General features: G+C 42.3%; 1 long non-coding RNA gene across 1 annotated transcript; it reads right to left on the reverse strand.

Annotated features, from left to right (window-relative positions):
• Positions 1–21,762: 21,762 nt before the first annotated feature.
• LOC122684449 lies at positions 21,763–39,101 on the reverse strand. The gene is made up of 3 exons (XR_006338045.1): positions 39,091–39,101; positions 34,965–34,974; positions 21,763–21,946 (listed from the first exon to the last, which is right to left on the reverse strand). It is a non-coding gene; the product is annotated as an uncharacterized LOC122684449 (long non-coding RNA).
• Positions 39,102–57,369: the final 18,268 nt, after the last annotated feature.

Raw genomic sequence — 57,369 nt, forward strand, 5'->3', positions numbered from 1 at the left:
TCCTTGAAAAAATAACAACTGATGTGGTCTACTAAGTGCATACAAATGACATATTAGGTTACGGAAAGTTCATAATATAGAAAAAATAAGTGAATTCTTATTCTTATGAAAGAATTAAGCTCAGCTTAAGGAAAACAGTATTTTCAAATTTAATGTTGCAGGTAGTTGTGCAATATTAAAATCAATACCAAAGACTTCTCTTGGTTGTGTTAGGAAATTTTAAGCATGACTTATCTGTCTCATATACTGGTCAAGGCTACGGTTTTCCCAGTGGTCATGTATGGATGTGAGAGTTGGACTGTGAAGAAAGCTGAGTATCGAAAAATTGATGCTTTTGAACTATGGTGTTGGAGAAGACTCTTGAGAGTCCCTTGGACTGCAAGGAGATCCAACCAGTCCATCCTAAAGGAGATCAGTCCTGGGTGTTCATTGGGAGGACTGATGCTGAAGCTGAAACTCCAGTACTTTGGTCACCTGATGTGAAGAGTTGACTCCTTGGAAAAGACCCTGATGCTGGGACGGATTGGGGGCAGGAGAAGAAGGGGACAACAGAGGATGAGATGGTTGGATGGCATCACCAACTCAATGGACATGAGTTTGAGTAAACTCCGGGAGTTGGTGATGGACAGGGAGGCCTGGCGTGCTGCAGTTCATGGGGTCACAAAGAGTTGGACACTACTGAGCGACTGAACTGAACTAAACTGGACTATCTGTCTCATGTGTGCTTGGTTTGAGGTGCTCATATACAGCTCTGAATGGGTAAATTCTATGAGAATGAATTAGTTTACCCCCCTCACACAAGAAATGCTGTAATTGATTAGACCGATAATCCATACACCCCACTTATCTGCCTAGAAAGTAGTTTCAACATTTTTTAAATATAAAATATGTGGTTTTCTGAGATGGCACATATCTCAAATTTTGAGGATTCATTATAATTATCTATATTTAAATGTTTGGATGGTTACAATGATAGGATTTGTGGGGGTTAGAGAGAGACAAATGCAGGCATGGCTATGAACTCAAGGAGTTTTATAACCTAGCTGAAGTCATGAATGAGCATTCATGACACAACATTAAACCTTTCAAGACAAAATGTAATTAAGTGATAGCCTTTTGTACTGAACGTTCCATCCTGTAGAAACTCAGAACAAAGGAGCTTGAAGAAAAAAGGGACACATCCAGGCCAAGTAGACAGCATGGGGTGCAGGTCTTCATCATCCTCACTCCACACTCCACATTCATATTATGGATTTATGCAAGTTTTTCTTCCTTTAAAAAAGCATGTCAGTGTTTCCAGTTCTTAGGCTGTGTGCTAAGTCACTTCAGCTGTGTCTTATTCTTTGCAATCCTATGGACTGTAGCCCGTCAGACTCCTCTGTCCATGGGATTCTCCAGGCAAGAATACTGCAGTGGGTTGCCATGCCCTCCTTCAAGGGATCTTTCTGACCCAGGGATTGAACCTAAGTCTCATGTCTCCTGCATTGGCAGGCAGATTCTTTACCACTAGCGCCACCTGGGAAGACCAGTTCTTAGACTATCAGTGTCCAATTTTACCTAATTTGCCCTTTTAATTCAGAGAAAGCAATGGCACCCCACTCCAGTACTCTTGCCTGTAAAATCCCAGAACGGAGGAGGCTGGTAGGCTGCAGTCCATCGGGTCGCTAAGAGTCGGACATGACTTAGCGACTTCACTTTCACTTCTCACTTTCATGCATTGGAGAAGGAAATGGCAACCCACTCCAGTGTTCTTGCCTGAAGAATCCCTTGGACAGAGGAGCCTGGTGGGCTGCTGTCTACGGGTCTCACAGAGTTGGACACAACTGAAGCGACTTTTAATTTACAAGGCTGCTGCTAAGTCGCTTCAGTCGTGTCTGACTCTGTGCAACCCATAGACAGCAGCCCACCAGGCTCCTCTGTCCAAGGGATTCTCCAGGCAAGAATACTGGAGTGGGTTGCCATTTCCTTCTCCAAATTTTTTCAAGGAGTGTCCCCTAATTCTATTATGGTAGAACAGAGATTGGTGGATGAAAGAATCACATACTCTATCCATATATTTCAAGATCTTCTAGATTTCAAACATCCTCTTATTTTCCTAAAAGATCTAGGTGAAAGAAACAGCACTGCACAGCCAACCCATTGAGAGAGCTTCTAAATAGGATTTTGTACAAGACTTCCAAGTTGGCTTCATCTGTGGCACTCTATTGCTTGAACTCCAGAATTGGGATAGGGAGGAAGGAAAGAAGCTCTGAAGTCAAGTGTAGCATTGGGAGCCTTAGGAAGCAATTGGGATGTTTGGGCATCGAGAAGGAAGAGGGGGTAACATGGGCATCAGTGGAAAAGTAGTATCACCAGTGTTGGAATTTCTCGAGGAAATGGGTATAACTGTAGAGAGGCAAGTGGAAAATTATTGGTGTCTTCCTGGTGCAAGACTTTGGGAACCTACAATAATGACAATGGACTGTGGGAAGGGAATGAAGAGTTAAAGGCGAGAAAAATGAAAGCAAACTTTAAAGAGGTTGGTAATTGCCATGGAGGGTGAGGGAGCAGAGGAGTCCAGATAGCGCACGCTTAGAGAATAAAAGAGAATGAAGCCAAATAAGCTAATTGAGGATTTGGTGATGACAAGGTCAGTGTTGGTGTCCAAAGATAGTCATTTCTGTAAAGCGCTGAGGAGGAAGCAAGCAGGTGGTAAGAAACTGGGAGCAGGAGTGTTCAAACGCTTTTCAAAGAAGTTTGGCCTTGAAAGAAAAAAGAAAAGGGGAGTAGCAGGATCCAAAATAAGTTTGTTTTTTTCCTCCCAATGCAATTAAGCTTATTTGCAGGCAGTGGGGAAAGTGACACAGAGAAAGGAGGGAAGATGCAAGAGCATCTGTAATTGCCAGAGCGAGGTCCTGGAGATAACAGTTGTGTTGAGAGTTGGGCCGTGGCCAGGAGGACAAGCCACGCTCTTCAGGGCCAGCCTCTGCGCCACTGATAACGCGAGGGGCTCATCCTTAGTCTGTCCCCAGTCTCTGCTTCCTGCTCTATACATCAGGGGTAAAGATGCCTACGCAGCAAAACCTGATTGAAATGAATTGCAGAAGGGTAAGAAATGTGCTTAGTGGAGTCTAAATAGCGGGTGCATGGACAGTGATGAGAATAAGGAGAAGGTTATAAAGGAGAGTGGTTAGAATGTAATGTGCCCTCGACATGGACTGCTTCTCGTGGAATCAGAGACAGAGCATATATCATCTGGCATCAGTCTCACCTTCCTTTTCTACTTACCGTTATCCCAGCGTCTTAACATCCCGGATTCTGGACCTCCTAAAGAGCTTATGGAGTCAGGACCTAGCTCTTGAGTGTGGCCAAGGCTGAGGGCAGGGGTCAAGATGCACCCGGGTGTGTGTATTCACAGACGGAGGAAGAACTTGGTACCAAAAGGGTGCTCTGAGCCAAGTTTCAAATGCAGATGGGAAGAAGAGAAGAGGGCGACAGAGGGGCTGCAATCCACCCTCTCCAGGGAGGGGGGGGGGTAGGTAAGTAGAGCCAATCTTCCCTAGGGTGCCTGAGGCTTGGCCTGCAGGTCAGGAGGGAGCTGATCCAGGTGCTGAAACAGTCTGAACAGAGATGTTAGTGTGGGTGTCAGCCTCCTTCTGACTGTCAAATAGTTCCTAATTAATCAGATGGCCAAAGATGTTGCAAGAAGCCAAGTCCAAAACAAATCAAAAACTTGATGATGAGTGACTAAGAGGGCACCCGCTCAATGATGCCAGAAATGTGCAAATCCAGCCATTACTTAGAGCTGCTGTGTAGTCACTCAGCTGTGTCTATAACTCTTTTGCAACCCTATGGACTGTAGCCTGCCAGGCACTTCTATCCATGGGATCTCCCAGGCAAGAATACTGGAGTGGGTTGCCATGTCCTTCTGCAGGAGATCTTCTTGACCTGGGGATCAAATCCGCATCTCCTGCATTGCAGGCGGATTATGTACCACTGAGCCGCCTGGGGTTGGGAGGTGGCAACCTGAGAGACCAGCCCATGTGCTCCCAGCTTTGGGCATGCCAGGTGATTTGCTTCACCGGACACTCCTAGTCACCCTTTCCTATCCTGCTCAGATGCCATTTCTTAGTCCTGATTTCTCCAGAACTTTATTTCTCCCTCTCCAAAGCCCTCTCAGCTCTTCCATCATACCTCTGAAAACATCTGGCACAGGGAACTGTCTGTGAGAGCTTGTCTGTCTCCACCCCTGGATTCTCCCAGTGAGGACAAAGGTTGTCATGATCGGTGTGGTGTGTTCCCAGTTTCCACCGTACGTAGCAAATTTGAAACAACCAGTCTACCAGCATGGTAAATCTGCTTTAGTCCCCGCTCTATTGCCAGATTATGCAGTTGAATCCTAGAGCTGAATTCCAAAATTTTCTATAGCAGATGTATATATGCAGGGATAATGCGTTTACCCTAAAACCAGATATTCTTTATTTCTATAAGAAGTCCTTTAATTGGACCATTAGAGATTATTAACTAAATTATCCAAAATCTTCTCTCCAGGCAAGAATACCGGAGTGGGTAGCCATTCCCTTCTCCATCTTCCTGACTCAGGGCTTGAACCCAGGTTTCCTGCATTGGCAGGCATATTCCTCACCTTTGAGCCACGAGGGAAGTTCATCACCTCTGGTCAATTACCTCTAGCTGAAGCTGCCTGCTTCTCGTCACAATTATGATAATACGTGCAAAGCCTGCCTAGCGGGGGCTGCAGACCTACCAGGGACTTTTCTTCCCAGACGTTCATTCTTAACAGCCAGCATTTCATTATTTATTTATACTCTGTGTTGTTCCAACCGGACTGAAGTCATTGTCATGGAACACGGATGGCAGCAATAATGAGGGAGATGATCCCTTTGGCCCAGCTTTTTATAGAGGATCACAAAGAGTCTGCGGCAAACCTCTCTGTAATCATGTCTTTTCATCTCTTTCCATCTTCTGGCTCACCCATCATTTTCCCTCTTCTTCTTGACATTCCTAGATTTTTCCTGGCTTTCCATCCTCGGCTCCTAACTTTCCAAATAACAGCTACTCTCACGTTTGCCCTGTACAAGGTGCTCTGCTACGTGCTCAACATTCACGATCTTCTTTAAACCTTAAATGAGCCTGCGATATGAGTAGTGGGTTCTCTTGTGTGCATTGTAAAGGTGAGAAGCTGAAAATCAGCGAAATGGATGCTCTTTCCTGAGGTCACATGGAACAAGAGGAGAACAACTCTTCCTGTTGACCTTTTGTCACATGGCACATCGTAATGTGGAAAATTAGTACCCACAGAGAGGGTACATTTCAAAGAGGGTGGCAAGAATGCCATATGGGAGTCAGAACAACTGAAAACCTGCTGGGCTGGCTAAATCACAAACTGGAATTAAGTTTGCTGGGAGAAATATCAGCAATCTTAGATATGCAGATGATACTACCCTAATTCAGAAAGCAAAGAGGAACTAAAGAGCCTCTTGATGAAGGTGGAAGAGGAGAGTGAAAAAGCTGGTTTAAAACTCAACATTCAGAAAACGAAGATCATGGTGTCCAGTCCCACCACTTCATGGCAAATAGATGGGGAAAAATGGAAGCACTGGCAGATTTTATTTTCTTGCACTCTAAAATCACTGTGGGTGGTGACTGCAGCCATGAAATTAAAAGCCTCTTGCTCCTTGGAAGAAAAACTATGACAAATTTAGACAGAGTATTAAAAAGCAGAGACATTACTCCACCTACAAATGTCCACGTAGTCAAAGCTATGGTCTCTCCAAGAGTCATTCACAAATGTGAGAGCTGGACCATAAAGCAGGCTGAGCTCTGAAGAATTGATGCCTTCAAACTGGTGCTGCAGAAGACTCTCGAGAGTCCCTTGGACCCAAGGAGATCAAACCAGTCAATCCTAAAGGAAATCAACTCTGACTATTCATTGGAAGGACTTGTGCTGAAGCTGAAGCTCCAATACTTTGGTTACCTGATGTGAAGAGATGACTCATTGGAAAAGACCCTGATGCTGGGAAAGACTGAAGGCAGGAGAGGTGGGCAACAGAGGATGAGATGGTTGGATGGCATTGTCAACTCAATGGACATGAGTTTAAGCAAACTCCAGAAGAGAGTGAAGGACCGGGAAGCCTGGCATGCTGCAGTCCGTGGGGTCATGACTGAACAACAATATCTCATTCAGGAGTTTCAGGACTCCATGAGTGAGTGTGAATTGCAATCCCAGTCAAGTCTGATAGACAAGCTTCAGGAAGAGCTGCAGACACCTTTGCAGGACATCCCCTGCTTTCAAACAGCCTCAGGGAAGGCTTTATGAAAGTTGCACTTTCAAGGCATTCTTAGAAAGGCTTGGAAGCCATGCTTCGTTGGAAAGACACCATCCTGCTTATCAAGAACTTTGAAATACACAACTGGAAATTTGGGGATTTTCATGGCAATTTTCTAGGCCTTACTAATATTGTTCACAAGTCAAATACTCTGCCACGGTTATTGGATTTAAGTGAAATACCAAAATGCCTACTGCTTTTCAAAGACCATAATTAGATTGGACTGACAAAAGAAATGGCCTTTTGTTGAGTATTGCCTTTAGAGAAAAAGGTTTCTACAATTTGCTTTTATCCTGTAGGAGAGAGGCTAGGGATTCTTCATTATCGAGTAAACATAATTGAATGGCCCTTGTGTTAGTTACTGTAATAGAGCTTTAAACCAGTGGTGTGAAGTGAGGACAGTGGTGCCGTGATGCCAAGGGGCATTCAGGCTCCCAGTAGCTCTGCTGGAGATACTGGGGAGGCAGATTGTTAAACTAACCTCTTTGTGGTTGATTTAAATAATACAGTGGTTTACTGATCACTGAGGACTTCTGGCCCATTTACTGATACTATAGACAAAGTCATTTTTAAAAAAAATTGTCTTGATGTTTTTGATCGCGACAGCTCACTCAGCCTTCCTATCTTTGTTTCTGTGTTTTGGAAGGGAAGCAAGCTCATATACTACTGTTACAATGATACCACTGTGGTTGAATAATAACAGTATTTGGGGTCTCAAGGATAGGTCATCTGGAAATGAAGCTTGGGTTTTCACTAGATCAAATGCCTATTTGCCTCCTAGGTTACTCTGCCAAGAACTCCTTCAACTATAGGGGGAGGGGCTGCCAAGTTCGGCCTTAAATTCCCCAATAAAGTCACACTTCTGCGCTTTACATCATTTCCTCAGCATACAATGGGTGGCTTATTGGATAACGCGGACAGGAAGATTAGAGAATGGGAGACGGAGAGGGAGCAGAACGAGCTGGTTTTGTTGGTGGCAGCTTTTCATCCTCGGGGGAAAGTGGTTCAGCCTCCCTGAACCCTTTGTCTCAAGGGCATTCCTGCCATCTTCTCCTCGGAGCCGCGCTGCCCTCTGCCAACTCTCTGCGGCTCCCAGTCCCTCCCCGGGAACGGGCTGCCGCTCCCCAGTTCCTGGGTTGTGATATCACAGAGCTCAGCTCCCCAGAAGCCCTGAATGGTGTCTTTGTAACAGTCTGTGGGATGTTTCAGATGCTAAGAGGACCACATTACTAAAGAATGTCTTTAAAGGCAGGAAAATGAAGTGACCAATGAAAAAGGAATCTTCACAAGTTCCTATTGTATCTTTTAAAAAGAAGGGCTGGTGTATTTAGGACTAACTCCTCCAGGCCCCGGGGAAGTTGCCAGCCCCCAGGCCCCACCTCGTCTCCCCACCCCTTTGCACGAGAGCCAAGCTGGAATCTAAGTCCAAATTAATGACCGTGTTTCTAAGTTGAGGCGAAGCAAGTAAACCGCAGCTGTGAGTCTCAGCTCACCCGGGATTTCTGCTTCAAACTCAGCCAGAGTAGAGTCTCTGAAATTATTTGATTTGGGAATGGGATAAAAAATTGATAATATCTGATTTGTAGATTAGCCCTGAAGGGGGAACTACTAATTTCAAATATCATTCATCTTCCTTTTTATCTGGTCTTTTCAAGCTGTAATGAAATTAACTTGAGGGCCAAGTCCAGCTTGAGGAAGCCTCAGAGGAGTTTGCACGTTGAACTGTCAAATTAATCTCTGAACAGCCCACAGTCCAGCATTTATTTACTCAATATTCAGTGAATAATAAAGGTTGAAAGTACAATTTTTTTAGTTCGTCCATTTATTCATTGACATATTTTCAATCAAGGCTGCACCTTGAGATTGGTTTTTCATTTCCAAAATCATGAATTTTCATCCTAATTGCCGTTTATTTTTCCCTGACTAAAACCGGAACCATTCAAGTAAATGTATTTACAAGTTAAACTTAACAGATTGATTTGGAAGGAGAATTAGAACAGGGCTCAGGAGACAAGAAATATGTTCAGTTCAGTGGAGGAGTTTATCATGGAACGCTCCCAAAGAGTTATGTAATTAATATAATACGGATATTATACAACAAATAGAGACATAAGCTTTTAAAATTGTGCATGAAAATGGGATTTCAGAATCTGAAGATCATTACAAAAATCCTGTTTTGGGGGTATTTTTGCATATTAGATTATAATTTCTGTATTTTATGTCATCCCAACTCTTTTTGTGAAGCCAATGAGTATAATCAAATTTTCAATTTATTCAATAAACGGTGAGGCCACGTAGTATAATATTTATTGCATGAAATTAGGAACCCGTCTACTGGACTTGAACCTCAGCTCTACTTCATATTATGTGTGTGAACTTGACCAAATCCCATCAACTCCCTGAGTCTCAGTTTCTTATCTGTATAGCAGGGGTGATGCCAATAAATCATTGATAGGATCATTGTCAGGACTAAATGACTAAATACGTGTAAATTGAGTAGACGGTTCCTGGAATTTAGGAAGGACTTTGTAAAGGATTGTTGAGGTTGCTGTAGGCCATGCTCTGTTCTAGGCAGGGGGAACGCTAAGACCAAGTTCCCACCGTCAAGGGGCTCACACTGCATTCAGGGAGGCAGGTGCATGAACAGTAAAAAATAACACAGAACTACACATCTCACAACAGAATTCTAAATAAAGCACAAAGTGGGGGAAGACTTAAGAGGGAAGGGGAATGAAGGCTTTAGAGGGGAGGAGAGAAAGCTAGCTTTGCGTGTGCCAAAAGCAGTTATTGCTTTTCCATTCACACTTGTGGAGAAAAACAGGGGGTAATTTTTCAATTGCATTTGACAAATAAGAAATGATTGACTGAGTGAATGAACAGTTGCCTGAAAAAAGTGGATAAATGGGATTTCAACCAGACATGGCCTCATACAAAGGGGAGCAGTGGGGCTCATGGCCTGGATTCTGGGAGAATTCATGTGATTATGCTGAAAGAAAACATACTTACCTATGAGCCATCCTAGATCAGATGTTTAGAGCTAGAAGAGATCTTAAATGTAATTTCAACAGAACTGAAAGCCTCCAAAGAGTCTAGTTTCAAAAACATCCTTGTTAGGATCAGACCAGCAGTTTCTCCACTACATCCTGTGGTCTCTGTAGGAGCGTCTCTACCGTGAACAAGCCCAACAGGAGAAAGAAGGTGCTGTGGGTCAGGAAGGTTAAAAAAAAAAAGGAAAGAAAAAGAAAGAAAGGGCTGGGGTGGATGAGACCAAGATGTCCTAAAAGACTGAAGGGAAAAGGCCCTTGAAGAGAGACTTCCGGAGAGAGGGAGTCTTCAAGACATCATTTTCTGAAATGACACAACCATGAATCACTCATAATGCCCTGCTTTTATGAGTAATGAGCAGAATGCTTCTTCTGTGTTCTGCTCTTAGAGCTGTGTCTTGGGAAGGCACATTCTAGGAAGGAGAGAGGGACCAGACCTGCCCCTGACCTTTAGGATGCTGCAAGAATGCCAAGTTTTTCATGGAAGAGTCAAGACTGCCCTCTGGGGCAGCTGCTTCTGTTTCTTCTGGAGCAGTGAAAATCTCCAAAGACAGTGGAGGTCTGGTAGGGTTACCCATCTCTTACTGTGCCAACAAGGACATGATCCAAATAGATTCAACTCTCGGCTCATACATATCATTGGTGCTGGTGGTGTTTGGTTGTGTTCAACTCATTGCAACCACATGGACTGTAGCCCACCAGGCTCCTCCGTCCATGGAATTTTCCAGAGAGGAATACTGGAGTGGGTTGCCTACCCTACTGCAGGGCATCTTCCCAACCCCGAGATCAAACCCATGTCTTTTGCACCTCCTGCATTGACAGGTGGATCTCTTTACCACTAGCAGCACCTGGGAAACCCCATACTTATCATTATAATCTATTAAAGAAAAGACATTTTAGCACTAATAAAGGGTAGAAAGTTAATTAGAAAAAGTAAAACTGGACCTTACGACTATATTTAGCTTGACACAAAGCTCTCTACACTAGCATTATTTTTCCCATGTCACCAGGAACCAAGAAAAAAATTTTGGCAAGCATCAGTAGTAGTTCCTGAAAATGGCTTTTGTGTCTGGTCTCAGAATCTAAAATTTAGATGGAGGAAGGATCTTGTATTTCCTCAGATGATGGTCTATAGTAACTGTTCATAGCAAACAGCTACTATTCAGGACCAAAGAACTGTATCATTCCCTGGACAAATGAGTCCATCTTCCTTCTTTCCCCATTTCCCTGAAAACACTTCTATGTGCTCACATGATTGTCATATCTTGGAAACAGCTTCCTGCCCTTCTCCTGGCAGGCTCTGTGGGCCTTGGGTCCCTCGCTGAGGCAGGACCAGTCATGGAGGTGGTCTATAATGGCTCCCATGACCCCCATCTGTAGATCCTAAGCCAGCCCTGAATCTTAGCTGCTCTGCACACTCCTTCCACGTTAGCTCTCAATTGTATAGTTGGCACAAGAATCATACCAGGCAGTGTGTCTGAGTTTCATCAGCAGGTTCTTGACTGTGGGATTTTTCGCAGTTTGCATGTGGCTTTGGAGCGTGACGTGAGCCTACACTCAGGCACTTTCAGGCTCTCTGTTGTCTCCTTATGATGGCAATGAAAGTATGAAATGAAACTCCTTTTGTCTTGTTCACATGCAATTACTCAACTTTTCTCAATCCTTTGTGAACTGCTTAAATTATAGGCTCAACTTCTTCTCTGATTTGAGGGATTTTAGTATTGGTACAAAAGATCTATATAGTCAAAGCTATGGTTTTTCCAGCAGTCATGTACAGATGTGAAAGTTAGACCATAAAGAAGGCTGGGAGCCAAAGAATTGATGCTTTCAAACTGTGGCCCTGGAGAAGACTCTTGAGAGTCCCTTGGATTGCAAGGAAATCAAACCAGTCAATCCTAAAGGGAATCAACCCTGAATATTCATTGGAAAAACTGATTCTGAAGCTCCAATAGTTTGGCCGCCTGATGCAAAGGGGAAACTTATTGGAAAAGACCCTGAAATTGAGGAAGATCAAAGGCAAAAGGAGAAGAGACTGGCAGAGGATGAGATGGCTAGACAGCATCACCAGCACAATGGATATGAATTTGAACAAACTCCAGGAGATGGTGAAGGACAGGGAAGCCTGGTGTGTTACAGTCCATGGGGTCACAAAGAGTCTGACATGACTTAGAGACTGGACAACAACAGCATTGGCAAAGGCGAAAGTCCCCTTTGCCAGTAGGTTGAGTTGTTACCTGTGGAGACCAGGTCAAGTCTTGTCCTGCTGCAAAACCATCGGATTTTACACGTGTGGTCTTTGCCTTCAGTACACAGAAGCACTTATTTGCATGGATACGGTATAAGGTGACTGTGGCCAGAGAAACATGTGTTTGTGGGAGGAAATTATAGTATGAATGGGGCGTTGATCACTGATGCTATTTCTGTGCTGTTTTGCCTCACTGATACACTTAGGTGCTCTTTGGTTTTGCAAGAATCTATCCAAGGACATCCTTGAAACATGTAAGTGAATTCATTGAAAGTGTGAAAGTGTTACTTGGTCTGTAGTGTCCGACTCTGCAACCCCATGGACTGTAGCCCACCACGCTCCTCTGTCCACAGGATTCTTCAGGTGAGAATACTGGAGTGCAATGCCATGCCCTTCTTTAGGGGATCTTCCCAATCCAGGGATTGAACTCTGTCCTTTTCAGATTTGCTGGTCCGATTTAGAATAAGGGGAAACTGGACCTGTATGATGTGTCTTGCATGAAAACAAAATGGTACCACCTACTTTGTAAGGGGTCTCAGGACATTAGTTTATTCATTCACTTTTTTTTTTAAATCCAATAAACAATTCTCAAGCACCTACCACTTATTGAGTTCTGGAAAAGTGTGAGTACATGCAGCCCAGGAAGAGGTGGTATCAACGTTTTTGGGTCTTAGAATCTCTCCTTCTGAAAACTCACTTATATGTCTTAAACATCAAGAATGGCTTGAAGTTATTGATTCTTGGGGCTTCCCTGGTAGCTCAGGAATAAAAGACTCATCTGCCAAGCAGGAGATGCAGGTTCATTGCCTGGGTCCGGAAGACTCTCTGGATAAGGAAATGGCAACCTGCTCCTGTAATCTTGCCTGGGAAATCCCACAGACAGAGAAGCTTGGCATCTTGCAGTCCATGGTGTCACAAAGAGTCAGAAGTGACTTAGCAAATGAACAACAATCAATTCTTAGATTTGGAAAGAGCATCTGAGCTCCAGTTTCACACTTCAGGAATTAGATCTAATGGATGCACCTCTCAGGGTCTCTAGGCATTCAGTTCACTTCAGTCACTCAGTCGTGTCTGACTCTTTGTGACCCCACGGACTGCAGCATGCCAGGCTTCCTTGTCCATCACCAGCTCCCGAACTCATGTCCATCAAATCAGTGATGCCATCCAACCATCTCATCCTCTGTTGTCCCCTTCTCCTGCCTTCAATCTTTCCCAGCATCAGGATCTTTTCCAGTGAGTCATTTCTTTGTATCAGGGAGCCAAATTATTGGAGCTTTAGCTTCAGCCTCAGTCCTTCTAATGAATATTCAGGACTGATTTCCTTTAGGATGGACTGGTTGGATCTCCTTGCAGTCCAAGGGACCCTCAAGAGTCTTCTCCAACACCACAGTTCAAAAGCATCAATTCTTCAGCACTCAGCTTTCTTTATAGTCCAACTCTCAAATCCATACATGACTACTGGAAAAACCATAGCTTTGACTAGACAGATCTTTTGCTCTAGGCATTACAAAACCATTACAGTGCACCCATGTGACAATCCTGACTTTTCCTCGAGCCCAGGGAAGGCACAGGGAGAGTGAAACAGAGACAGCCTGACCCAGCCTGTCCAAACCTGACTTTCAAGTGTGCTCTCTGAGCGATTACGACGACTGACTGCTCCTTAGGGCTTCAATGGACAGCTGGATTTATTCACAAGGTTAGGACAGGGAGAGCTCACTCCTCATACTCCCCAATCCCACCTCCCACACTGAAGACGTTCTGCACGTGGTCGAGTCTGAAGAGTGTTCCAGAGGTTGGTCAGCACGAGCGTTCTCAGTTTGCGCTGCTTTCTCTTTACACCACATTTCTGTCCAACTTTGTTTTTTTGTGGAGTCCAGTTATCAAAGCATCTCTTTCCAGCTCTTACACAGACCCAACCACCTCCTGAAGACATGGTTTCCATGAGAACGCCTCTCAAGAGACGGCTCTCATCCATGTGATGAGCTCTGCAGGGGCTGGAGATGGGGTGGTGTCCTCCTTGTTTCCCAGACCACTGTCCGTTTCTCTTCCGTAAAATGAACAAGTGAGACCAAGCAATGACCCACCAGCATCCTTAAAGCACAAGCAGATTATTCTGAATGCCCCCCAGTTACCCCGAAAGTCCCCCACCCCTCTTCCGGGCAGTCCAGAGCTTGCACCCACGTGCCTCTGTCTCTCCCCATCAATGCACTGATCATTGTCCCCAGGGACTTGCATGCCCAGGTAAAGGGTCATCAAACACCTGCCCTGCTGTCCCTCAATTCCCTCACCTCCAGTATAGACTTTCCTCCTCCACTTCTGCCTTCCATTCCCATGACCATTTACTTGTACTTATTATTACCAGCTCCACACTCCCTACAGAATCTTTAATTAAAACATTCTCTGGCCCAGTGTCTCATTTTTTCCAGCTCACTTACTCTGGTACTTCTACACTGATATGACTTCCTCTGCCCTGAGACCTCCGCTTCATTTGTTCTACCCCTTTGCTCATGTCCATCCCTCCCTGCTCACCCAGAGGAGATTTCCTGGTCCGTTACTATGGCAACTCCCTTCACATATCCTCAGGGCTTTAACCCCTCCATCCCCTATTGCATTCTCCAAATAAGACTATTGTATAGTTAAATCCAACTCCACGTGTCCATACCTGACCAGCTGAATGTGATCTGGGCAAGATTATCCAATGATGCTGCTGGTGGTAAAAGATGGTCTTACTTGAAACTTCTTATCACAAAAACTGAATTTTCAGTGCTGGGTAGCAACACTTACACATCTCCCAGCTCACTCACCTCCTCTATCGGACTTCCCTTCCATATCTTTTCCTCTCTCCTTAAGCATTCAACAGCCTGTCCATCATTCCCTCCCAGCTAAAGGTCTTACTTCTTTTCATCGAAAAAACAGAAGGACTTCATAGGGAAGTTGCTCATGTTTTTGTTACAAATCCACCCCCTTATAATCATGCACCAGGAGCTGGTTTTGCTATCCATGTTTCCAATCCAAGCAGTTACTTGGGCAAAACCCCTGGGAGCCATCCTTGTTTCTTCTCTTTCTCTCATCACCCACATTCATCCAGAAAATTCAGATCAGTAAACACTCATGATTCTACTTTCAGAATACATTTTGATATCCGACAATTCCTACTTCTACCCTATATACCTAATCCAAGCAATTGTGTGTCTCCTTAAGCCATTGTTGTGTACTGAATTAACTGGAATTATGTTTGCCTGAGCTAAAATCCCAAAACATCAGTGGTTTAAACAAAAATGTTTATAGGAATTCACTAGAGATAGTGTGGGTTCTGCTCCACAGGTTCACAATAAAATGAGTAGTGCAAAAGAGTCACACATTTTTGTTTTGTTTCCCGGTGCATATAAAAGTTATATTGAGAGTATATTGTAGCTTATTAAATGTGCAATAGTAGTATGTCTAAAAACAATGTGTATACCTCAGTTAAAAAGTACTTTATTGCTAGAAAATGCCAAAACAATTAGAATAGTAACATCAAAGATCACTGATTATAGATCACCATAACAAATAAAGTAATAATAAAAAGAAGTTAGAAATACTGTGAGAATTACCAAAATGTGACACAGAGACACGGAATGAGCAAATACTGTTGTAAATAATCATCTTGCCCCATGCAGAGTTGCCATAAAACTTCAATTTGTAAAACGTGCAATATGTTTGAAACAAAATAAAAGCAAAGCTCCCATGAAACAAAGTACGCCTATTTACTTTCACATGGTATGTGAGAGGTACACATCCTACTACCTTCTGCCAGCATAGCATTGCCCCATGGCCCAAGATGCCTGCATTGCTGGCCAGCGAGCACATCCATAGTCCTGACCACAGAGCCAGGAGAAGAGAAGAGCCAATGGACTCAGGCCCCGTGTCCGACTCTCTCTCTGATTTCTGATTACACCCCACTGGCAAGTCCTCCTGGAATGACAGCAAGTAAGTATAGCTTCCTAGGAAGTCACGTGACTGTCCAGAGACGGCTGGATCCTTGCGCTGTGAAAGAAAGGAGAAGCGATCTGGGTGGGCATCAGCAATGTTCAAGGCATCTTTGCATTGGCATCACTGCTTTATTTATACTCCTCACCAATCGATTCTCCTAACAGCAGATAGTGTGATATTTTAGTTCACAAGGCAGAACATTAGTTCTATTTGAATTATTAGCTAGCTTCCCATCACTTTGAAAATAAAATGAAAAATGAAAGCTCCTTACTAGATCTGTCCTGGGGCTTCATGTTATGGCCCCCAAGCAAGCCTCTGTGTCTTCTTTTGCACCATTCCCCTTGCTCAATCCCTCAGTCATGCAGTTTCTAAGACACCAGTCTCAGAGCCACATCTGGTCTCTGCACTTGCTGATTTTCCACCTAGAACACTCCTCACACACGTTTTCACACTCTCCTGTCCTCTGTAGTCACATTGCTGCTAATCCTTTACCTTCTCTAGGAGGACCACGCTCTGCTCCTACCATCCGGTAATCCCACCCTCTCCCAACCTTTCCACGGCGCCCCCTGCATCATTTTCTCCATCTCATCTGAATTCATATGTTTCTTCATCTCATCTGAATTCATATGTTTCTATTTTTTCACTCATATTATCTGTGCAGGGGCTCCTTGGCTCCATAAAGGCAGGGACCTCACGTCTTGTTTACCATCATATCTTCAGTTCCCTGAACAGTAGCAGGGTAGCTGCTGCTGCTAAGTCGCTTCAGTCGTATCTGACTCTGTGCGACCCCACAGATGGCAGCCCATCAGGCTCCCCCGTCCCTGGGATTCTCCAGGCAAGAACGCCGGAGTGGGCTGCCCTTTCCTTCTCCAATGCATGAAAGTGAGAAGTGAAAGTGAAGTCGCTCAGTCGTGGCCAACTGTTAGCGAACCCATGGACTGCAGCCCACCAGGTTCCTCCGTCCATGGGATTTTCCAGGCAAGAGCACCGGAGTGGGATGCCATTGCCTTCTCCGGTAGCAGGGTAGAGTAAGATCTAAAACAAAAGATTGTTGCATGACAGAACCAATGAATTCCAACTTTGAGGTGTTTGTTTTGGTTTATTTGCAAAATCTAAAAGCTTGTTAAAACAGCTTCTGTACCATCTAGGAAAAACTTTGAAGATGTCTTCACTAATATCCTCATGATATATAATAATGTTTACAACATCGTGCACATGGCCACTGAAAACTTTACAAATTTCAACTCAATGAATTTTTTTTTTTTGCAGAATTGAGGTTTAACGTACTAATAGGTAGGAGGTTGTCCATGAATTTACTCATGTATATTGATTTCCTGGAAGTCATCAGAAACAATACAACTAGTAATTTGAAGTACACTGTTGAATGTATATCAGTTGAACACCTATTTAATTGTGAAAAATGCATTCCATTTTAATTAGCTATGTAACTGGTTTTCCTACATAATATTAACTATGCATCTTTTATTTGTAAGAAAGACTTCTTAAAATTAAAAAAAGCAATTGAAATACATTATGTTACTTAATGCAAGTTATTTTTTAATACCGCAATTGATTATGCAGTCAGGGAGATTAAGCAAAATAAAACATAGGCAAAAAAAAGTATTCAACAAGAGGCATGCTGTCATGTTCCTTAGATTACTGAAATCTAACAAACTGGATAGCTTACAAGAATCTGAAAACTAATACCAGTCTGAGTACTTAGTAAGTTTATGTCAAGTCATTGACCCTGATCCAAGGAGAGACCTCTTTAACACAATCAATACAGGTGCAATCAGATAAGAACATTCTACTGTTTTATTAAAGTGCATCTAATTCAAAACTCAATAACCCTCACACATCCTTAATCAGGGAAGACACCCTGGGAGGTATTTACATAAGTGATCTTAAAACTCTGGCTTTTGGCTCCTTAGCCAGACTTTCTACAAATAGATGTTTCAAGATCCTGTTTATTCTTCTTTTAACAGAACTCTTTTCCTTCACCTCCTGGTTTTTGACTACTGTAAATATGCTAAAGTGGTCCTTCCATCTTCCCCTAAAACGGAAAAGAACTCTCCGGGGTGGATGTTGAAGAGCAGATCTATGCTCCCGGGAGCTGGAGAGACCCAGGGGAGAGATTCCTGTCTACAGCTGCTCCTAGCATATCCCGCTCCCCAGCTTCCCAGCAGTGCCTGGGGAGAATTAGGTAGCCAGGAGACCATTATCTTGTTTCCAGAAATAGTTTGAATGGAAACAATAAGTAAGGAACGAGGCCGGAGGACCCTGGAGCGCAGGCAGTCTTTATTTCTTGGGGACCCAGTCCGGGACCATCTCTGCGTGCTCTGCAGTGGCATGTGAGAAATTGTAATTTGGAACCTTGGAGGGGAGGCTTGGTGGATCTGCATTTAGTCAACCGGAAGTCTACTGAAAATAGACTAATAATATTTAAGGGTTTTTTTTTTTTTTTTACTAAACACTTTTCCCAGCTGTGTCAGTCATTTGCTGATTCCTAGCTGCAGCCTCCCGCACAGAGGAAAAGGCTCAACTCCATCCGAGAGCCCAGATTGGCCCACAGCTGAGCCTTGGTCTGAAGCTTTCTCTTTGCAAATAGAAGGCAGAGCATTCTTGTTAGAAGACCTCCATGGAGAGATGCCATTGACCTTTCCAGGGTAAAGCGCCAGAATGCCTACATCTCCCCCGAAAGCACAAGACATCTCCTTCTGGACAGTTTGTTTCTCTGCCTGCTTTACTTGGCTTTTCTCACCGTCTTGTTTTTGCAGGCGAGCAGAGAACCGCACATCTGATCAGAATCAGGCTTGCTGGTTAGGAGACTTTCTTCATCAGGGTCTACTCAGGTTTTAATTACACACTCTTCTTTTTGTGGCTTTCAATTTGAGCAGCCTCTCTCTCTTTCTCTCTCTCTTCTATCAACGTGTGGACAACAATTGCTCAAAAGTCTTCATTAAGTGACCAGTGTGGTTGAGGAGTAAGTGGGGAGTTTATGATTCATTTACTACGAACCCATCAATGAATTCCCTTATCTCTTTACAGAGAGCCACTTGTGCCTGGAGTTGTGTGGTGTTGGAAAGACTGAAAGAAAACATGCTCCCTGCTAATTCAGTTCAGTTCAGTTCAGTTCAGTTCAGTCGCTCAGTCGTGTCCGACTCTTTGCGACTCCATGAACCGCAGCACGCCAGGCCTCCCAGTCCGTCACCAACTCCCAGAGTTTACCCAAACTCATGTCCACTGAGTCGGTGATGCCATCCAACCCTGCTAATTAGAGGCACAGAATTCAGTAGGGGGAAGACAAGCAGGAGAAAAGAAGAAATTACACGAAAAAGAGGAGTGTGCTTCTCTGAAAGAAGCAAAGAGTATACTGGTTACTCTTTATTGGTACTCTTTGGTACCAAAGAGTATTAAGTCATATTGGTTGTAACTTAAACAACCCCAGAGGGCACGATTCAGATCGATTCCAATGTGAATGGTTATGGGAGTGGCACCCACTGGAGTGTTGCAGTGAGCAACTTGGGCAACTGAACATGGTGGTCCAGAGATGAATAAAGATTTCTCAGTCTTTACTGGAGAGATGCTAACAGTAAATGGAAATAAAATGGCAGAATGAATAGGGTTTAACAAGGTCATTAGAAGGAAGTGAGATATTCCACACAGAGCTACCAGCATATGGGAAAGCTCGAAGCCTGGGAAGATCTCAGTATTAATGTGGAACCATTGTGAGGTGGGGGCTGCTACAGGAGAAAACACCTCCCCTGGTCTCATTACAACGTGACCCGCAATGTTGCAACGTTCCACCCATCTCCCAGGAAGGGAGCTATCCCAAAGGTGTTAGAGGGAGATAAGCTATTTTAGCAGACGGAGAACCCTGTGTTCACCAATATTCCTGAAAGGAGATCAGGATGTTAGAAAGACTCATTGTGATCAGAACTTGAGGCAGAACATGAGCCTCTCAAGGTCTGCGAAAGTAACAAGACCCAGGCGACCAAGAGAGCTTTGCTGCTGAGCGGTGATCACAACACATGTGCTAGCACACATAGGCACACACATGCACACACATGTGCACACACATGCGCACATGCACACACACACAAGAGCGGAGAGGAGAGGATGCACCAGCCTGGATGCAGCGGCAGAGGAAGTTCGGCTGAGGAGGGGTTTGGGGAGCAGAAAGGTGGCATAGATTTGAGCTGGCTTCTGTGGGCTTTGTTTCGGCCTCTGCTATGCCAGGCTCTGCAAGGACCACACTGCTCACTCTTGGGGTGGGCGGAAGCTGCCCGTCTCCGTGGGGCATGAAGAAGCAGTGTTTTCTGCAGCATGTTAGTTTGCTGGAGAACATCAAAGTAGGTGACGTCAGGGTGCCTCCTCCAGGCCGTGGTGGGAGCAATCGCCTTATCACTGGGATCCCACTCTGCCTGCATCTCCCAGATCCCCTTCCCACCGTCACTTTCTCTCCTTTTGGCATTGTGGTTGGGGAAAGCAAGGAGGGTCATACTTTTTGGGCTCGGGCTTGGTGGATGCGTGACTGAGGACCGAGTTGGGGAATATATGCAAAATAGCAGGGTTGAGACATGCAAATATAACGGGTGCAAACTTAGACATTTGGACCTTGAATCAATGGTGAGGGTTCTCAGTGTAGGTAAGGATCTGAGAGTCATCTGCATTCAGAAATTACATTGCCAGTACTTTAAGACATGGCTGATATTTCCACTGGCATTTTTCTTAGCCCTGTAGCTGTATAAATTCCTTCAATCCATACAATGGCCCCTTGTAAAAAGGCACTATTAGTCTCCCTGTTTTAAAGATTGAACAGCTGAGGCAGTGTTTTAAATACCTTTCCTGTAGTTCTACAGTTAGAATGACGTAGAGCAGTCTGGCACAGAACTGTTAATCATGCCATTAATGTGGAAGTAAACATGTGGGATTAGAAAGGATTTCTGAGAGAATGGACAAGGAAAAGAAGAAAGAGGAGGAAGGGATTATGGAAAATACCCATATTTATGGTTTCTTATGAGTCCGTGAGGGAAGGACTCACACTCAAGGGAACGGGAAAGGAAGGGAGGTAGTGAGGACAAAGAGGAGAGGCACTGGGAAGCCAGGAGGACTCACTGGGAGAAGGGGCGGGGTGGGGGGAGAAGGGAAGCCTGTGAGTGTGTCCTCCTGGGTCTGAAGGTCCAGCCTCTCTCCCACTCCATTATTGGCTGCTGTTGCTCAATCACTAAGTCGTGTCCGACTCTCTGAGACCCCAGGGGCTGTCACACGCCAGGCTCCTCTGTCCTGAGCTATCTCTTGGAGTTTTCCCAAATTCAGGTCCATCGAGTTGGTGATGCTTGCCAACCATCTCATCCTCTGCTGCCCCCTTCTCCTGCCTTCAATCTCTCCCAGCATCAGGGTCTTTTCCAGAGAGTTAGCTCTTTATATCAGGCGGCTTCCCTGTTGGCTCAGATGGTAAAGTGTCTGCCTACAAGGTGGGAGACCTAGGTTCGATCCTTGGGTCAGGAAGATCCCCTGGAGAAGGAAATGGCAACCCACTCCAGTATTCTTGCCTGGAGAATCCCATGGACAGGGGAGCCTGATAGGCTACACTCCATGGGGTTGCAAAGAGTTGGACACGACTGAACGCCTTCTCTTCCTTTCTTTATCAGGTGGCCAAAGTGCTGGAATTTCAGCTTCAGCATCAATCCTATCAATGAATATTAAGGGTTGATATCCTTTAGGATTGGCTGGTTTAAGCTCCTTGTTGTTAGAGGGACTCTCAAGAGTCTTCTCCAGCACCACGGTTCAAAAGCATCACTATTCTTTGGAGCTCAGCCTTCTTTATGGTCCAACTCTCACATCCATACATGACTACTAGAAAAACCATAGCTTTGACTATATGGACCTTTGTCAGCAAGGTGACGTCTCTGTTTTCTAATAAGCTGTCTAGGTCTGTCATAGTTTTCCTTTCAAAAAGCAAGCGTCTCTTAATTTCGTGGCTGCAGTTACTGTCCACAGTGATTTTGGAGCCCGAGAAAATAAAACCTGTCACTGCTTCCACTTTTCTCCCTTCTATTTGCCATGAAGTGATGGGACTGGATGCCACGATCTTAGATTCTTGAATGTTGAGTTTCAAGCCAGCTTTTTCACTCTCCTCTTTCACCCTCATCAAGAGACTCTTTAGTTCCTCTTTGCTTTCTGCTATTAGAATGGTATCATCTGCACATCTGAGGTTGTTGATATTTCTCCCGGCAATCTTGATTCCAGCTTGTGATTCTCCCAGCCTGGTAGTTCGCATGATGTGCTCTGCATAGTAGTTAAACAAGCAGGTGACAGTATAAAGCCTTGCCGTACTCCTTTCCTGATTTTGAATCCTGGATTAAGGATTAGCTGTGATCCGATCTGACCCGAGTCCACCGTCTTGCTTCCCCATCAGCACCCAGTTCCGCAGTTCAGAGCGCCTGCGGCCAGCTATTGACAGTGTCCTTGGGAACCAGCCCCGGCTCTGTTTGGGCCTGGAGAGCAGTGAGAATCACGGTGTCACGTGGCCGAGGCCGCAGGGTCCTACCGGGGAAGACGGATTTGCTGTGTGCGTGTCTGTCCATTCACTCATTCTTGTGTGTTCCCAGGTGACACGCATGTTTCTGTGGGGTCGAAAGTTGAAAAAGACCCGATTCCTTCTCACGACATTTGGAATCTAGTTTGAGAGTTTGAAATAGCTGACTTCTAATGAACCTTAGCAATATCATTAAACTATTCCCGCACACTGCTAATCATTAGACTGAGTCTGACAAAATTATTATAGGTTGAGCTTTTTAAATTGTCTCTGTAAGTGAAAATAAACGCAACCAGAATTCACAGGAGAGAGATATAGGGCAGGACATTAAATGCCCAGAAATGCCAAGGGCATTCTAATTTTAGAATAAAGAACCCAGTGTCCGAGCATGGGGCAGGGCTGGAATGTCCCTTCCTGAGCCAACAATGTCCTCGCTCCCCCCGCTCCCCTCCTCCCTGACCCCAAAGAGTCTGTATTGGGAAAAATTTGGATACCAGACTGCCTATCTCATAATTCTTGGAGTTTTTTAAAAAAATTGCAATTGATTTCTTAGAACTAATAAACTAGGTTTACGACAATTGTGGCAAAAGTGATTTCGTAACTTTCGTCTAACGAGCGAGGCGCCCTGCTCCGGGGGGAATGGTCCTGAGTCCCTCTGGTGGTGCAGACCCGGGTGAGCCAGGGGTAGAGACTAAGACTTATGTGAAGAGCATATTGTCAGAGAGCTGACAGGGTTTACCTAGTGAAATGGGAAAGCACAGGTGCACAGATTTAGCTTTGTCCTGTGGGGAATGAAAATCTATTTTTAATCAGCGCTATAGCATAGAAGAAGTATGGCATGTATGCTTGCTATGAGCGGTGGCAGCTGGCAGGAGGCTGGCAGTTTGTCATCCCAGTACTGGGTCTAAAAAAAAAAAAAATTCAATCCTCAGCTGAAAAAAAAAAAAAAAGACAAAATAATAGTAGCTCACATTGCTTGAGCACTTACATGTTTGGTGCTGGGTGCTTCGCTTGAATTATTACTTCATTTCTCCTCCTGTCGCCCTTATGAAGGTTCTATAATTATCCATGAGGTAAGCAAGGGTCAGAGGGTAAGATAACGTCCCCGAGTTCCTGGGGCTGTGGTGGAATTCCTATTTGAAATCCTAGTGGGTGTGCTCTTGAGGTCTGCGCCAGTGTCCCGTCAGCCTGCCAGAATGTCCTCGGCGCCCCCAGAAGTCTCTCTGTTGACACAATGGAACCATAGACTGTCAACTTCGTAGGGGTCAGAGTCTGTCTTGATTGGTTCCGTCTGATCCCCGTTCCTTGTTAAGAGCCTACCCTATCATAATAATCCATACTGGTTGAATGAATGAATGGATGGATGAATGAATGGATGAATAAGTGGATGACGAGTGAGTGAGGGAAATGAGTCTTATGCAGTCTTCTACTGAGTCAGTTTGTGAGAAAGAAAAATAGGCAAAAGTGTCCAGGGATTTTGGAAATAGAGCTTTCCAAGAATGACCTGTATTTCCAAAATATACCACCTTTGAGCAACTCTGCAGGTGGTTTGTATGTGTTAGTCACTCAGTCGTGTCCAACTCTTTGCCACCCCATGGACTGTAGCCCACCAGGCTCCTCTGTCCTTGGAATTTCCCAGGCAAGAATATAGGAGTGGGTTGCCATTCCCTTCTCCAGGGGACCTTCCCAACGTGGGGGTGGAACCCAGATCTCCCACCTTGCAGGCAGATTCTTTACCGTCTGAGACACCAGGGAAGTCCTGCAGATTGATTGCTTGCAGTTAATGAAGCAAATACCTGCGTAGTAGGAAGGAGGGCAAATCAAACAGAGTGTAGCAGCGTGAGCAAAAAGGAGAATTATATCAGGGAATATATTAGTCGTGAGCAAACTGAATAGACAAAAGTCGTATGACAGAGGCTCAACAATGTTTTGCTTAAAAACACTTGTCAAATTGGATTGAATGTGCCTTGTTACAATAGGTTTGTACTTTAGTTTTAGGTCCATGTGTTGGGGTTTTCTTATCACCTGAGAAATACTACAGTTGATGTCTATGAGTGCTGATAACGCCGAGGCAGGTTGGAATTCTTTCATTATCTTGTAGTTCCTGCCCTTAAATTGTCTGCTCCTAGTTTGAAGATCCTGCTTCCGAAATTCTAGTTTCTCACTCATTGCTATGGTGGTAATGTGCTGTTTACTGAGGCAGGTCACTCCATTTTTACAGAGATCAAGTCCCTGGGCATAAGAACATAAATTTTGACAGCAAGTATCTCGTTGAATCCCTGCAGAAGAAGCACGGTGCTCCTTCAGGGGAGCGGGTGAGGGCAGAAACCCATTGTGCATCTCCAGACTTTCCACATCTCAGCCCATGGACCCTAGTCTGCTTCTGGAGATGCCGTTGGCTTAGAAACTCCACTCCCCTGTCTCCCCTGCCTCCCGGGACACAGTAGGAGTGTGGACTGTGGGCTGGGGTAGGGGGCAGGCTGCCCACTGCTTCAGAGAGGATGGAGTCCGCTGGGCTCCATGGAAGGAGCGAGAAAGCCCTGTGAGTCTCCCTTTGAGATCAGAGCAGCCAGAGAAACTCCCCTTCCCCACCCCAGTCCCTTATGCTTCATTGAGGAACATTCAGCTGCATTATCGCTCCTTATTAGCGGTTATGCGTACTATTAGTCTTCCCTGGTGGCTCAGACGGTAAAACGCCTGCCTCCAATGTGGGAGACCTGGGTTCAATCCCTGGGTCGGGAAGATCTCCTGGAGAAGGAAATGGCAACCCACTCCAGTATTCGTGCCTAGAAAATCCCATGGATGGAGGAGCCTGGTGGGCTACAGTCCATGGGGTCACGAAGAGTCAGACACGACTGAGCGACTTCACTTTCACTTTCTTTTCGTGTGTACTATTATCAAGGGCAAATTGTGTACAACACATTTTGCCAAACTGTTCGGGTCAACAGGAGGGAGGAGCTGGCACCATACTCTAAGGAGCAGAATTATTTTAAAAAGCATATGAGGGACTCAGTTTCTGCCTGACCGCTAACTTCAGACGTGTAACTCTGTTACACCAGCCACCCACAGAGTATGTTTAAATACTGCACAATTCGTGCAGAGGTCTAAGAGGAACATACGTTCGACTGTGATTAAACCCTGTGCAATTTGCTTTATTTAATTTCTACGGGGCCTGTTGCAGAGCAGATTTATAAAATCATGACCTGGAGAATTTTCTTTTATTAGAGCAGAGTGGATCTTAAACATAAAAGTCATGTCTTCAAATACCATTATGTTCCAGTGCTTTATGCTGTGTTCGTGAAATTAGGCTAAGAATTGCCTGTACCAAAGTGATCAGGGAGCTAATATTTAGAGAAGTGAATGAACTAACATTTGTTTCGTGTATTGTAGGTATCAAGCCTTATGTTAGGCCCTTTATATGTTTTATCTCACTTCATTCTCAAAGGTGTCTCCTAATTTTGAATTGTTTGCCTATTTTTCACACCAGGAAGGGAGAGAGATTCCTCTCCCAGGTCATATTTACTAAATTAATTCTAACACTTATGTTCTTTCTCCATATTTTACTGTCAAATATATCAATAATTATTGAGGAAATCAGAACAGAGATTTGGGAAACATTAAGCAAGAGATCCTTTTATGAACTGAGTTTTTATTCCTCTTACCTAAACTTTTTTTTTTCCTTTTACCTAAACTTTTTATATGTATTTGACTCAATAAATAATTTTAAACATTTACCATTTGCATACAGCTCAAAATCTCTTGCCTCTCTAATATATCAAGTGACAGATTTTTCTTCATTTGCCTACTCCATTCGCGCCTACCAAATCTTGTACCTTACTCCTTCAGAGCTGGAGGTAACATTTACCACTTTATAAAGCTTTCCCAGATACATTTTATTGTTGAATTTATATATATAACATATAATAAATATCTGATCTATAGAATAATTGGAGGCTTCCCAGGTGTGACTAGTGGTAAAAAACCCACCTGCCAATGCAGGAGACACAGGAGATTAGGGTTTGATTCCTGGGTCAGGAAGATCCCCTGAGGAGGGCATGGCAGCCCACTCCAGTATTCCTGCCTGGAGAATCCAATGGACAGAGGAGCCTGGCGGGCTACAGTCCACGGGGTCACAAAAGGTTGAACATGGCTGAAGCAACTAAGCATGCACATAGAATAGTTATGACTGTTGGCTAAGGTTTACATCAGGATGGTTCTTAGTGCTTACTTAGCACTTTATTTTTGTGGGCAATGGATCATAAGAGCTCCGTAAGAGCAGGAATATTCATGTTTATTTCTCTGTGCTTAATGTCTAGTTGAGGGCCTGGCAAATAGAAAACTTCCTACCCTCCCTCCATGTATATATACACAGATATACTCACACACATTTACATATATTTATATTTGTAATGCACTCACCTTAAATAGCATGGGCATCAGGTTTTGGTCCTGTTACCATCTTCGTTAAGTTTCAGTAGCATCTTCCGTATGGATTTCAAATGTCTTTCCCCCATGTCATATTCTTTCCTAGCGTTTTACTTTTATTAATTTTGAGATTAATTATTCAGCCTGAGCAATACCTCTTTGTTAAATATTTCACTGTCTGCACTAAGGCTTCATACTTTCAGCATTGTAACTATTACAGGACTAGGAAAGGCAGTATTTGGTGAGGCTTAGAACATTCTTGAAAGAAAATGTGAATACTTGTTAGGGATGTGAACGCTTTCTAAAATAATCTAGTGTTTAACCAGAAGGAAAAATGTCTTCCAAAATTTCTTTTTCAGTGTTAGATAACTCTGCATGATGTGTGTTTCTCCGTGTGTGCATGCACATATACACATTTATGTGAGTGTATGTGTACACACGTATGCAAGGACATGTATGTGTATGTGTGTTTAACCCGAGTTGAACATCCTTTTGCTGTTTCCTGAAGTCTCCACCTCTAGATTAAAAATTCTGCCTCTGTGTTTTTCAATATTTTAAGTCCTCACAGGATAATGCAATATTGCAAATTATTTTAACAACCCTACAGACACTGCTGTTAAGTATAGTGAATGAATGAATGAAAATACATGCTGATATTCCCAAAATGTATGAAAATGCATGGGAATGCATGCTTATATGGCACCCAAGTAAAAGCATCCCACATCTTTCCCTTGTTTCACATGCATAATTGCTGGCTTCTTTTAATAAACTGGGATCATATCATATTCTACAGCCAAACAGGGACTTGCAAAAGATTTTCACACTCATTGGTTATTAAAGTTTCCAAAGATCTAAATACTCGTAACATCCTGAGCCTGTGATTTTCAACAACGAGGCTTTAAATTCTTCTGACATTTAACGGAATTTTCTGTGGTGTTAAAACAGTGTTCTACACGAAATGCATTATAGAACATTTGATTTTTTCTTTCCGGGGAAAAAAAGGATAGGAATAAATGAGCTCTTGATAAAGGAAACCCAGTTCAATTGGATTTTAAGTATGCATGTTAAAAATAGATTGTGTACACGTGAGATGTTGGATGATGCTTGATCAACAGTAATTGTACTTCAAGCAAGCGCACCCTTGCCGTAGTCGGTTTGGCCCTCCCATGACTTGCTAGGATGTGCCATGCTCTGGAGTTGAGGCAGCTTCTGCGTTTTTGTGCTTGAGTCTCTTTTAAACCATTTGGAGTTAAAGGTCATGTCAGGGGTCACTGGAAAGATAATGTCCTCCGGGCTGTCAGTAAAATCTGTGATAGGATTTATTACTTGGAATCATATGTTAATTGGATGGCAGCTGCTTTTGAATGGGTAGTCTTTCTATTTTCTTAATGCTGACAGATGAGAAAGGAGATATTTATTGAAATGAAAGAAGCCCCTTTAGTGCTAAATCAAAGTCTGAAGCTCACTAATTTTTGGCTTATTTATGTATATAAGAACTTGGTTGTCTAGCTGTCAAAAATGGCAGAAAATATTCTATACAGGACGGAAAAAGTCTGCTGTTTTTTCAAGCAGGTTCATATCAGCAGTCTCTGCTTGTGTGAAGTTCGTGGTTGCTACTGTCTAGCCTTGCGGTTCTGTCATCTTTTCCTATCTGTTGGTTTCCAGTGCTCTTTTATATCTGCCCGCTTTGCCAGGTCTTTCTTTTGTCTCTTTTTAAATCTAGTTTTAGTTGATAGTCAAAAATGCACTATGGTATGGCAAGTGTGTGTTACCATATTTTTCATTTGTCAGATCACCCAAGGATACTCAAGCATAGCCAAGCACCCGAGGTGGATTTAGCCCTGGCTCTCCCACTCCTGGAAATGACCCTGGGAGAATGAGCCTCAGCTTACCCATACATATGATGGGATAAGTGAAGTTATACATGATTTGAAAGTTTGTAAACTGTGAAGTACTAATTAACGTGGGAATAATGGTTACTAATGTAACACATTTGGTTATTCATGTATTCAGTGGTATACATTCCATTATCAGTAATCAGCTTGGAGGATGAATGTCGTGCTCCACTAAATAGGGAGAAATTCTTGGTGATTCCAAAATAACACCTCACAGGGAGTATCACTAAAATTGTTGGCTTTGTGGCAAGAACAACTACATTGCTTTTACTATAGGTAAAACATTAAGTTTAGAGAAAATACTTAATTTAGGGAAAATACGCCTCCCTTTGGGCTATTATGTGTATTATGTGTATATTCAACATCTAATATCCAAATTAATGATTCCTGGAATCCATCTCATCTACTGCAAGGTTGACTTTCTGCTCTTTGACATTCTCCGTTTCCTCCTTCTTTCTCTTCTTCAGGGTAGTTGTCAGCCCAGTGTCAGAACTGAGTACTTAATACAACAGGAAACACTGAAGGCTGGCTCAAGCCACCAGGGAGCAGCTCAGCCTTCACTTGTAATTCCGCCACAGTCATCCTAGAAAAGACCTAGCCGGTCTGGCTGCGGACTATCCACCGTGGCGAGGCCCACGGTGATCAAGCTCACCTGTCATCCTAGGTCAGGCGGTAGCTTCTCTGCATGGAGCTTCTCTCGAGAAAGGAGTACATCAAGGCCGTATATTGTCACCTTGCTTATTTAGCTTATATGCAGAATATGTCATGCAAAATGCTGGACTGGATGAAGCACAAGCTGGAATCAAGACTGCAGAGAGAAATATCAATAACTCACATATGCAGAAGACACCACCCTTATGGCAGAATGCAAAGAGGAGCTGAAGAGCCTCTTGATGAAAATGAAAGAGGAGAGTGAAAAAGCTGACTTAAAACTCAACATTCAAAAAACGAAGATCATGACATCTGATCCCATCACTTCATGGCAAATAGATGGGGAAACAATGGAAACAGTGACAGACTTTATTTTCTTGTGCTCCAAAATCACTGCAGATGGTGACTGCAGCCATGAAATGCAAAGATGTTTGCTCATTGGAAGACAAACTATGAGAGAGCTAGATAGCGTATTAAAAAGTAAAGACATTACCAACAAAGATTGTATAAAGCTACGGTTTTTCCAGTGGTCATGTACGGATGTGAGAGTTGGACCATGAAGAAAGCTGAGCACCAAAGAATTGACACTTTTGCACTGTGGTGTTAGAGAAGACTCTTGAAAATCCCTTGGACAGCAAAGTCATCAAACCAGTCAATCCTACAGGAAATCAGTCCTGAATATTCATTGGAAGGACTGATGCTGAATTTGAAGCACCAATACTTTAGCCACCTGATGTGAAGAACTGACTCATTGGAAAAGACCCTGATGCTGGGAAAGATTGAAGGCAAGAGGAGAAGGGACGACAGAGGATGAGATGGCTGGATGGCATCACCGTCTCAATGAACATGAGTTTGAGCAAGCTCCGGGAGTTGGTGATGGACAGGGAAACCTGGCGTGCTGCAGTCCATGGGGTCACAAAGAGCTGGACACGACTGAGCAACTGAACTGCTCTGATCTCTGTGTGGAGGTCTGATAAGGGGAGAGTACAGCGGGCTGGGTATCATACAGAAGGCTCACTCTGTGTCACTGTTGGTCTGGACTCCCCAATATTGCTGACCTTTACTGCATTTACACCACTTCCCCCAAGACAGGCCCACGATTATGGGTGTCCACATCCAGGAGGAGTTCAGCCTCAACCTCATGGTGAGTGATTGGTTATAGCCCTCCTGGAGGATGACCCTGGCCCCTGAGTCATGACCCTAACAAGAGTCCCAAGTTCCCTTTTTGTCTTGGGGTCTCTGGTATTACATCAACAGAGACACTCTAACAAGGTCCAACCTCAAAAGAGCAGTCAGGGTCTCACAGGAGGTTCACTGGGCTTCTAGCAACTCTGGAAATTATGGGTCAGGATTCTCCAGAGAAAGAGAATCAATAGGCTATCCATGTATCTTTCAAAGATATTTGTTATAAGATATTGGTTCACATGATTATGGAGGCTGAGAAGTCCCATGACTTGCCATCTTCAAGCTGAAGACCCAGGAAGGCTGAGGCTGTAGTTTGAAGACCTGTAAGACAGATTGCCAATGGCAGAGATTCTGTTTTGGGTCAGAAGACCTGAGCGCCAGGAGCACCAAGGACATGAGATCCGTGGACCAACTCAGCAGTCAGACAGAGCTTGAATTCAAGCGTCTCTGTCTTTTTTGTCCTCTTCAGGCTCTTCAACAGATTGGATGAATCCCATCCACACTGGGGAGGTCCACCTGCTTTGATCAGTCTACCAATTGAGATGCTTCAGATGTTTCTTGCAGAACATCTTCCCAGGCACCTCAGAGATAATGTTTAGCTAGATACTTGGGCAACCCTGGGCTTACTCAAACTTGTACATAAAAGCAACTATCATATTGGCGTAGGGACTCCTTTTTATAAGTCTCCAAAAGTCTTATACCCTTTCCCCATGGTTTCCTGACTCAAGTTGAGTGTGTGTTTAAAGAATGCATTTCCATTTCCTTGCCAAAAGAACCAGAAGAGACAAGTAGATTTTCTTGCTAAATAAGTTTAAAATTCTACTCTTCTGGAAAGAAAAAAGGAAAGTGAAGTTGCTCAGTCATGTCCAACTCTTTGCAACCCCATGGACTGTAGCCCTACCAGGCTCCTCCATCCATGGGATTTTCTAGGCAAGAATACTGGAGTGGGTTGTTATTTTCTTCTCCAGGAGATCTTCCCAACCCAGGGATTGAACCTGAGTCTCCTGCGTTGTAGGCAGATGCTTTACCATCTGAGACACCTGGATATATACTGTATTGTACTGTCCTCAGTCATGTCTGACTTTGAGACCCCATGGACAGCAGCCTGTCAGGCTCCTCTGTCCATGGGATTCTGCAGGCAAGATTCCTGGAGTGGGGTGCCATTTCCTCCTCCAGGGGATCTTCCTGACCTAGGGATTGAACTCATGTCTCCTGAATCTCCTGCATTGGCAGGTAGATTCTTTACCATTGTGCCTCCTGGGAAGTCCACTTGGATATATAGATTTTTACTACAAAATAAGTATATTTTCTACAATGTTTTCTAACATATAAACATTTTATATAAAGCCTTTGGTCAGTATGGGAAAATCTGACTGAATATGATACATTTGGTTTTCAGAGTTATAAACAGCAAAATCATAAGAATAAGGTAGAATTTTAGAAATTTCATATCCAAGAAAATAAACTCTTAAATAGAATACAGTTAGCAAGGTGTTAAATAAAATGCTATAAAAAATGAGGGTGTTAGATGGTAAATATGTTTGTCAATGTAGTTCTTATTTGTATCAATATTTTTAATTAAGGATGGTTGGCTTTAGATGTTGGTCAAGAATGGGTTACTATCGAGGATGGACAGTTATCACAGCTTTGCAGAGGAAATCTTCTCCATGACCTATGGCCTCATATTTGTCACCTCTACTCTTATTTGGGAGGAACAACAGGATACCTGGTCCAGTACAATTAGTGATTTTAAAGTTATATATTCCCTTATTAAGATAATGTAGTCAATTCTAGGCAAGCTAAAACATGCCAAGAGGCTATATTAAAATTATACTTAGACACCTTGGGTGTAGAGGAAATAGTGAATATAGTTTAGGAATGTGAAAATCTTTGTATTTTATATTTGTGCTTAGCCACTCAGTCATGTCTGACTCTTTGAAACCCCATGGACTGTAGCCTGCCAGGCTCCTCTGTCCGTGGGGATTCTCCAAGCCTTTACTGCATTTTTACACATCTCATTTCCCCTGTTAGACTGTAAGCTCGTTGAGGGCAGATCAGGGCAGTAAAGGTGGCTCTAAAGAGGGCAGCAAAGACAGGCCTTTACTGCATTCCAGGCAAGAATACTGGTGTGGGTTGCCATGTCCTCTTCCGGGGTATCTTCCCAACCCAGAGCCTGAACCCAGGTCTCCTGCATTGCAGGTGGATTCTTTACCATCTGAGCCACCAGGAAAGACCATATTTTATATTTATGTTAATGTAAATATGACTTTATATTACTTACCATATGAAATCAATACCATCAATATGTATAAAATGTATAATGTACCTCTAATGTTCTTAATAGTATGAGTGGTAAAAATGATCTGCCCTCAAGTAGCTTACAGGCTAACAAGAAATGAGACATGTAAAAATAAGTTTTAAAACAAAGATGTTTGAACTGCGACTGACTGGAGACGAGGTAGGGCAGGAGAGTTTGGTTGGAAGAATTGACGTTCACGGGGACTTTGAAGGAGAGAGAGAATGGTAACAGGCTGAAATGGGATGAGAGCATCATGAGCAGTCAGAAACTAAGGTAGAGCCAAATCTGCAGGTGGGAAGGTCACGGGGAGGGGTTAACATGGAAGAAGGCAAAAGAAGTCAGTAGAGACATTATGATAACCTCCAAACATTATTCAAGAAAGGTTGGGCTTTATGTTGAGATCAGTATGGCTCTTTCAAGAATTTTTACAGTGAAACAGGATGAACTAGATTAGAAAATGCCCTTGGATTAAGTAATAGAAGGTGTAGACAAGGCGAGATGGTTTTGAAGGGTATGACCACACTTTAGCCCAGGAATGGGCGTACTTTTTTGCTGTAGAGGGTCAGCTAGTAAACCTTTTGGCTTTGCCTGTCTATGACTCTTGTGACTGTTCAGTTCTGGTGTTGAAGTACAAAAGTAACCATAGATAGTGCAGAACAAGTGGGCGTGTTTGTGTCCAATGAAATGTTACTGATCCCTGTTCAAGTTTTAATCTGATAAGTGACCTTCAGGTAAGGAGGCAGCATTGCATTTTAGAAAGACATTGGGTTTGGGATCATGGATGCTTGGATTTTAATTCTGGCACTTATTCTAGCTACAAGAAAATAAATACGATAGTGTAAGTCAAAGCACCAATCACTTAGCAGATATTCAGATAATGTAAGATTCTTTCCCTATATTCAATGTCATGAAGTTCACTCTAAAAAACAAGTCAGATAGAAACAGTGTTATTTCTTTTTTGAGAGCATATAATAAGTTCATGCTTACGGAGTCAGTTTTCTGTGTTCTCAGTCACATTTAAGTATTTTCACATCCATGTTACTTCACTGGTTTTATTTGCATCTGTGGTCTGTTTGAAACATTTCCATCAGGCTGATTGTGTTCCTTGTCTAAAGACTATCACTGTTAATAAAAGCAACAGCAGTGACAGCAATGATAGTTACTATTTATTATAATTACCAGCCATTGTGTTAAATCTTACATAAATTACCTTATTAACTACTCACAACTACCCACAATGTAAGTAAGCACTATTGTTTTTATTTAAGAGATGAGAAAAATGAGACTGAGGAAGCTTGTTTCCAAAGTTGGACTTCTAGTAAGTTAAATAACTAGTTTTCGAACTGTTTTCTGCTTCTGTATGGTCCTTGAATTGTTCTTCCCTTGAATTTTTATCTCCTCTCCACCCATAAAAATATGATCAAATTTGACTTAAATCTATTCCTTTTTATAAAATATTTCTAGAGGTCCTCAGCTCCCTTTGATCTTTCCCATCTTTCACATCTGGTATTGTTTAGAATTGATTGCCATTTGCTATGTTAGTCTCTGGATGTTTGTGTCTTGTGTAAAAGCGGACTTTAGCTTTCTCAAGGGCTATGACCAACCCAACCGTTATTTTGTTTGTGCCTGCTATATGATGTAACTTATTGGTCCTTGCTCACTCAGCAGATGTTTACTGAACTCCAGCTAGATCTGTGTGATATGAGGTTTCTAAAACGATGGGAAGAAGGAGGACCCAGAAAAGATGAGTTTCCAGTTTCAAACGTGAACATAGATTTCTTGGGCTACAGAAGAAATGCAAATTCAGACTAGGGAAGGGTGAACTGGGTAATTTGGGTGAGCCAGAAAAACTGACTCTGTACTGAGAAATAAGCTGGTTCCCTCGGAGATCCACTTGAAGGATGTGAAGGAATAAATAAGAATTATCCTTAAAGGCTGGGCATTCCAAACTTTATGTATGTCTAGTTTCTGAAATCATAGCATGCCTATTCCTGTCTGCAGTAAAACACTGGCAAAGACAAGAAAGAGTATTCATGGTGGGAAGCTGGGCTGTGATGACAAGTGGTATAAGCCATGGAAATTGTCAGAAGAGATTAAGGACAGGTAGGGGGGTGGGGGAAGCAGAGATGGGTTTCCAAAACCACAGTGGCCAGGGAAGGGATCTCAATTCCCACCGGCCCGTGATGGGCACTTTGAAATTGTCTAAATGGTTTTGTGGGTAACGCACAAGATGCAAGTTCTTGTCACATGATCCAAGGTGCTGCCATTTTAGAGGTTACAACTATCCAAAAATACGGGATGCATTTGATGCAGTCTTTCTGCATAATGTAATCAGGGAAACTGAGGAGTGCTTTGCACAACAATCAAGGGTAGTTAAAGACAGTCAGGTTGCTTCACTGCATGTAGCTGTTCAGACTTGGGAAAGCCTTGGGAAATCATGTATGGATTTAATGAGTCACAGATTTTATTACCTGTCCAGCCAGTATTTTAAATAGCGCTTGTTTTTCCTTTCATGTCAAATGCAAAATGAAGTAAGTGGCTTTGAAAATCGTTACTTGGAGAGACAAAAGGAAGGGTTGTGATCTCAGTTTTTAAATTGGTCCAAAGAGATGCTGAAGGCAAGCATAGTCCCTTCTGGGAGTCGCAGGGGAGTGATAAGATGAGGCTGCAGAACAAATGCCATTCTGTGTAGGACAGAATTCAGATTACAGGGCAAGTGCCGTTGTGCTAGTAAGTAGCTACCGTTCCTTATCAAGCAGCTAAGCTCTGGACTTTAATAGTCTGGTCTTTTAATGGGTCCCCAGGAGAACATCTTCTTGGTTGACCAAAAGCTAGGGGTAGCATGAATTCCCCGGAGGCCTTATTTAATCTCCTTGTGTGAGGCGAAGAAATCCATAGGCATCACCAGGGAAACAAGGACACTCACAAGTTTCTATCAGACCAGCTGGATTTCAGAGGAAACTAATTGGCATTTTTGAATAATGCTGGGGAAGGGAACAATCAGTAGGAAGGTGGTGAATTTGTCAAAGAGTCCTAAAATATCAAGGCCTGCAGAAAACTGAGGTTTCATTTTCAGTATTGATTAAAAACTCTACCCGGGGCTTTATAAAAAAGGAAAGGAAGTTCTGGAGGAAAATTTCCAGTTTCCATTGAGAAATGTTTCAGGAGACATAATTAACAGGAAAATGATGATGATGATGGTAGTAGTAATAATAATAGCTAGTAGGCTTGTATATATTCTTTCTTTCCTCAAAATTTAATGATTGAAACCACAAAGCAGGAAACTATATTCCTCTACATCAGGAACATATCAATTATATATGTCAAAAGGAATTGATGCAGTTATAAGAAAATAGAAGGGAAATACGTATTATCTGAGTACTTACTGTGTGCTAGGCCCCAGACAGGAGCTTTTTTATATAACTATATAACTGTTTATATAACTAGATGTGTGTGTGTATATATATATATATATATATATATATATACACACACTAACTTTAATAAAAATGCTGTCAGTTATTAGTTAAGGCGAACTTTCAACGCCGAAATGTGCTTTTCCCTACGTAGCTATGAGTGAGACAGTTGAGCACAATATATGTGTTCTTCCAAGAACTAGGTCAAGTTCACCATGTGTCTGGCAGAACACCGTGGAGCCTTCTGGCCTACCTTGAGGCCCCTCGCCATGGGGCATGACTCCAGGGTAAGCAGAAGCACAATTTGCAGGAAGGAAAGTATTGTCATCACGGCTCAGAATGATCACACCCTCGAGATGAACTGGCTTCTGAGGAATATTGGGAGCTTTTGCTCTGAAAGAAAAACCAAGGGGTTTTCTGAAACCACAAATGGATAGAAAGATTTTATGGAAGTCTACTTTTAGCAAATTACCTCTTTGATCAGCAAATGTCTTGACATCTTTCATATCGTTTTCACACAATCTCTCTGTACAGATAAAGCTATTTGAGGAGTTTAAGATGAAAATCAGGTGAAATTCTGTGCTGAATTTAGTAATGCCAATCTGAAGACTCTGCAATCCCTAGATAACGAGGAAATAATAGGAAAACAGGGGCAGTAGAAGACTCCACGGGGTTTATCTTTTGTGTCCGGGAAATACTGTGAGACTTTAAAGAGGTGGGAGCTGGATTCCCTGGCGTGGTTCAGGGCTGGCACAGGGGTTGAGTGTGATCCCCTCAGTTGCAAGGGGGATCACTCATCCCCCATCTATGGACACAGAGTCAGGCTTACTTGACCCTGTGGAGAAAAGCTTATTTTTAAAATGAAACAAAGTAGCCTGCTTTCCTAGAGGAACTGATCCTAAGCAAGGGTTATGCTGAGTGGATCTGGGGAGAACCGAAGGGGTAACAGGGTCCCACCTCCTTCTGTCCCCATGTGCCAGGTGCATCATGCTGCTCAGATGCTCTTCAGGGGCCTGATGAAGTGAGGGAGGTCCTGTCAAAGTCGTGGGCCTGAGAGGGGGTGGACAGGGGTGGACCTAAAGATCTGCAGCAAACTCTTTCAACTTCCGGTTGAAGAAGAAGAAAACGTGGCAAGGGTGACCTGGTGGGGGTGGGTGGGCGGTGTCCTGCTGGTGATCACACATGGGCAGAGATGACTGGGGACTGGGGCTCTACACAAGCAGTGTCCAGGCTGTGCTCGCCCCCTAAAGGGGGAGATGTTTGAGACGCTGCAGCGTGACTCTGGTGGTCCTCCTAGCTGGTGTGTTTGCTGGCTGATAGGAACAGGTCTGTCTCCAGGTTCTGCTCTCTTGACATGAGCACAGCTCCACAGACAGCTTCTCACTCATTCGTGTAAAGATTGCCTTCCCAGGTGGTGCTAGTGGTAAAAATTCCCCCTGCAATGCAGGAGACACAACTGTCGAGGGTTCGATCTCTTGGTGGGGAAGATCCCCTAGAGCAGGAGATGGCAACCCACTCCAGTATTCCTGCCTGAAGAATTCCATGGACAGAGGAGCCTGGTGAGCTACAGTCCATGGGGTCACAAAGGGTCTGACCCGACGGAGCGCCTGAGCACAACATAAAGTTTATTTACTCCTCATTCGCTGAGAGTGTTCGTTGGTGCCCTGTCCCCTGTCCCCTTCCTCTGAGTGCTGACCTGCCAGGGCCATGGATACTCAAGTCCCTTTCCTTTGTGGCCGGACCTATGTTTGCCAGATATTTTTTCTATTGAATATTTTGAGACTTAGTTAACCTGCAATAAAATGATGGACAAAAATAGTTGGGATCTCTTTTGGGGTGGTGTAGGTAAAAGCATAGCCATGGTATCTGTTGAACTTGATTGCAGTCTTCTTCACCCACAAGTTGGGAAGAATGATAGTCTCAAACTTAATAGGTTATTGGGAAAGTTAAGCAAGAGAACGTACTTACCACCTAGTGGAAGTGAAAGGCGCTCAGTCATGTCTGACTCTTTGTGACCCCGTGGACTATACAGTCCCTGGAATTCTCCAGGCCAGAATGTTGGGCTGGGTAGCATTTCGCTTCTCCAGGGGATCTTCCCAACCCAGGGATTGAACCCAGGTCTCCCGCATTGCAGGAGGATTCTTTACCAGCTGAGCCACAGGGGAAGCCCAAGAACACGGGAGTGGATAGCCTATCCCTTTCCCAGAGGATCTTCCCGACCCAGGAATAGAATCAGGGTCTCCTGCAATGCAGGCAGATTCTTTACCACCTCAGCTCTCAGGGAAGCCCTGCCACCTAGTAGTATTCAGTAAAGTATATGGTGTGGCTGGTGAAAGACAAGCAACAGCTGTAACTGGAATTATTTTGTCCTGCCTTAGAATAAGAAAGAATTTTAATGGGGAGAAACTCATCAACGTGAATTATCTGACATTTATGGTACTGTATGAGTTATATGAGGATTATGCCATTCCAGTTACGAACAGACATTCAAAACCTTAAAAGCAGGCTTATTTGTTTTTCATAGCTTATTTGTTATTCAAAGGAAGATTGCAATAATGTGGTTTTTATTACCTATGGCCTCCAATGGGGGTTTGAGACTAGGTTTCTATTTGGGTTCTGAAAGTTGGGAGCTCCTTTGCTGCCATATTTTCATTATCATTTCTGTTCTATTCAACCTCCCTAACTTAATTTCTAGTTTGGTATTTCTTAAAGTGTGTCCCATGGGCCACCTCCATTAGGATTATCTTCCAGGGATTTTTTAAGAATGCAGACTCATTTCAGAAATGGGAATAAGAAATATGCATTCTAGAAAAGCTTTACTGGTAATTCTAAAGTTTGAGAAATGCTGGAAGTTTCAACCAGCCATTGTTTACCTCAATTATACATTTCACAGGTCATCTCATGTGCTTCTATCAAATATTTCACTTTCTTCCAAGTATAGAAAATAGCATATAGAATATAAAAGTCCCAAAGAAGAGCTTAGAACCCATATTTCCAATCTTTTTTTGTTAATTAACTCCTTTCAGTTCAGTTCAATTCAATTCAGTCGTGTCCGATTCTTTGTGACCCCATGGACCGCAGTATGCCAGACTTCCCTGTCCATCACCAACTTCCTTGCTCAAACTCATGTCCATTGAGCCTGTGATGCCATCCAACCATCTCATCCTCTGTCATCCCCTTCTCCTCCTGCCTTCAATCTTCCACAGCATCAGAGTCTTTTTCAAACATAATATAAATAGAAAGACCTTCTACTTAAAGTAATCATTTAGTATAGATTTCCATATGAAGATTGACTAACCCCTGCTAATCATGCTGTCTTATCATATAATGTGCTTATTCTTATCCAGAAAGTGAGTGTAGATGCGGTGGTGTAGGGACACAGAAGCACTTCAAATTCTTACCCTTTGACTTTGTCATTTGAAACAAATTATGCGAGTTCTGCTTGCCTCAGTTTACTTACCTTAATATGGAGTTACAAATACTCATTTAATGATATTATGAGATTAAGTTATTTTATTATTGTAATGTCAGTCTTTTTCTTTCCTGCTAAAAGCCCGAAACCATTTCTATGGGAGATCTCTGCTTATTTGTATCATTCGCAAAAATGTGTCCTCACAGGACTGAGGTTAGGCAGAGGGGTTAGAAGCTGCCCTGGGCTTTGCTTCTAAACATGCTTTAAGAGAGAAACTCACAAAGGACAGTAACTCAGATAATGAATTTTTGTGCTAAAAGATGACGTTAAGATTAAAGTGCCAGTGAACAGAATTCTCTTGATAAAACCCCAAACTGTAAACAATGATATTTAATAACAACAAAAAAAAAATAGTTAAAACAGGGAATTAGACAGTTGCTTCCCACGTGATGGAGAAGACTCTTGAGCAGATCTCGTGATACACATTTGCTAAACGTGTGAAATTAGTAGGTCCATCTGACAGCTGTTGTCTTTAAGTCTCAGAAATGAGTTTGTGGGTGCAAACCTTTCCAAGAGACTCGTGTAAAAGTTTTATTTCCTTAGGAGCAAAAATCAAGATAAAAAATCGAGTTGACCCGCTATAGGAATAGGTCTCCCCAGTAAACCAGGGATTTTTTTTTTTTTTAAGCAGCAGTTATTTTCATGTAATGACTTTGATAGAAGTGAAACATCTGGAAATTTATTTATTTACTTATTTATTTAATGATTAGGCTAGAGAAAGAAAACCTTTTGACCAGTGAGCACGAATGGGTCCAGGGATGCACCTGACTGTCCATCACACGGGAAGTGTGTCCAGACGGGTGGCCACTCTGGACACAGCTCCATCCCCAGAGATACAGGAAGGAGGTGCAGCCGGAGGCAGTCTGGAGAGAGACCGCTGCTTCTTGCGGCCAAGAAAGCGTGTGCTGAGTCTGTATTTCAGGTTTTTTCCCATTTGAAATTATTTGTTCATCCTATCAATCACTATTCACTATTTTCTTTCTTTTTTTTTTTTTTTTTGAGACCCTCGGGGAAGCTGACAGGGTTTACTATTTTTAGCTCCTCTATCGGATTAACACTTCCCTTTTCGGCTCTAACAAAGCAGCACTCGTCACAGGTTAAGATGTAGACAAGAGGCTCAATACTTGGGAAAATTCTTGTGGACTCAGTAAGGCACTTTGATTAATTTTCTTTTTCCCATAGGAATCTGAAGAACTCTTTCAGGATACACAGCTTTTTTAAAAAGCATTCTTCCCGAGGGTCTTTATATCAATCATACATAGCTCCTCTCTTCACCAGAAACAATGGACGTTTTCCAGGAAGTTATTGTCAGTGACCATAGGAGGTGGAAAACCTCCAGAGAACCATCCATAGTCTTTAAGAAATGACAAACTTTTGAAAAAAAAAAAGTCCATTATTTAAAACAAAAATTCCTCCTTTACAAAAAGAGATGCTTAAAGCACCAAAATCCTTTCTAATAAACCTGGTAAAACATTGCCAATAAGTGACTTTATTTTTTTGGAGAGAAAGTGTAGCCAGAAGAGCTCAAGTAGTAATAAGAAACTGGAAAAGCAAATCTTATTGGTAGGTCCAGGTACAAAAATTACGAGGTTCAATAAAAAACAAAGCCAGGAAAACCTCTTGTTCAAAAATGCAGGGGGGAAATGTAGTTAAAAGTAATAAGTTTTACTCTTTAAAATATTTTAGTACTTATAATAGGGGCAGCAGTGATACTTGAGTCATAGTATGGACATACACATTTTAAAAACAATACTTTTGGTGTTATTTTGTATAATAGAGTAAATACCACTTTATTAATGTGACGTTAATTGATTATATGATTTTTCTAGCTCACTTTACTGGAAAGTCATTTATTAGACCACTGAAATTTCATTTTCAATTGCTATGCATGTGTTTCTCATTTTATTGCCCCTGACACATTCTCCGTTTTGTACACATTGAAGGTTTGTGGCAACCCGAGGTCAGGCAGGTATACCAGCACCGTTTTTCCAACAGCATTTGCTCACTTCATGTCTCCATGTCACATTCGATTAATTCTGACAATATTTCAAGCTTTTTCATTATTACGTTTGTTACTGTGATTGATCAGTGATCTTCAGCACTACTATTGGAATCATTTTGGGGCACCGTGTTCAGTTCAGTTCAGTCACTCAGTCGTGTCTGACTCTTTACGACCCCATGAACCGCAGCACGCCAGGCCTCCCTGCCCATCACCAACTCCCAGAGTCCACCCAAACCCATGTCCATTGAGTCGATGATGCCCTCCAACCATCTCATCCTCTGTCCTCCTCTTGCCCTCAGTCTTTCCCAGAATCAGGGTCTTTTCTAATGAGTCAGCTCTTCACATCAGGTGGCCAAAGTATTGGAGTTTCAGCTTCAGCATCAGTCCTTCCAATAAATACCCAGGACTGATCTCCTTTAGGATGAACTGGATGGATCTCCTGAGGCCAGAAAATGTGGTGAATTTAATTGATAAATATGTATGTTCTGACTCTTCCACTGGCCAGCCATTCCCTCATGTCTCTCCATCTTCTTGGGCCTCCTTGGTGCCTGAAACACAAGAAAATTGAAAATAGGTCAATTAATAACCCTACAGTGGCCTTAAAGTGTTCAAGGGAAAGCAAAGTCAATTGATGCCATACACGTCATTGTTGTCTTATTGTAACAAATCACCATGTTTATCCCAATCTTCAGCGACCACCACCCTGATCAGTCAGGAGCCATCAACATCGAGGTAGGACCTTCCACCAGCAAAGAGATTATAACTGTCTAAAGACTGAGAAGATGGTCAGTATATTTTAGCAACAAAGTATTTTTAATTAAGGTATGCACTTTTTAAAAGTATTAACAATATTATACACTTAATAGAATGTAGTATAGTGTAAACATAATTTTTATATGCACATGAGGGTTAGTGTTGGTCTCTCAGTTTTGTGTAGGACTCTTTGCAACCCCATGGACTGTAGCCCACCAGACTCCTCTGTCCACAGGATTCTCCAGGCAAGAATACAGGAGTGGGTTGCTATTTCCTTCTCCAGGGGATCTTCCTGACCCAGGGATCAAACCTGAATCTCCTGCGTTGCAGGCAGATTCTTTACCATCTGAGCCACTAGGGAAGCTCTTTATATGCACTGGGAAACCAAAATAAACTGTTTATTTTCACTTTATTGAGATATTCACTATATTGTGATGCTCTAGAGCCAAACTTGAAATATCTCTAAAGTATACCTGTAATTGAAAATGACATTAATTTCTCATGGTAAATGCCAGATCACAAACAAGTTTTGATTTTATTTTTTTTTAAATTTGAGAGGGGTCCTTTTGCTGATGTGACTTTAGTTATGACAACATTGGAGTATATTTCTGATAAATCACTCCCAAATATAAATTTTTGTATATTTAGAATTGATGATTCTCACTGAACAAGTTTTCTAAAAAGATTTAACTCTTCATACAAAATCAATTTTGTGCAAATTTGAATTTTAGTGTAAATTTATAAAATGTCACTTTAATGTTTACTCTGAAATTTTCTGAAGTTGGTTAGAGTTGTAGATGAAACTGAAAGTGACTTCATTATTTGTATATAATTTGAAATTCCTGTTTATGAATTTTATTACTATAGCTTCAAATTACAAGGAAGAAAGATTTGTCTCCCTTAATGATAAGTGGTTTGTCTGAAGCTTCACAGGCTTCTTTTCCATAGAATATTTGCTCTTAAAATGTAATTTCTATTCCTAAGCTTGTGGATACTTCGTTTGTAATGTACTAGTTTTCAAGACCAGAGACACTAAACTCTTTAAAAAAATTCTGATAACCTCCTGATAAGCATTATGGTGAGGACCACGTAGTCATGTATGGAAGTGAGAGTTGGACTATAAAGAAAGCTGAGCGCGGAAGAATTGATGCTTTTGAACTGCGGTGTTGGAGACGACTCTTGAGAGTCTCTTGGACTGCAAGGAGATCCAACCAGTCCATCTTAAAGGAAATCAGTCCTGAATATTCATTGAAAGGACTGATGCTGAAGCTGAAACTCCAATACTTTGGTCACCTGATGCAAAGAACTGATTCATTGGAAAAGACCCTGATGCTGGGAAAGCTTGAAGGCAGGAGGAGGGGACGACAGAGGATGAGATGGTTGGATGGCATCACCGACTGGATGGACATGAGTTTGAGTAAACTCCAGGAGTTGGCAATGGACAGGGAAGCCCGGCGTTTGCGGTCCATGGGGTCGCAGAGTCAGACATGACTGCGCGACTGAACTGACGGCCACGCGCACAGCTGTATTTTGTAATAATTTACTGATAAATTCGGCTGTCTGCGTGCTGGTAGTTCCTGTCCAGGTGCTCAGGCTGGAGAGCTGATGGGCTTGCAGCTGCCACAGCGACCAGCTCCAGGAGATGGGCACTTGGCCCCCTGCCCCTCGTCCCAGGAGGCCCCCAAGTGCAGCATCTCTGTCTCCCACGGCTGTGGCTGCCATTTCAGCCACCAAGCCGACCCAAAGTCCCGTCCTGGCCACCTCCTCGAGGGTCCACCGCATCCCAGGCTGCTTCAGGGCAGGTACCACGGCGCTCGGCCAGTGGCCTGCGCAGGCGCCCAGGGATTGTCTGTGAGATCCATCCTGCGCGTGCTTAGGCCCACAGTTGCAGTTCCGCGGTACCGTTTGACTTCACTTGAAAAAAATCAAGTCCAAAAGTAAGGTTATTTCCAGACAAGGCAACAGCGCATCAAACCAATTGTGAGGCCCTTGTCAGCACACGATGCTGTGTAACTGCTCTGGACACCCAGAAAGCCAGCTCTGTCTGCGGGCAAAATTACCTAGAAATACATAGTGACCTCAACTGTTTGAGAAACTCGTTGCTAGGATGCAGATGGGACCGTAGAGATATGAACGTGGAGGGACCATCAGTGGACCATCAGTGGGAAATTATAAAAGAACGTTGAAGAACAGCTCCAACTACGAGATTATTTTCATATGCATATATGGCCTAGAGGCCATTGATTGGTGTCTGTTTTGCCCGATGTCCGAATCCCCGAGCGGGAAGAGAGAAGGCTTCCAAGACAATGCAATTCGCAAAAAAAGGGAAGTTTATTACTGACTCGAGACAGGGCTTACTGCCGCAACCAACGCAGTGGTGCAGGGTCAGAAAGCGCTGAGCCCAAGCTGTTACCCAAATTTATAGGGTGTGCATAAGCAGTTGGTAGCTGGCTTAAGCGGATTGGTTACATGTTTGCAAAGCAATTTTATTGGTCCAAACTTTCGAGGGCTTTTTTTCAAACTTGGGCGTTCATGGGCTTTTTAGCTTTCCCCTGATAGGTTCCCTCTTTCCTACTAGGCGCATGTTGATTGGCTGGCTCCAGGTGGCCTGATAATCATGTTACCCCGACAACCAGGCCTACTCCTAATCTAGGCTGCCTGTCATGGCGTTAGCCCTGGCAGCCTCACAGTGTCACTCTTTTTTTTTTTAAAACATAAACTATAATCACAGTATATTGTGAATAATTTCCACATCTAGTTTCCTTAAAGAGTCAGAAGTTCAAGACATTAGTGATTTAATCTGAACACAGAAACCTTGGATAATTTTTTTCTCTCCTGTTATTTCATAGTTGCCTTTTCCATATTTTATTTGAAAACAACTATTTTTAACAATCTAACTTTGTAGTACTTTCTAGAGTACTAAAGAGTATTCAATTCAATTTTCATAGAAATATTTCTTTTGGGGGCTCATCTAGTATTGGTTTTTGTATTAGTTATTTTTCAAGTGATTTCAATTACAAGTTCAGCTATTGTAATCAAGATTGGGAGCATACACAATGAACTCTTTAGCGTAAACAATTCAACTGGAGAGAAGATAGCAGAGCCCTGAACACTTGAATATATCACAGACATCAACCTGATTGTCTTTACAGTGAAATTGAGAGCATGGGTTTCTGGCAAGTCAGTTAAATGGAAGTTGATTAAGAATGGTTGTATTGTAGCAATTCGTCTCTGCTGTATATAATGTGAGGTACAAATATTTAGCTCCAAATACGCTTTTATAAAGATCTGTTCTCAAAAGCATTCACAGATAATTATTTTGATTTTACTTAAAAAATGAAATGATTGAATTTAAGTAGTTCTCTAGTCTTCTAATGATTCACAAATCTTTATTTTTTTCCTTATTCTGCTTTGTAAGCTTCTTGAATCTTAGAGGTTAGCCTATGTGTTAGGTAGCCAATACATGTGAAATTGGTTTCTTGTTTGAAGAATGCTCTCCTAAGCCTCTAATGTCACCCTCTGTGTGTGTTTGTGCATCTGTGTGTCTCTCTGCTCAGAGGACTTTGTCACAAAAGGCACTCGTTAGGTGAGGACATTCACTAACATTTCACTCTTTAGGTGAAACAGACATTACATGGTCCTTGTTTCAACTGAGCGGCTTCTTTAATCTTCTGGATAGTCTATTTTTTTTTTTCTCTTGGGTGAAAAAAGCATTGCTTTTGTTGTTCATTCACTCCTTGGACTGCAGCAATGCAGGCTTCCCTGTCCTTCACTGTCTCTCGGAGTTTGTTCAAATTCATGTCCATTGAGTCAGTAATGCTATCTAACCATCTAATCCTCTGCTTCCCATTTTGCCTTCAATCTTTCCCAGTATCAGGGTCTTTTCCAATGAGTTGGCTCTTTGCATCTGGTGGCCAAAATATTGGAGTTTCAGCTTCAGCATCAGTCCTTTCAAAGAAACAAGCGTATCAACATCTAAACGCAATTGTGTTAGCTGATAGCTGACTAGTTCTTATCAAATGGTGCTCTGGTGTCATGCCACTGACTTGAATTGATGGGTCTCAGAAGAAATACTGGCAAACTACTGTTGCATTTTTCATAGACACATTTTTGAGGACAAAGTTCAATAAACTCAATAAATCTTCTGTATAAGGGACTACATGTAAATTACTATCCTAGTATGAGAAAAAAGTTGTGGTTATTTCAAAAGACCATTTCTATGTTTTTTTTTTTTCTTCTATGATCAGGCACTCAGAGTCAGATCATTTACCCTCTGCTAATTACTGCAAAGGAGCTTAGCACACGTGTTCATCAGCTTCATTTTTTCAAAGCTATAGTTTTTCCAGTAGTCATGTACAGATGTGAGAGTTGGGCCATAAAGAAGGCTGAACATGGAAGAAATAATCTTTTGAATTGTGGCACTGGAGAAGACTCTTGGACAGCAAGATCAAGCCAGTCAATCTTAAAAGAAATCAACCCTGAATATTCATTGGAAGGACTGATGCTGAAGCCGAAGCGCCAATACTTTGGCCACCTTGTGCAAAGAGCCAGCTCATTGAAAAGATCCTGATGCTGGAAAAGACTGAAGGCAACAGGAGAAGGGGACGACAGAGGATGAGATGGTTGGATGGCATCATTGACTCAATGGACATGAGTTTGAGTGAATTCGAGACAGTGAAGGAGAGAAGCCTGGGATGCTGCAGCGCCTGGTGTTGCAGAATCAGACACAACTGAGCAGCTGAACAGAGGCATATTCAGCATATTTATTTTTAAAAACTTGCTACAACTTATTAACATTTTAATGCACATAACTTAAAGTCATTTTTGTAATGGACTAGAATTAAAATAAGCATGTGTCCTATTAACTCATGAGCTCTTTTTTTTCTCACTTTCATCTGCGTGTGTTTAGTTATTATTATCAGGTGCTCCTAAGGAGAAAGACCTGCTTTTCTGATGTTGGCAACTATGTTTCCTTATATCCACATGGTGCATGTCTAAAAACATGACCTTTCAGATATTCTTCTCACCTCGCTAAGAGGGAGGAAAGGAAAATATATTGAGAAAGTAGTAGTTGCAATCCACAGAGCCCGGAGGATTGGTGTCATCAAAGGCTGCACAAAGTCTCTGAGGGCCCCAGGAGCCTGGCGTGGTGCCACCATCAGCCCTGTTATCCTGGGAGAAATTAAGTGCGTCTGACAAAATTTCCCGTTCGAGTTATCTGCTCCTGGTGTTCCTGTGATAGGGATGCAGGCCTCGAGCCAACATTAGGCCCTCACATTCTGGTCATGTCTCTCGATAGAGTTCAGAAGTTCTGATGAGGGTCCTGTTTGCAATCTGTGGGCGTCCTCACTATGTTCCACGTGTCAGGCAAAGTGTCATCGGCATATTGTGGTTAATATTTTGCAAAGGAAACTTTTTTTGGATCATCAGCTATTAGAGGCTAGCTGAGGGATGAGCCCAAGGGCTTTCCATTTTAATGAAGCCTGCCTGGTTTTTATGCTCTATTTCCCACCACTTTCAAAATCATGAAGGCGCCAACACTGCCAGATGGGTCCGGCACTTGAAATAGGGAATTCTCCTCCAGAAGAAGATGAGTGGACGGATGATGCTACCAGGCACGCTCCCAAGAGAGGAGACGTGCTGGCCAGTGGGAATAACGGTGGGGTGGACATGCATTAAAACGGTTGACACTCTAAACACCCCGATTAGGCATTTCTGCCAGATGCTGTTCTCACAAAACTTTTTAGAAACACTGAATAAAGTGGAGAGATGGATCCTGTTGGACAGAGCATTTGCTGCAGTCCATCTGCTGATGGTTACCTGATTGATTGCATTATGGGCAATTATTGTCATTTAAGGTAAAAATGCCAAAAAAAAAAAGACAAATGAGCTCAGAGGAGGATGCAGCTGTCAATTCAAACAGAGTTGTGTTTTGTCACCTTCTTCAGTGAAAAGGCAACTGTTTGAAATGATCACATGTGAAATTATCACTGAAATAGGAAAAAAAGGTCTTCTGACTCACTGATTCCAAACCGCATTCCTACATTGATGCATGGAGCTTGGGACTATGAGAATTGGAAAAATTGAGCCTGGAGGGTTTTGATGCAGTCATTGTATAGAATACTGGTTTGGGGGAGTTCCTGGGCTTCCCTAGTGGCTCAGACGGTAAAAATCCACCTGCAATTCTGAAGACCCAGGTTTGATCCCTAGATCAGGAAGATCCCTTGGAGAAGGGAATGGGTACCCACTCCAGTATTCTTGCCTGGAGAATTCCATGGACAGAGGAGTCTGCAGGGTTATAGTCCATGGGGTCACAAAGAGGTGAACATGGCTGAGCGACTAACACTCTTACTTTCTTTGGGGACACATGGAGGTGTTGGCCAATAAAGACTGTGGGCTTCTTCTTTTCAGGTTACTGTTTGCAAAGTAGGGGTAGGAGATGGTGAACTTGGGCTCAACCTTCTGATGTCTCCAGCTGGCTCCCACAAATGTGGTGGAACTCACGCAGGCAGTGCGTGTAAAGTGAAATAACTCTGGAGCGCCCATGGAGTGAGGATGTGTATTCATACCTCAGAAAGTAAGACCTTAAGTGGCCTCTCGGAGGGTTCCAGGATCTCATGGCTGGAGACCCAGAGCAGGAGTTGGGTTCTCACACAGGCAGAACCCTTCAAAGGAGAGGAAGAGTGACGACTGGGTCACAAAGATGTTGGAAGCCAAAGAGCGCATGTGCTATTTCACCAACACAAGGGATTTTTTTTTTAATGTTGAAAAGCTTTGATATCATCATCTTGAAGTGATTCTTTAAAGAAAAAAAAAAGTTTGAATAATTCAGTTTTCATCATTTTGCAATTTTAAATACAAATGAGTTTCAAACTGCATGGATTGAATGAGGTATTTTATGGAAAATGAAAATGGTTTATAATGCTATTCAGTTTATCCCTGAATGGAATCTTACAGATTGCCCTTAATTATAATTTTTCCTTTTTTTTCCCCTCAGAGACTTAACATACCTATTTTTTAAACACAAAATTTCATAATAATTTTTTATCTTTTAATTTAAAATCACTCCTAAAGAGAAAAGACTTGAAAGATATATAATGCCTGGTAGTGATGATCTCTGGAGGGTAGAATGATGGGGGCCTGGTCGCTCTTCTATATTTTTAAAATTATCTTCATGAAGCATGTATTGCTTTTATAATCAGAACTAACCAATGAATACTATTTACATTTTTTTCTAAATAAGAATTTTGTTGTTGTTCAGTTGCTCAGTAATGTCTGACTCTTTACCACCCCATGGACTGCAGCAGGCCAGGCCTCCCTGTCCATCACCAACTCCTGAAGTTTACTCAAACTTATGTCCACTGAGTCTGTGATGCCATCCAACCATCTCATCCTCTGTCATCCCCTTCTCCTCCTGCCTTCAGTCTTTCTCAGCATCAGGGTCTTTTCCAATGAATCAGTTCTTCGCATCAGGTGGCCAAAGTGTTGGAGTTTCAGCTTCAGCATCAGTCCTTCCATTGAATACTCAGGACTGATTTCCTTTAGGATAGACTGGCTTGATCTCCTTGCTGTCCAACGGACTCTCAAGAGTCTTCTCCAATACCACAGTTCAAAAGCATCAATTCTTCATCACTCAGCCTTCTTTATAGTCCAACTCTCACATCGGTACATGAGCACTGGTAAAACCACAGCCTTGACTAGACGGACCAAAATAAGGATACTCCACCAATATCTTTTTCAAGCCCATTACGCTGTCTGCTTTCTTTAATGCACATAAACACCCTCACTGAAAACATATATATTTATATAATACTAAGTCTTCAGAGTTTTGTAGTTTATGTGTTTGTATGTATGGGTGTTAGTTTCCATGTAACACTGGAGATCATATCACATCAGAATCATTGAGTAAAGTGCCTATTTCATTGCTTACATTGAGATGCCAAGGAGCAAAGTTAAATAAATTTCTGGCTTCCATCCCTTCTACATCTGTTTTTTTGTTTATATATATATATATATATATATATATATATATATATATATATATATATATAGTTTTGTAAATATATAAAAAGCTAAGAATAGATGTATATTAATCATAATTTTGTATATAATTTGTATATAATTATGCATATAATACAATTTTTAGCATTGCTCTTTGTATAGTCACTTCACTAAGTAATGAAAGTGTTTTTCCAATTATTCTATTAATAAATCAATTATATATGGGATCAAAAGAGAGAAACCATTTAGGTAAAGTGTGTTAACTCTTCAAATGGTGATGAATACAGGCCCATAATATTCTATAATTGGTTTCTGTACTAAACCTATCTTAATTAGGAATATTTTATTCCATTGTTGGGATACACTTGGGAATTTCAGTAGCTGAACTACCTTCTTGATATTGAGAACATCTCCCATGAAGCAGAAATACAGAACAAAAATGATCTTTGGCTTGGTAACTGGCAATTTTGCTAGCAGTTGAAAAATGTGACTGTTATACAGAAGGGCTTTTAGTCATTCAAAATTATGAAGGCTTTTATGACTGAACCTGTTACTTAAATATCATTTTATAATCTTTTATTTTAAAAATTAAATGCTTAGTTCAGTTCAGGTCAGTTGCTCAGTCGTGTCCGACTCTTTGCAACCCCATGAATCGCAGCACGCCAGGCCCCCCTGTCCATCACCAACTCCCGGAGTTTCCTCAAACTCATGCCCATCGAGTCCGTGATGCCATCCAGCCATCTCATCCTCTGTCGTCCCCTTCTCCTCCTGCCCCCAATCCCTCCCAGCATCAGGGTCTTTTCCAATGAGTCAACTCTTCGCATGAGGTGGCCAAAGTATCGGAGCTTCAGCTTCAGCATCAGTCCTTCCAATGAACACCCAGGACTGATCTCACGTAGGATGGACTGGTTGGATCTCTTTGCAGTCCAAGGGACTCTCAAGAGTCTTCTCCAACACCACAGTTCAAATGCATCAATTTTTTGGCTCTCAGCTTTCTTCACAGTCCAACTCTCACATCCATACATGACCTCTGGAAAAACCATAGCCTTGACCAGATGGACCTTTGTTGGCAAAGTAATGTCTCTGCTTTTTAATATGCTATCTAGGTTGGTCATAACTTTCCTTCCAAGGAGTAGGGGAAACAATTTTCTTCAATATATTGGAATGATAGTGTACTAGAGGAGAAAGAAATATTAACTGATATTTAGTCAGATCTCATTTTTTAATTTTAAGTAAAAGGTTGAGTTCTAAGCAAAAGGATAAAGAATTGCCAAAAAAAAAAAAAAAATGAGTGAGTGATACACAGTTGAGGAAATTCAAGAAGATATTCAGAAATACATTTTTTTCAGGAAAAAAATTAATTTTATGATCAGTGGTTTTGGAGGGCTGTTTAATAAAAAAATATTTCCCCCTCAAATCATGATGATATTGTTTGCTTTTCTTTTAGTTTTTAAGTTTTTATTTAGATTATCATTTTTTCCTCAAATTAGTTGGGTCTATAGTGTTAGGTGTGGAGATCAAGACATTTTTCCACTTCTAATTATGGGCTACAATTAACTGAAAAGATCATTCTTTCCCAAATGGACTGCGGTGGCCCTTTTGTCATAGGTCTGGTGACTGTGTGCTTGGGACTCTTTTGTGCTCTCTGGTCTATTATAGTGGTCTGTGTATCTATTCTCACCTACTACCACACCATACTGATGTCCGGGTTACATGTTCTCCAGGTTTACTCTTTACGAACATTGGCTTGGCATCGATCTTTCTTGTTTGTGTATAGATTTTAAAATTAAGTTGTTTTACAATTTCTGCAAAATAAACCTGGGATTTTTATTGGAATTTCATTGAATCTTTGAATTAAAGGATAATTGAGTTTCTTAATGATATTGAGGTATCCAATCCATCAACATGGTGTGCCTCTCAACTTATTTAGGTAATCTTTCATTTTCTTTAGTTATATTCTGATGTTAGGAAATTTTTTAATTTTAGTTATTTAATTTTTCAGTCTCTTGTAAGTGATATTTACAATTTTATTTTCCACATGTTTTCATTACTATATAGAAATAAAGTTGATTTTTATATATTGACCTTCTGTTCACTAGCATTGTTGTATACACTTGCTATTTTTGTTATTTTTTTAGTAGATTTTTTTAGTTTTATGCATGCATAAACATGTCATCTGTAAATAATGGCTTTTTTTTTTTCTTTTTCAACTGTAATGGTGCCTTCTCCTTCTTTTTCTACTGGCCAGGATACAGTACAGTGTTCAGTATTTTTCAGACATGTATATTGTAAATATATACTTCTTGTCAATGACCTTTTTTTTTATACTCATGGTGTTAAGTGGTGATGGTGGATATTCCTTTCTTGTTCCTGACCTAACAGAAGGTTTCCAATATTTAACCATTAAGTTTGAAAGTTGTATGATTTTATTTGTAGACATCCTTTGGTGTAGATCACAGCAGTTTCTTTTTATTTCTAGTTTTCTGACTTAAAAAAAAAAAGACCTAAAATGGGTGTATAAATTGGGATTAATTAAAATTCAGAACTTGCGTTGGATGTAAAAAAAGGCCATAGCCAAGAAGCATATATTTACAATATACATGTCTGAGAAAAGGCTTAAAGAAAAGACAGAGAATCTAACTAAACTGAGCAAAGACAACTTGAAAGAATTTCCAGTAGCCAAAGCAGCTAGTATAAACTGAGGAACAACAACAAAAGTTTGTCTTAGATAATATCCAAATAATAATACATATCCTTGAGCCCATACTTCATAAAGAAATGATTATGCAAAACAAAGTGGAAAGGAACAGGTATTTCTCACAGAAGAATTGCAAGTGATATGCCTAGATCCTCCTCCTCCGGGAGGATGGGCTTAATCCCTCTTCTCTGATGAGGAGCGGACTTGGTTACTCACCCCCAGGAGTGGAGAACCCGGAGGCAAGGCAGCGCTGTGCAGCGGAGAAAGCACCTGGGGAGGCCCGCTCCGCAGGGCTGAGTTTTCACAGGGCTCTTGTTTGCTCTCTGGGATGCTGCCATGAGATGACCTTTCACCTCTATGGGACTCTACTGAGAAAGTCACATCACAGATAAAGATAGAGCTAGATCATGCAGGATCTTTAAGGATGCAGTAATAATTCTCAGTTTTGTTAAGAAAAAAAAAAAAAATCAGTGGAAAGGCATCCAGGAAAAAAAAAAGAGAGATTTTTGCGGGAGCACAAGACGTATAGAGGGCGGCCAGGGAGCCCTGGGCGGGGGAGCGCGGAGGAACACCGCTGCAGGAGCCACACGCAAGCAGGCCTTCCTACAGACGCCAAGCGAGAGGTGATGCTGCAGATTTGCGCTCACAGAGGCTGGGAAAAAAACGCTTCCATCGGGATCCATGCGGAAGTGAAAAGATCCCAATGTATTGTTTAAAATGATTATTTTTTAAATGCCAATTAGACATCAAGGCAGGCGGTAGTACTTTAAGGTCAAGTTTTTCCTCTGACTGTAAAAACCATCCCCTCCTAAGTAAGCAATGCTAATGCAGAAAGTCGTTTCCTCAGCACACACTCCGTAATGAAGTGACTTCTGGATGGCATTGCTTGGCTGATTTATTGCTGCCACTAGGTGATGGGAAGACTTCCACTGGAAGGCTTTTACAATTTATCAAGTTTTGTTGGCCTAAGGAAGGGTAATTACTCTCCCGGGTTGATGTGATGTGTGAACCAATGCAAGCACTAGGGACATGAACAATGACCAACCTTTTACTCAAACAAAATTAAACTGTAGCACATTTACTATATGTAGAAGAGGCACTTAACAGTTTCCAGGGATGGCTGTGGAGAGATCCTAATCTTCAAGTCCCCAAATACAATGTGACATATACATTTATCCTTCTATACATGTGACAGCTTGGAACTGGGGGCGGGGCACTAATTGGTCAAAGGATATGTTTTTGCAACTCAAATAAAATCACTCTCTAAAAACTGTAAGTCAATGCATGGCATGACTTTCAAAGTGACGCATGAATAATGAAAATCACAAAGGCTAACCAATGTATTTTTAAAATTCGTACGGTGATGTCAAGACTACCAAGCTGCTTTTTTGATCATAAGTTTTGTTATATGATTCCACAACAATAAGACATGGGGATATTTAACCTGAATAAGAGAGGGTGATGAGTACACACAGTATCTGCCCTCAAATAGTCAGATGTTGTCATGTGGAAGATAGAACATTTATTCTGTAATACTGCAGAGAGTAAAATAGAGAATGAGTGAGAAAGAAAAAGTAGATTTTTCATAAGCGGCATATCCCTAATAATTATAGTTGTCTTATAGTAGACCATTTTTATTTTCTGTTTGTTTGCAAAGCAATGAGTTTCTCATCACTCAAAGTCTTCGCACAGAAGCTGGGGTCAATGCTACAGACAAGCTAGAAGTGATGACTACATGAGGTGCAGTTTGAGCGCGATTACCTAGGAAATGACTTAAGACCCTAAGCACTTGTGTTAGTTGATAGATAAGACCAACAAGTCAGAATTCTAGTTTTAAGATTTCTATTTCTGGAACACAATGAAATTTATTGGAAAACCTTGTATCAGACTACGTATTTTAGGGGAAACAAAATATTTTCCTCAACCTCCTGAGCCCCATACACGTAAAGGAAGCAGCTTCTTTCACATGTACTGTATGTTTTCAAGTAGTCCTCCTTATCCCACCAACGTAGGGGTCCTAGGTTGCTAGGAATTGAGGAGGGGATGCAATAAAGTGAAGTCAATGCAATAAGTAGTTACCTGTGGGCCTCTGAGGTTCCTCTGACCTCTCTGACTTCCCCCTGGCAGGAGAAGTGGTTTCCCTTCCTTCCCGGGAACTGTCCTGTCCACGTGCGTCTGTTCCAATCCTAGCTGCCCAGACCCCACAACTCTGGGGGCTTTTATCCCGGTAATTAGTTCAGGAATTGTTATGTGACCCAAGCTGACCCCAATCCAGCCACTTCTCTGAGATTTTCCTGACGTGGAGCTGTGACTTGAATTCCCCTAAGCTGTGGCTTATCAGCTCAGTCACTGTGGGCCGTATTTCCGCTTCTGAGGAAACAGTCCACCCGGAGAGAAGAGAACATTCTAGACCCTTCTCCATACTACCAAAGAGAAGTAGTTTTAAAACGAAGCTACAGCTATTGTGACAGAAAAATGAGAGGTAATATCTACTGAAAGGATAACAAGAGCTCCTAAGAGCTCCTAAGAGCTCCAGGAGGCAGGATAGTTCCAGGTCTGAGGTCTTGGGATCTGACGGTAAGGATTCAGGGATTATTGTGTCTAATCCAGCTTCTATGTGCAGGTGGGCTCAGTTCTCTTTGAATTCAATATACTTTGTTGAGACCCTTTTATGTGTCAGGAACTGTGAATGGTAGAGATTAACACAGAAAGGTAAGCCACATGAGTCCCTACTGTTCATGAACTTAGTGTTAGAGACAGAATGCCAAATAACTAGGTAATCAAGAACATTAAAAGGCACTTCTGGGGTAGGGAGTAGACATTGAACACACAGGGAAAGACCTAAGCCTATCTTGACGATTGGGGATTTATGCAATTTTGTGGTATATCTCAGGAAGCTTTGTATACATGTGGTTCATGAAAAAGTGACTTAACTTTACTCCTGAATGAACAGGAAGAGCTAGCTTGGTAAAGGGGAAGGAAGAGGTTCCATTAGCTTAGAGGAAACAAGGTTAAAGCTGAGAGGGAATATTTAGGGAATATTTTATTTCCCAGGGAAATAAAGGCATACATTCACACAACAGCTCATCTACAATCCTCAACATAGCTTTATTCAGAACAGCCTCAAACTGGAAACAATAGAGATGCTTGTCAATGCATCAATGTCTAAACAAAATTTGTTATATCCAAAACATGCCATACTATTTAGAAAGTACATTTGTGGTTGCCAGGAGCTAAGGACAGAGGAGACAGGAAGGGGAGTGCATCAACATGAGGGATCCTTGTGATGATGAAAATGTTCTGTATCAACTCTGTCCCATCCATATCTGCAAGATAGTACCATAGGGGAAACCAAAGAGTAAATGGAATTACCCTGTGTTATTTCTTACAACTGCAGGTGTATAGACAATTAAATAACAATTGAAAGTTCAATTAATAAAAGCCAGATGGCGACCTATTTGGTGGAAAACAAAAAATAGAATGTGTGCCAATGTGCTTACTTTATCAAGAGGAATGATGAAGTACAGACAGGTAAATTAAGAAGTCACTATTAGAATCTCTCAGCTGACAGAAGTAGAGGTAACCAAGGCCATAGTGGGTGTGGGGGTTGTGTTACATCTCTTCCTTGAGTTGCACTGAAATGAGCTTGAGATACGAGGCTAAACCTTGACTGACCTTATTCACAGTATGAATAGTTTCACACCCAAATGATTAATTTAAGGGCATTTCAGTCTCTTCCCTTCCCCTGCCCCCCCCCCAAAAAAAAATTATTTCAGCAATAACCATTCTGTAAACAATTCTCCTTGCTAACTGATGCCTCAGTATCTACAAGATTTACATCTTAGGTTTGGCCTTAGGATAATATATATGAATTGATGGAAAATATTGCCTCTTATAGGACATTCCAAGAGTTAACAAAGCTTACATATAAAGATACCTTAAAGACAATAAAGGACTTCCCTGGTGGCTCAGACGGTAAAGCGTCTGCCTACAATGTGGGAGACCCGGGTTCAATCCCTGGGTCAGGAAGATCCTCTGGAGAAGGAAACGGCAACCCACTCCAGTACTCTTGCCTGGAAAATGCCATGGACAGAGGAGCCTGGTAGGCTACAGTCCATGGGGTCACAAAGAGTCGGACACGACTGAGCGACTAAACTTTCAACTTTATAGACAATGAAAAAAGTGAACACAGGGAAGTACTTGTGGTGTGAAATGAAATGACAAGGTTTCAGCTTCTACGCAACATACTTTCTCATTCATCAACCGAGTGACTGTGAGCTTGTGCGATGTTGACCCTGGTTTTATGAGATAATCCCTGAATCATCCAGATTGGCTACGTTGCAAAGATTTGGGATAGTCTATTTGTTTTGGGGCCGCATAAGCTACTTGGGGCTTCCCTGGTGGTGCAGACAGTAAAGAATCTCCCTGCAATGAGGGAGACCTG

Source organism: Cervus elaphus, chromosome 26 (genome assembly GCF_910594005.1).
Source record: "Cervus elaphus chromosome 26, mCerEla1.1, whole genome shotgun sequence".
Classification (NCBI taxonomy): Eukaryota; Metazoa; Chordata; class Mammalia; order Artiodactyla; family Cervidae; genus Cervus; species Cervus elaphus.